The sequence below is a fragment of the Azolla caroliniana genome, unplaced genomic scaffold (assembly GCF_043228905.1).
Source record: "Azolla caroliniana isolate FFs.n. ecotype wild unplaced genomic scaffold, voAzoCaro1.0.p SCAF_146, whole genome shotgun sequence".
NCBI lineage: Eukaryota > Viridiplantae > Streptophyta > Polypodiopsida > Salviniales > Salviniaceae > Azolla > Azolla caroliniana.
In genome coordinates, this window is record NW_028230581.1 from 1 (window position 1) to 66,275 (window position 66,275).

The following is a 66,275-nucleotide window of genomic DNA, read 5'->3' on the forward strand; positions in this document are numbered from 1 at the left end:
ATTGTGGTTATCATAACTACTCTTTGCGCATTTTTGTTTGGGAGAACACGTTGTTACATTCGCACATGGGTTGGCAATATTGGCATTGTCATTTTTACCATGTAGTAAGTATAATTTAAAAGGTAGTTCTAATGCATGTTGTCATGTTGTTATCTTTTGGTGCATTCTTTTGCCAAGTTCGATGAGCGAGACATTAATAATCTCTCTTTCAATGCACGATGCCAATTTTCTCTTAAATTGCTTCAAGTAGGGTCTAACTTGCCTTGGAGGAGGAGAACACCTACCAACATTCATGAACATATGTATATATGCATGCCATATCAAGTTGTGTTAAAAGGTTTAATTGACAAGTTACCATGCATGGTGTGAACAATTGAAGTTTCAAGATTTCGTGATATATAATATGTTGAATAAATAAAAAAGACATAACACGTTTCCTATTAATATGTTCAATAAAGTAAAAAACATGTAACAAACATTTGACACTCATAACAATGTCATCTTAAATTAAACACAATTATAGAAGATTATTACAATCCAACATGAAATGTATGCATTGATTCGATGGTTGCGCGAAACATATAACTATACCAAGTATTCTTATTGTTGGTAAACTTGGTATGATGTTCTCATGTCTATACATCCATGTAGACACTCTACATATAATATATACTTACCCAAACTCATTACTATGTATGTTCCCATTGCGTTGCCATACTCTATCTAATCTTTTTGTATTCTTTTCAGTTTGCATCTTAGGATGACAATAGCAACGTGTCTGTCTTACCCCTCCGTTCATGACCTAATAATATCCATTTATTATCGTGTTGTGATGATTTTGTATTCATGACATTACCAAAACTCTTTCAAAAGATTCAAGGTCCTCTCATTTTTTATATCTTCTCTATAATTTCTTTCCTCACTTCCCAATCTACAATCTCGCAACAAAGAAACACATCAAGAGCTACTTATATCATTCCACACACCATGTGAAATGTTTTCGCTTTGGTCCCATAGCCCTGGGACAAAAAAACCCAAAGGACCCCAACTTTGTAACAAAGAAAAGCCCTCGAATTTCTAAAAACTATTACCAAGATACCCCGAAGTAACGTGAATGATATTTTATGTAATTAACTTCGTGTTTTAAAAAAAGTGGGTAATGAGTTTATCAACACCGTCGTGTCTTTGTTCATACATCAAGCAATGGTTCAAAAAGAGAAAGCTCGATGGTCTTCGTACACACTTTTATAAGCAATGAATGGCTAATGGATTTATCAGAAACTCCATAGTTGCTCAAGATAGTCGTGTCAACCATTTGGATGTTGTGAGGTTGTTGGTTAGTCAAGCACATTAATGTGACATGTGGTTTCGTATATGAAAGATACGACGCAACAAAAAACATGTGAAAAAGCAAGGATTGGATAGAACCCACGAGTTTGGGTTCACAACGTGTCCTACACTTTAAAGATACATCATCAGAGAAGCTCCTTATGAGGAAATATAAAGAGGCAAATGATGACAAAAGACGATATATATTGGACGTGTGTGTGTGGGTGGCTAGAAATGGGAAAGAGACATTGGTGGTGAAGGGTAGATGTTGAGGGGTATTTGGGTAATTTGAGGAAACCAGAAAAAAAAACCAAAAATACGATAAGTAAAAACAATATACGAAGGTTTTATGGGGAGGGGAATATTTGGGTAAATCGAGGAGACTAACAAATAACCAAAATATGGTGAATAAAAACAAATTGTTATGAACTCATCCATGTAATGAGTCATGTTATATCTATCTCAATCTTAAGCTTTAGTTAACAATACTTCATGATGTAAATAGTATGCATGCATCCCTCATCTGGTGGGTCATAAACTCATGTATCTGAATAATTTGGCATTATATATATATCTGACGAGCATAGCCTATGAGCTCTATCTAGAGATTATATTGATATGTGATTAGTGATCTGGATTAATATGTAATCACTCTTTGAGCTTGCTTAATAGTCTATTCTATAACACGTTATCAACACGATTAGCCTCTACCATAGCAATTAACTATTCTCTTATACAAATCTACCTTATTGCTACCATTAGCATGGCTTCTCAGGCTCTACAAATAGAGAAATGCTTATTCCCGTCACTTGCGTTCGATGGGTCCAATTATATGACTTGGATGGTTCATATAGAAGGCCATCTCACGACGAAATATCTCCTTTATACGATAAGTGATAATTTTAATGATGGTGAGAACTCAAATGCTAGGAAGAAGGGAGCGGAAGCATTCATCTTCATCATTCATCACCTTGATGTAAGCCTTCAGAAATAATATTTCTCCATCAAGAATCCATCAACTCTCTGGAAGCAACTCAAAGCCTGCGTTGATCATCAACGAATTGTTCTTGTTGAGATATCAAGCTCAACTAGATTTAATACTCCACTCCCATGTTCATTTAATATAGGACTTACAGTACCGTTGTACCTATATTCTACTCACACATGTGCACCTTTGCATATGAGATGTATATATACCTCATTGTGGTATTTTTGTATTTGATGACGCTTTTTAATATACACTCTGGTTAATCATCCCCTATTTATATTATTGTTCATAAGTGTATCTTCCTCTCTCTCTTCCTCTCACACACATATCACATAACCTTCCGCTACTTAACTTAATCACATAATTAGGTACTAATTAACCATTGCTTAAGTACCTAATTATTAACACAAGATTTCAAGACAATTGTTGAATATAAATCCTCACTATTTGGTATCGTTTTAAAACTTAAATTTTGTGCTCATGATAACCTTGTTAAAGAGGCGAATCTAATCAATAAAACGTTAAGTGCTTTTCATCCCTCAAATTTTAATCTTTCCGAACAATATCATAATCGTGATTTTAAAACCTATGTTGAACTTTTATTTGCACTTCTTGTCGCTGAGCAACATGACCAAGTTCTCCTCGAGAATGACAATCTTCATCCAGTTAGCCAACTTGCGGCTCCTCTACAATTCAAGGATTTGACGCATGTCGAGAGTAATTATTCTAGACGACAACATTATTATTAACACCCATATAACAGAGTCGAGGAAGAGGACGAAGAAATCAACAAAGGAATCAATATCCTACAAGTAATCAAGTCAAGCCAATGCACCATCAATCACAGTCAAGTCAAGATAAGCCTTCATCGAATTCATGTCTTCGATGTGGTTTACGAGGGCATTGTGCAAATACTTGCTCAACTTCTAAGTTTCATGTTGATCTTTACTAGAAGTATGGCAAGAAAGGTCAAGATAGGAAACCAGAGGCTAATATGGTAGCAAAAACATCAATGATCTCACCATAAAATTCCAATAATGGAATATAATTTTATGGATCAACCTTTGGAATTCGGGCCCGAAGCTAACATGACTGAAACCCATATGATTGATTTACATACAAGCCATTTTCTTTGTCTTATTGATTGTGCCTCAACACACACTATTCTATGTCATAAAGAATTCTTTCATCATATTAAAGATCAAGCCCCTTTCGACATCAAGACTATAGTTGGTTCTTGTAATGGACAAGGAAGAGGCCTCACCACTATCCAACTTCCAAGTGGCACTTTCTTGGAAATACATGATGCTATCTATGTGCCTACCTCGCTAAGAAATCTTCTTGCATTTGCAGATGTGCGATGCAATGGATACCACCTCATGACATGGGAGTCAAAGATGCTTCATTGTGTTTTTCTCACGTCACACTTCTTTCTACTCGCAACATGGTGTTGCCTTGACTCCTCACCCTTATCATCAAGTTGTGTGCTCAATTCCTAGATTTTCCAATTAAGTCGATTAAGATGAACAATGTTGTCGAGTTTACGTCAACAACATTTATTCTCTATTGTGAATCTATCGTAATTGTGCGGCCGATTCTTCTCAAATCAAATTTGCCTAGTTCAACATGGGGACATGTAGTACTTCATGCAATGCACCTTATCCGATTACGGCTGTCATTATATCATGTTTACTCTTCCCATCAACTCATGACAACAACTTTCATGAACGAATCAAATCCTCAAACTATTCAAGAAGCAAAAACATCTCCGTTTTGGGATAAGTGGAAAGAAGCTATTCAAGTTGAGCTAAATAGTCATCTCAAACGAGGAGTTTTTGGTAAAATTCAAGAGACGCATATTGGCCATACACATGTTGGCTATCGTTGGGTTTTTATGCGGAAGCATAATGATAAAGGAGAAGTTATTCTTTATAAGGCAAGGTTTGTTGCTCAAGGTTTCATGCAACGACTAGGTATTAATTATACTGATACATATTCTCTGATTATGGATGCAACGAGTTTTCGTTGGTTGATTCATTTTACTGGTCAACGAAGTCTTCATATGCGTCTCATGGATGTGGTTATTGCTTATCTTTATGGTGATTTGGATAAAGATATATACACAAAGATACCTGAAGAGCTTTGCAACTCTATGCAACTTGGAAAATTTCGCAATCCATTGATCAAGTTATGTAAGTCGCTTTATGGACTTAAACAAGCCGGTCGTATGTGGTATCAACATCTTTCTCAATATCTTCTTTCTCATGGATTTAAGAATGATGATATTTTTCCTTGCATATTTATCAAGCATCATCTCAAAGAATTGGTCATCATCGCTATTTATGTTGATGATCTCAATATTATTGGAACATCCAATGCTATTGAAGATGTCGTTGCTATGCTTAGCCACCAATTTGAAATGAAAGACCTCGGTTTAACTACATTCGGCTTGGGTCTTTAGATTGAGCACCAATCTAATGGAATTCTTCTTCATCAGAGCTCTTATATCAATAAAATATTAAAACGGTTTTCTATGGATCAAGCTCATTCTATTAGAACTCCTATGGTAATACGCTCTCTGGATCCTTCTCGTGACCTATTTTGGCCAAGATCTTCTAACGAGTCAACATTGGGACCACAATATCGTTACATGGCTATTGTTGGTGCACTTATGTACTTGGCTAATTGTACGCGTCCGAACATTTCGTCCACTGTCAATTTGCTGGTTTGGTATAATCACGATCCTATCAGGCAACACTAGACTGGAATTAAGCAGATTTTCTGATATTTACGAGGCACTGAAGATATGGGTCTTTTCTTTACCAACAGTTCTATGCATGGTCAATTGACCGGTTACTATGCCGTTGGGTTCTCATATGACCCTCATGTTGGCAGATCACAAACAGGTTATGTTTTTCTTGTTGGTGGCACAACGATCTCATGGCGATCGACAAAGCAAATATTAGCTGCAACATCTTCAAATCATGCTGAGATATTGTCATTACATAAAGCAAGTTGAGAATGCCTATGGTTACAACACTTAATCGGGATAATTATGCCAACAGTTATCTATGAAGATAATTGTGCTTGCATTAATCAGTTCAAGAAGGGCTTCATTAAAGGCGATCGAATCAAACATATTTCTCCCAAGTTTTCCTTTACTCGTGAGCTCAATGATAATTATATCAATATTCAACCTATTACATCAAGCGAGAACTTGGTGGATATTTTTACCAAAAGTTTACCTCCATCAAAACATTGGCTGGACATTCCTTCTCTTGGACTTAGAAGATTATTAGAGTTGATGAGCTAAAACAATGATGATGAGATGAGGGGGAGTGTTATGAACTCATCCATGTAATGAGTCATGTTATACCTATCTCAGTCTTAAGCTTTAGTTAACAAGACTTCATGATGTAAATAGTATGCATGCATCCCATCATCTGGTGGGTCATAAACTCATGTATTTGAATAATTTGGCATTATATATATATCTGATGAGCATAGCCTATGAGCTCTATCTAGAGATTATATTGATATGTGATTAGTGATCTGGATTAATATTTAATCGCTCTTTGAGCTTGCTTAATAGTCTATTCTATAACACGTTATCAACACGATTAGCCTCTACCATAGCAATTAATTATTCTCTTATACAAATCTACCTTATTGCTACCATTAGCATGGCTTCTCAAGCTCTACAAATAGAGAAATGCTTATTCCCGCCACTTGAGTTCGATGGGTTCAATTATATGACTTGGATGGTTCATATTGAAGGCCATCTCACGACGAAAGATCTCCTTCATACGATAAGTGATAAATTTAATGATGGTGAGAACTCAAATGTTAGGAAGAAGGGAGCGGAAGCATTCATCTTCATCCTTCATCACCGTGATGTAAGCCTTCTAAATTAATATTTCTCCATCAAGAATCCATCAACTCTCTGGAAGCAACTCAAAGCCCGCTTTGATCATCAACGAATTGGGAAACCGGCAAATAACCAAAAATACGAAAAGCAAAAAAAAAAAAACTTATGGTTTTTGGGGGGAGGGGTATTTGGGTAAAATAACAAAAAAAATACCGTAAGCAAAGAAATAAAAATAAAAAGATGAAGGTTGTCTGGGAGGGGTATTTGGGGTAATTTTGGGAAACCAGAGAGAGAAGGTAGAGGAGAAAATATGTATGTATTTGAAGGTTTTCATGTGAAGGTTCCATCGGTTATTTGCGAGGCATGGCTCGCTCAGCCCCTTTCGCCTCTGTCCTCCTCAGAAGAGTCTAGAGAAGAGTCTAGAGAAGAGAAGAGAAGGACTCTGCGGTGCACAGGAAACAAACCGCTTGCATGATGGACAGTAGAGATCCCTCGGGACGACGCCCTAGCAGGCGAATTTCGATTCAATCTGCGAAAGACCTCGTCGGCGCTGCCTATGAAGCTGTCGCAAAAATAGCAGAACCCAAGTAAGAAATACAAAATAGCGACCAAAGAATATATGTTTTTGTTTTTCCTTTTGTTTCGTTTGAATCAAATATCTTTGTATTTTTCCTTCTTTCCCATTTTCCTTTTCCAAAATTTTGGCTTCACCTGTCAAAAAATTGACCTAAAAACTCATTCTTATTATCAAATTTATCTCTGTAAAATTTTCATTCTTGCTGCCAAATTTATCTTGGTCAAAAAACTCATTTTCATTACGAAAATTATTTTTGTCAATTCCATTCTCAGTGTTTAAATTTCAGTGTCTAGTTCAATTTTCATCCTCATAATCAAAACTATCATTGACAAATTTCGTTATAAATTTTTTTTCATTGTCAGCACCAAAATTCTTATCGTCAAACTTCACTGTGAACTTCCATTATAAAATTTCATGTCAAGATGAAGATTATGATGGTTCCATTGAAGAATTATTTCAACATTTAAGTTATTGTTTCAAAGTGGGTTATGCATAGTACCATCGGTACTTTCACAGTCAGTTTTTCGCGTATGATAATTCATGGTAGTTTAAACCCCTGAAGAATTATTTCAACATTTGAGGGATTATCTCAAAGTGTGTTATGCATACTGCATAGCAATGCATACATTGGCCTGACTCTAGGATCCTAGCTATAAAACATTCATTCTCATTGTCAAATTTCAAGTTAAGATGAAGATTGTGAGTACTCAAGTCAGATTAACCCCCTGAAGTGTTTTCTATCATTGAGGTGTTATGTCAAGTAAGGTTATGCATACCATATTATGGTCCTATATTTGGATTCTAGGTATGAATTATTGATGTTAAATTAAACCACTGGAAAAATTATTTGAACAATTGTGGTATTATATCAACATGGGTTATGTATAGCATTGCATACATTCACCATAGTCTTAATTCTAGCTATAAAACATTCATGTTAGATTAAAACCAGAAAATTTATTTCAAAATTGAGCCTGTATATTCTTTCAATGGGTATCGTGTGTATATTACCGTGGGCATGGATTCTACCTATAAAACATTCCTGTTAAATTAACCCATCCATATAATGGTGTCAACAATGCGGTATTATTTCAATCTCAATTATGTACATATTTTCCATACACTTGGATTCTAGTTATATGCATTAATTTCAACATTTGTGGTATCTTGTTGTGGGCCGCAACTCTGATACTAATATTCCAATGGTTGCTTAGTTATTTGACTTGATGATGTTTGCTGTGATTCATAAATATAGTACCCAACAATGTATTCTCTCATGCTTGTATAGGAGAGAAATTGACCCTGAAGAGGAGCCCGATTTTGCTGAAAGAAATCCTCTTTGGGAAGATGATTTGCCACCCATCCGCCCTCATGACGAAAATTTTCTGGGAGCATTGGCTTTGGAAGAAGATACTATTAAAAAGCAAATTCCGACCGTTGTACCTACATCAAATTATCACCCCAAACCTCTCTCAGTTCCACACAGAAGATGGAAAATAGCTTATGCAGCAGTTAAAAAGAATTTAGTAAGTCACAAATTGTTTAGTAGTTGGGATTCGTTGATTATAAGCAATGCTTTCAGTCTTGTTCTTGAATAGTGCACCTGTAGATTTTCTTATGAGTGCAAGTTTAAATCATGGTTTGTATGCAAGAGATCAGCACAGTTTTGTCTTTTTTAAAGCTTATCACTTGAATCTCATTGTGGAATTTATTTTTAAAAGTAGTCGATGTGTAGAATTATCTTACCTAGTGTGTATATGCAGGCCTTACTGAATCAATCTCTACGAAGCTCTGTTGGCACTGGTGCTGAAGTACATGGGCGTTCTTTTGGGCGATGGGACAAATATAACGCAAATCGAATTTTCCTTTTTCAGTTACTTTATAATATGTATCCTTGGGCTCATTTATTTTATTTTGTTGAGATTTTTAAACAAATTTGAACCACCAGATAAGATATACACTGGAATTATAAATCTTATTTACTAATGAATTGCTCAGTAAAGGTGACCCTTGACAATGCATCAGGACAACTGAATATATCATTTTCGTGTTAATCAATCTACATGTAGTGATAGTTATTCTAAAGGCTTCAAAAAGAGGAGTTCTGAGAGATTCACAGATAACTATGAAACAATTGAACAATGTCGATATTGTTCTTACCGTAATTTTCAGGTATTTTCATCTTGAATGGAATCGGTTAGAGAATGTTGTTGATTTCAGAAAAATATTTCAGGTGCACTCTGTTTGTTGTGGATGCATAGTAAATAATAAGATAAGAAAAATCACTAATGAGAAAGAAAATGCTATATTACTTTTCGTGTGGACTAGGGGGATCCAAATAGATCTGCACATACGGATGTGCACTTTTTAGTAAGAAAAGTAGAATTTTAATACTGTAGGGAATAGGTGTGGGTTTGTGAGAAGATATTGTGAATAAGTGCATCCTTATTGTAGATTCGGAAAATAGTGCTACAAGACAATCAAGGGATACACAAATGGGCTCCCGACCAGGACATAACAAAGGGGTTACAATAGATTGGGCAATAGCAATTTGTCGTGCACGTAGTAGGCGCTGGCCCCATGGATGACGACCTCAGCACCCTTGTCATCGACATATAAAGGCCATTATCTCCTGCCATCGCAAGTGCTTCCCTCACTTCGGAGACCTCTCCATTCTGGATCGACCTATGCTAGAGATCTTTCGAAGACAAAAGTTACAATATATCTAAGTTGAGAATCTCACATGTGCCGAAAATCAGATTCTGTCGTCTCTTTTTATCTTATTTACTTTTATATTTACTGAGTAATATTTATTTTGATTTTGATTTGTTGTTCTCAAAGACGAGACAACACTTAAGATGTAATCTCTTGTTTGGTCTTATAGGCGAATTTAGCCTCTTAAAAGATGTTAATATATCTTTCTTCTTTCTTTCTTTGAATACCAATTAGAGATAGAGATTGTTGGGTTTTGGGTTGAATCTCTCAAGCAAAGGTCTATTATGCCATAGAAATCTAGAGTCTGATGACAAGGGTGGTGATGTCATGGTCCATGAGGCCCAGTCCTAGGTGCATGGCAAATTGTTATTGCCCGATCTATTGTAAGCCCTATGATAGGGAAGCTGTTATAGGGATAACCTTATGGATGAATTCTATAGTTTATTTTACTGGATTAACCAGTTATCCGAGGAGCTGGGGTAAATCCAAAAGGACCTTTGACACATGGGAACACATGGTGGTCTGGGAGCCTTAGATGATGAGCTATATAAAGGGGATTAACTACCCCCTCCATTATAGCATGTTGAGATGCTGTCAAGACTCTAATATGTAAACGGTGAGGCTAAGCTCTCTCTGTCGAATTTGTTATTCAACAACCAAGGTATAACATAAGGTAGTATTCACACTTGATTACATTGTTTACTTTTAGAAGGTAAAATGCTCCTATACTTACATTTCTTGACCCCTCCAGACCTTTCGAGGTTGAAACCAATACTAGTGATAATGTAATTGGCGCCATTCTTTACCAAGTCAGTTTTAACCCATATCTTTGAGTGTAGAGAACTTGATTCCACTCAATGTTGGTATTCAGGTCAAGGAAAATAGCTTTTTCAGTCATTCATACACTTAAACTTGGAGACATTATTTGTATGGAAACCGTTTGTCATCACAATAAACCACCAATCTTTAAAATACTTTGTGATCAACATGATCTTGTTGGTCCTAAAGGTTGATGGGCAAATCTCATCCGAGACTTACTTTTCCATTCACTATTGCAAAGGTTTAATGAACTCAATTGTTGAAGCTCTTAGTCATATTCATGAGGTTAACATGCTTAACTTCACTAAATTAAAATCTGATCTTTTTGATCAACTTCAAGGAAAATGCCTTCATGATATTTTCTTTAAAAGATATTGGATGAGAGCTGAATCTGGTAAAGATGCCATAAATAGGATTTTTTTTTTCCAGTGTCATGTTACAACCAAATTTGGGCACCTTGGAATACAATGAACACGCATAATCTCTACAAATGTTTACATCATAATGTGCGAAATTATGTAATCAAATGTTTGGAATGTCAAGTGAATTAGGTTGGGCAGCAAATACTATCGGTCTTCTGCACCCCTAAATATTCCTAATAATAAATGGGGAAGTATATCTATATATTTCATTATTAGCTTCCCTCAAGCACAAAGAGGTCATGGCACAATATGCATTGCTATCGATCAGCTAGTAAAATTAGCCAGGTTTATACCAACTAAAAGCACATGAACAACTCATGAATTGGCTTACTAATTTGTTGATGAATTAATTTGGTTTTATGGGTTACCGATGGATGTAGTTAGTGATAGAAATTCTATGTTTACTAGCGAATTTTGGACTCAAGTCTTTACTAGTGATTTTCTTAACCCTAACAGAAAAGTCTTCTTGCATGTACCCTCTTAATTCTAAACCCTTACCTAGGAGTAAGTGTTCTAAATTAGCCCCACTCTATTGTAGGCTTTCCATACTCATAAAACGTAAAAAGTATTGGTTCATCTACCTATTGTCTTGATCTTGTTCATCCAATTTTCCATGTTGGTTGCCTCAGAGAATTTGTCAGTTCTGATGACAACATAGTAACCATAAAAGATCTGCTAACTCATGAGAATTTATCTTCTAAACACCATTTTCTAGAAAAAAAATGCTCAATGCCTTTTGTGAGCAAGAGAACAAATTAAAGAAAAAACTAGAAATAATAAAATACACAGTACGGGGATGTCAGCTTATGCACTGAAGAGAAAGTTACATTAATCAACTAAAGATCATCAACTAAACACAATGGGCCAATGGGGTTTTATATACAAGTTCTCAAGGGATTGCCACATTAAATGTGGTTGGTGGGATCTACTCATAGATATGCACGCGAGTATGATTCTGTCATAAGAATATTTGGTATTCTTTGACAACTAGAAATCACAATCTAGTTCTTCATGTAACTAGATAGTTCACATGGATTACAAGAAATTGTGCTCACGCACTTTTTCACACATTGTGCTTTTCTTCATAAGCACATGTTCACACGAGTTGAGCTTGATTCTCAACAGTAGACAACACTAAGAATACACCTTGATAAATCCTTTTGAAGATATTGATCGAACATTTCATTTCACGAACTGAGATGCACAGTTGGGCAGATTCACACCTCATCACATCAACTGGAGATAGAGATAGGTAGGTATAGAGGTATTACCTTTGGACAAAAAGATATGTCAAATATGCCAAATAGAGCAAGAGTCTGAGACGTGCCACGTAGTCTGTAGCACAGACTATGACATCAAGGATGCTTCATTACCTTGTTGTGGAGGGATTTGGACCATTTTTCTGGGTCATTGCTCAAACGTTGATTAGTGATTCTAACCCTAGGTTAACACAGAGATATCATGTTGAGAATCAAGCTTAACTCGTGTGAACATGTGCTTATGAAGAAAGCACAATGTGTGAAAAAGTGCATGAGCACACTTTATTGTAATCCGTGTGAACTATCTAGTTACACGAAGAATTAGATTGTGATATCTAGTTAGTTGTTAAGTGTAAATGCGGTCAAAGAATATTAGATATTCTTATGATAGAATTGTACTTGAGTGGATATCATTGAGTAGATTCCACTAACCACATTTAATGTGGCAGTCCCTTGAGGACTTGTATATAAAATCCCTTTCGCCCATTGTGTGGTTAAGGTATGGAACTGTCATGATTTTTTACAAATTTGTATTGTTTTGGGATCTATCATGTAATTGGAAATTGGTCTCTTAATAGATGTCATTGTAAAGACATCTTTGTTACCTAGAATTTTCTGTTTTTATAAAGGTAACTTCATCTTTATACATATTGAATTCTATCAATTATCTTTCTCCTTCTAATTTTAGAATGTGGCTGGTTTCTTCTGTTCTGGATTATGGATATGCCATTATATAACTATTTATTTTTCATTATATATCATGTTTTTCTTTTGCTTTTGGCAGCATAGAGTGTGGGCTTCGGATTGCTTGCTTGGGTCTATACAAAGGGCCCAAAGCATTCTTACGGAATTCATTCAATAAAATCGATTTTTTGTCTGTTATTGATTCTTGGTAACAACCATACTTGGTGGTATATTTGCTTGATTTAAGTAAACTCACAATCTTCTAACTACTTGATGCACCATTTTTTAGGGCCCATATTATTTCAATGTCTTATTTCAATGAAAGCAATTCATTTCGATTCTTAACATTACGTATGTTTCGAGCTTTATTGACATTACGTGATATCGACTTCTTTACCCAAGTGTTAGTGAGTATTTTTTATTTACCTTTGGTTAAGATGAAAAATTATTTTCTTTTCAGAGTTGGGTATACTTGTGCAATACTTTGGATGTGATTACCAATCAAGTATGGAAGATTCAAATGTTTAAAGAAGAGATAATGAAGTTTTTTAGTTTATGTCCAGCCCATCATATATTGATGTTCACAAATGATTTAATCTACTAAATTTTTCTCCCAAGCTCCAGCATGCTATCTGCTGCCAGGATTTTTGTTCCGTATTTCAAAAACATTTACAGGAGTTAGTGATTTAAATTTATGTAAAGCTTGAAATTATTCACCACCATAAAATCATTATGCTTTTTGTCTTCATGATCTAACTCACCAACTAGCAAATAATCTATTCTCTGCTGCCTATTAGCCACTTTCCTGAAGAAGAATATTAACATCAAAGCCAAAACTTGCAAGAGAAAAGAAAAGAGTTCAAAATTCAATAACTGCTTAAGATCTTTCTAGTGGGAAACACTGATATCATGGATGCACATATCTGGTCGGAACAAGAACATAATATTTCCTTGTCCCATGCAAAGTGACGTGAAAATGTTGTCATGAGGTGCATTTTGTACCTCTCAAGTATTCATTGTTGGTGCTATGTCGTTTAGCAGAAGCCAGAGAATGTCCAAGAAGAATTTATCTTGTCACCTCTACTGCATCTACTGAGCAGGGAGCTCAATATGCGTTTCTTTTCTCATTTTGGTGGCTAAATACATGTCATAAGCCCTTTATTTCCTGGATTAGTTTTTGCAAATAGGAGGTTTCATAATACCAGCTGGTTTGGAGAAACTTCTCAACCCTTTCAAATGCATCAAATTTTCCTCACTGAACTGTCATACATAAAATGTGGATCCCTTAAGAATACACATTTTATAGTACAAGGGGAAGGAGATTGGTCTACACCTGAATATCACATCTCCATATTGTAGGTTCATCCAGCCCTGCAATCTCCCTGTCCTGATGCCATTCATATGTATTCCCTGGACGATATTGCGTGTGGGCACTAATAGGACTTCGACTTTGTGTTTTAATACTTGTTGATGTTCTTTCTTTTTATAGGCTTTGATGTTCTTAATCAGATCTCTTAAATTACCGTCATATTTTAGGCTATTTTTGAAGCCATTCATAGGAGCATGGAGCCATTGGAGGATGTGTTGCTGCTTTCAGTTGTACTACTTTTCTTTTACGGACTTGTAGGGCTCCAGTTCTTTGGTTCTGATCTTGCATACAGGTAGAATTTTCTGTAAAATTATATAAAGTTATGTACAGTACTCGTGTTAAAATCTACATGCGTTAAACCAGAGAGATGAATTTTTGTTTCATGTTTAGAGTTGAAATAACAGTAGAAATGGTTTTATCGACTTGATACTTGTAAGCATCATTTTAGATGCTGTATTATCATAGATATTGAAACATAGGATCTGTATAAATAGTTTCCCACCTTTCTAGTGCTATGTTGGATCTGAAGCATACTTGATTGTAAGAAAACACATGTGAAGAAATAGGATTGTAAATCATCACCACATTAGACAGTGCTTGACGTAATAGGGTTGTATTGAAGCTAGGTGCAAGAAACTACATATTGATATAAGAACAATAGTAGACTGGGTTCATATCATATGATATACGTTGGTATTTATATTTAATTCTAACATTTGGTGCAATTTTTAGTCATTTTCTTTTGGTTCTCCATTATAAGGGAATTCAAAAGTTTCACATAAAAATAAGGTTATTGGACAATAGGATTTATTAAACTTGTTCCTGGGAAAAAAAATTCTATTTCTTTTCTGTAGGTGTCTAAGGAAAAGTGATTTACAAAAGTCCTATCCTGTTACGTATTGTTCACACTTCAGTGATAGAGGATTTAGATGCCCTAGCAATCAAGTTTGCAAGGTATGGATCTGTTTTGCATGTAAAGTTATGTGGTATAATGTTTTTTTAATGTGGCGTAATCTTTGTAATTGGGAATTCAGAGGGATTGGATAAATGTGTCAATGATGTAAAGTTCTAATGATTAGTGATAAATGGATACATGTAATGGGATATTTTCAGTTTGAACAAGGTTTTCTTGCTATATGGCCCACTCAACCTTACTGCTAGGCACATACAACACGGGTCTCTAGTTTGGCCCACACTGTCATTATACAGTTTAGTTGTATAATCTCACCAAATTGGTAGCCTAGCATGCAAGGAGTCCGATAAGCAAACACAGCTAGCTTCCTAATTGCACAGCTGCATTATCTGATGGAATACATCACCTAATGGTCGGATCAACTATTGGTTGGCAAAGGATGTCCTTTATGAAGAGGTGTTCAGGAACAGACACTAGAGGAATCTGGATGTATTAATATGTAATGTTGGCAACCTGTCATAGGATTGGGAGCTGGTGGATGGACATCTTCATTCAATGCTATCATTTTCCTTTTCATAGGATCATCGATATACTAGCTAGAAATGTTTATTTTTTGGTAAAACCAAACTTTCAATATGAGAAAGGAAATTAAAGTTGGTCTGAATGACAAAAGCTTACATGAATTCAGTACATATCCTGTACCTAGCTTTATGCCTAGGACGGTTAGCAATATTGCTCATATACCATATTTTCTTAATATATCCGGATGATCATATAGGCTGTTATGGTATTACAAATGGCTGTTCTATTTCAAAACTTACTTTTAAAAAAAATCTCAACATTTAAGTTTCAGTTTGATTATAGATGGTGGAAATTATAATTCAACATTGAACTAAACTTCAATTTTTGGTGCATGTGAAGAAAGGTGCAAACCCTGCTTATGGAGCTCTGGCTTTTGACATATTTCCTTTATCATTTCTCACACTATTTCAGGTATCTGAGGAAATTTGTATGTGTATTCTGCTGTTCTAAATGGCCTTAAAATTGAAACTATCTTTATTGTCTCAGGGCTAGGGAGAAGTTGTGTTATTGATCAATTTATAAAAGTAGCTGTCTCCTTTACAATGTTAAATAATATCCAGTCAATTTATGTTTTGACACGGAGAATCTATATGGCTGGATGGCTGGCTTGGGCTGGATGGTGTCTCCATTACCCTGTGAAAATTAATCTCTGTCAGGTATGGTTGCTGGAACATATCCAGTATTGGAGTCACAAAGGGCAGGGTAAGGCATATGCTAATTGGCCCTTATTAAGTTATTGTATTCAAGGTGAACTTCTTTGATAGGTCTCAGTCCAAATTGTATTGAAGTAGTGCTAAAATCCCTCGGGAGAGTCTGATATACACACAGTATTCTCTACATTTAGAGAATAGGTATCCCAGGACCTGCTATACACACAGTATCCTCTGCATTGAGAGAATTGGTAGCCCAGGACTTGCAAACTGAATACCTCTATCCAGTCATCTCACAAGATAATCAGAGATGTCATCCCCATAGAGTCCAAAGAATGTCGGATGGAGCATGCATTCCTGACTTACTTCAATAAGTCAGATTTTATCCCTGCTCAATTCCTACTCTGCCAACTATTTTCTGACAAAGTGTGATGATCCGCTTCTGGAGTTCCCGACGAACTCCCCAATCCTATAATCTACTAATCAATTCTTTTATCATGAACTGTGTCAAAAACCTTGCACAGAACAACAGTAAATATGTCTTGTTATGGGCTCTACCCTCCTCATTGATAGCTCTTAATGCAAATATATGATCCAAAGTAGAGAATCTTCTGAATCATGCCTATCCATCGGCTTGATGACTCCCATGCTATGGCCATCTGCTTAAGTCATGCTCATGTATGGATGCATACGACTTGGTCAATGTGTGACCAATCATGATAGTGGCACATTCAACAGAAGTTACTTTATATTGGGAAAGAGCATGCTGTTGTGCACATAGGCCATGCCATCTGGACCGTAGCTCTGTCACCCTTATTTTCGACAAGTGAAGGCACCACTCTAAGTGATTGCTTTGGAGAACTGTCCATCTTGGATTGCCCATGTTGGAGATATTTCAAAGGCAGAAGTTCACGTAAGTCACAAGTTGGGACTTTACTGTCTTATCTAATGGGAATATCTGGTATTTTAGGCAGTTTTGCTACTTTACCTATGTTTATTTTGGTTTATTGTTCTCCAAGATGAGACAACGTTTTCAGATGTAATCTGGTGTTGAGTCTCGTAGGTCATTTTGGCCTCTTAAAAGACATTATATATTTTTCTTTCTTTTCTTCCAATATTTTGTCTAAATTTCAAAATTACAACTCTATTTCTTCTGCTACAACTTAAAAAGAAGAAGAGGTTTGATTTGAATGCTGATTTTTATAGGTTAGAGCTATTGTACACTCCTTAAATGATTACAATGTTAATGGAGACACCATGATATCTATGTATCTATTAAGTAACAGATTTGCACTTAGATAATAATGTGTATTGTTTTAAATGATAAATTTGATAAAACTGTTTTAAATCACCACAGGTTGTTTCCCTTGAAAGTTGGAGCTTTGTAATGTACGTGATGGGCGATGTTGAATTTCCCGTCTCTGGTGATTATAGACACATCATTTTTTGAAAGAAATGTTTGCAGGGTGTAATATTTTCTGGAAATTAATAAAGTTTTTGGCAGTGTGTAATATTTTCTGGAAATTAATAGAAATTTTGGTTGCATATGCCTTCAATAATAACAACTTATGTTTTTACTCACTGAAGAAAGACCTCCGCTGTTTTGCCATCCTTGTTTGTGTCTGCATGTATCCTTGACCTAGTATACAAGTCTAGGCCTAGCATGATAAGAAGTATATATGAATGGCCATCAAAGCTGGGGGCTTCCTGCACTGAGGTTGTTTACATGGATTGCTCATGCTGTCTGTAGAGGCTTTGTAGGTGAGATAGGGAGAGCTTATGGTCACCATCAGCAGACCACCTTCCTCTAAAGCTAGTTTCTTTAAATGCTGTTGCGGGAAATACGCTTGTACATGTGCTACTCAAGTGGGATCACCGGGAACCTGAATCAGGGAAGATGGGTAGATGAAGAGTTTCAAGAAAATAATGGTTGTAACTTAGCTCAATTTGGCGAATAATGTGTGTCTAAACTACTTATAGATTATAATATTAAAGTGGTTATATTTTCCCACATTACAATAAGCTTGGAGAAAGAAAGAAAGAAATATTAACGTCTTTTAAGAGGCCAAAATGGCCTATAAGACCAAACAAGAGATTGCAGCTTAATTGTTGTCTCGTCTTTGAGAACAACAAATCAAAATAAGATAAGTATTACTCAGTAATAAGATAAAAACAGATGAGGGAATCTGATTTTTGACACATGTGAGATTATAGTATTAAAGTGGTTATATTTTCCCACATTACAATAAGCTTGGAGAAAGAAAGATATATTAACGTCTTTTAAGAGGCCAAAATGGCCTATAAGACCAAATAAGAGATTGCATCTTGTACACATGTATTTCTGCAATGAAACGTCCATAGGAGCAGAAATGCAATTTCATTGTACTGGAATTTGTTTCTGATGCTTCAGATGCAGAGTTTTGGGACAGCAGTTTTATTGAGCAGATCCATATCTATAATATAATAATTTGCTGCATTGAGAGGTTGAGATATATAACTAATGCCTTGCGGTTAAGTTAAGGTGTATTGGGTCAATTCATAGTGGGTAGGCCTTACACTTTGCTGGTAGAGGGGTTTATGATGTGCTGAATCACATAAGCAGATAATTTTGGAAATTTCACTTCTCATCTTTTTGTACTAAGATTGTGCACATCTTAAAAAAGACTACCAATCTTGCATTTGAACTTATATACAAGACCATTTACCACCCATTTGAGAAAAGTCATTTGTCCTCATCAAAACAATGGAAGGTGCTTTTGAAAATAAAGATTTGCAGTCCCTTCTTTTTTGCAGTTGCATACTTCATCACATTGGTTGTTATTGTATCGTACTTGCTTGTCAACATAGTTGTTGCTGCAGTTAGTGGAGTATTTCTTCGCGTTCGGCATGAACATCAGGTCAAATTTTGTGAAATATTTGAACTATTAAGTAAATTTATAGCAAGATGATAGCTACCAGTCTTTCCAGAGGGAACTTTAATGGTTAGTTATATAAAGATGTATGCCTGCATTTTCTAACATCAAGAACCAAAAAACCTAATATTGTAGGCTTTATTGAAGAAAAGTCGAAGTGAAAAGAAGTTTAACTTCTATAATGCTACGGTGATGGCAAGCATTCTTAAGGATGTGATACTAGAAGACAAAACCAAGATGTCATGCATTGAGATATTCCAAATGAAGTCTGAAAAAGTGAAAGCCCAGTTAAACAAAGCAATGTGCAAGACAAGTGTATCGATGAAAAGGTTAATGTCGAAAGGCAGACCATCAGCTTTCAGTAACAGCATGCGTGTAGATTCATTGGGAGACTTCGATGATATTGATTGGGATCCAGAGGGGCGTACAATGCTTTCTAGGTATGTGGTTTTATACATTATGAGATTAAACATGAGTATGAATGTCCTTACCGAATGTCCTTATATTCTTAGAAGTAAAACCATGTCCAATTTTCAGCTTCTGTGTATTTATAATATAAATAACTGAATATCCAGGAAGTTTTCACGCTCATTTTCACGAAGTATGTCACGTGGAGTATCTATGGGAGCCAGATCTGCACGAAAGAGTATTTCTGGGAGGTGCCGTGCCATTGTTAAAAGCAAAATTTTCAGATATTCAGAACTCTTTGCAGTCACTGCCAATCTTCTTGTTCTGTGCCTTCGTCATGAGGGAATTGCTAAACAGTTTCTTTATTCACTTTGTATCCTTTTTTGCGTTGAATTTATTTTAGAAAGAAAGAAAGAAAGAGATATTAACGTCTTTTAAGAGGCCAAAATGGCCTATAAGACCAAACAAGAGATTACATCTTAAGTGTTGTCTCATCTTTGAGAACAACAAATCAAAAAAGTTCATGAAGTGCTATTATGGTTAATCTGTCAAGTGCTAGGACAATATATGCTTTAAATGATCAAAACAAACCTATGACCATTGCAACAGCTTTCTTTTATATGTCATCTTTAACAGAATTACAGATGCAATGGAGGCACTATTTATCATTGCTTTTACTGTGGAAATGGTTCTGAGATTTCTTGCGGTGGGATTAACGGATTTCTTAGACGACCGTAAGAAATTGAATCATCCTCCTGTTTGTTTAATGCACACTCAATTTCACTGGACATATTTTCTCAGAAAAGTTGTCCTATCTTCACAACATTGACATTAATATATCTAGAAAGAAAAGAAATGAATGAAGAAAAGAAAAATTACATTTCTCAGTGGGCCAAAATGGCCCATTAGAAAGAAATAGAGATTATATCTGAAAATCTCGTTTATCTTGGACAAGAAAAAATCAATATAAATATAACTAAACACAGGTTACCAAAGAATCTAGATATCTAAGAAATTAAGATTTTGAATTTAGATAAACTGAAACTTTTGTCAGCAAAAAATCTCCAACATGGGCGGCCCCAAGATGGAGAGGGATAAGAGAGAAGCACCTTAGGCATTGGATGATACTCTCCTTTATTTTTCAGTGATGAGGATGACAAGGTCGTGAACCGGATGGTTGTAGTCTAAGAGCACGGCACATTGCTGTTGCCTGATCTTTTTTAACCCTTTTTGAGTGTCTTGGTCGAGAACCCACTTGTGTAATCTTCATGAACTTAGAATGAGGAGAGATGGAGTTAATGAAAGTCACTTTTCTTCTTCTATTGATGAGCTGTTGTGGTTTTATTGTTATTCTTCAACAACTTCTCTCTACATCTCTTGAAATCTAGCAAGAAGGGTCTCAAGAAACATTTGTCTTCATATTTCATGACCTTGCATGGCAGGCCAAAAGCTTGTTTGAAGAGCCTGTGGTATCTCCCTGGTGTTCCTCTGTTTCCACTCCCTAATGGCACAGTTTATATAAGGCCTGATAATTTTGTGTCTAAGAATTCTATTCCTGGTTATATTGTCATGCATTAATGGTGTTAAACACCGTCAATTTAGATTATTAAGGTTGACGGACAAAAATGTAACAAAATAACTTTAAAGCATTTAGATATATTTGTAGTTTCGTGGAGAGGCAGAGGGTAACACAATGTCATTGGCATTGGTGTGGCTACCCCTACTAAAGCATGCTCTTGAACCACCCAATCTCTCTTTGTATCTAGATGTCTCATCCATAGCTGTGGAATACTTAGCATACAGTACATATGCTACTACCTTTTCTTAAATACTTACAATACTTATTCTACAGATAAAATATGTAGAATACGTTAAATACTTCTTGTGTTCGTATTTCATCTAACAATTGTTTTTGGCCAAATTTTGTTACTTTTTTCAATTTTTGAAAACTTGTTTCTCTAAAAATACTTTTTAAACTTTTGTAAACGTAAAATACTTGTTAAATACATAGAATACTTCAAATATGCTAAATATACGAAACATTTTGAAATGACAGTTCTAAAATGTTGAATATGTGTTAAATACTTCATATTATAAATACATGTTTTTTTAACAATTATGATTTGAGGAAGAAAGGGGTTGATCTCATCAACATATGTTGGGATGGATCAATTCTTAGGTTCTCATTGAATCTTGTCTCGGATGCCTTTTGTATACCCACAAAATAGCATCTTCATCTCTCACTAATATAGTCCTAGAGATCTGTCTATTCTCATGAGTAAGCCCTCTAGGGGGAAGGTTTGCAACCTAATGTTGATGCTCTGTTGCAGAAATGAATATGTTTGACACATTTGTGATTGCGATGTCTGCGGGTGCTGTTATGACACGTGCATATCCAAATATTTCTGGAGCAAGGATAATGCGTTGGTTTTACATTAACAAGAAAGAGACAAAAAAGCACACTTCTGTTGTTGTAAGTGGTTTTATATATTAAGACGTTCGTATCACATACATCTGTGTTTTCTATATATTACTATGCTTGTCTACTCCTATTCATATTATTGGAATACAATATTTCATCTCTTATCTCTGCTTGCTATGAACATTCAAATGTTGTAGTTTATGAAAGTAAGGGAATGTTTCTACTGTATGTGAAGAATGTTTCCAACATTTAAATATATCAATCACCGATAGTATACATTTTTATGATGTTTCTCAAGGATGTGATCCCAGATGTTTGTAAAATATCATGACAGTTCCATACCTTAACCATACAATGAACCAAGGGGGTTTTATATACAAGTTCTCAAGGGACTGCCACATTAAATGTGGTTGATGGAATCTACTCATAGATATCCACTCGAGTATGATTCTGTCATAAGAATATCTAATATTCTTTGGCCACATTTACACTTGACAACTAACTAGACATCACAATCTAGTTAACTAGATAGTTCACATGGATTACAATAAAGTGTGTGCACACACTTTTTCGCACATTGTGCTTTTCTCCATAAGCACATGTTCACACAAGTTGAGCTTGATTCTCAACATGCCCCCTCATGGTTGGTTATGTGTCCACTTAAGCTTGGTTTTCTTGGTGTAGTTGAAGACTCAGTCGCAGTTGCTCGAACTGCTGGACTGTGGTTTTCACATTGCTCCCATGTACTTGATCTTGATCTGGCAAGGTTGATCTTGCTGATCCAAAATTTCGGGCTTGTCAAGGGTACTGATTCACGGTCGGATTTATCTCTAACTTCAAAATTCAGGGCTTTGAAAAGTTTTCCTCCAACTTGCCGGTTGAAGTCAGATTAGATGTGCCGGGCTTACTTTGTCAATGCCGGTCTCATTCTTCCTCTTTTGTCATGCTGATTCTCCTTGTGCTCCTTCGTCTCAATCTCATTTTTCGTTTTTGTACTTGTACTTCCCCCCAAGCTCAGCATATTTTGTGGTCTTAAGGCCTAATCCAGTCAGATATGGAAATTATCATGTTTATGCACAAGCACAAAATATTGTTTGCATAATGATTGCATACCTTTAGGAAATAACATGAATCATATATTCTACCTATTTCTGTTACCTGCATTTGGTCAGTGGACATTGTACTGCATGGAAATTCCAATGCCAAATGAGAATGTCATTTCTTTGTGCAGGCTGATTGCATTGCAGGATTGGGTTCTATGTCAGCGGTTTCATTCTTCTATGTTTTCATTATTTTTGTGTTTTCTGTGATTGGCATGGAGCTGTATTCAGGGAGATATTATGATTTCCCAGATGAGTACCCCAGAGATAATTTTGATAGCATATTTAGTGCAATGTTTCTATGGTTTACCTGCACAACAGCAGACATGTGGGTAAACCAGATGTGGAATGCGATGCGAACAAACGGTGTAAATAAGTAAGTATACCTAATATCTTAGAAATTATTTGACACAGAAAGCATGAATTTATCTATATGAAACTATCTGTCCTAGCATGCCTTTCTCCATACAACTGACAATGCACCCGTGTGTATCACTTGTTCCTAGAAAGTAAAAGAGCATTGAAAATGTTTAGTTAGAGGAAACCTACCACATAACTGACTTTATCTTAGGTGTGGCATGAATCTGCAAAGATACTATATGATATCCTTGGGAAGCTCCCCACTTTTTTTACACCACAATTACAATTTGGGATTGGTAGGTGAGCACTATATCCATGCCTGTGACACCTTGTTCCCATTTCTAGCACACATGTTTAATAAAGCTATGTGTGAAGGTTTCACTACAAGCTGGACAGAACTAACTTCTGGTTATTTAATACACTCGTCACACAAACTGTTCTCTATGGAGTAAAAACCTGGGGGCCGAGTCTTAACAAGGATAATAATTGGAAGGATTTTGATTGTCAAATTAGATAAGGGAAGAAAATGCATCAACATCTCTTGGTGGATTTATCATCAGGAACTCTTATATGGACATACATCTATTCCGCTGCTCAGTGTGACAGGGCAATTGTGAACTTCTTCACGTTGGTTCATTGTTGTTGAATACTTAGCATACAATACGTGTAGAATACGTATGCTAAATATTCTACAAGTCATTGACTTCTAAAGTCCGTTATCTCCCACCATTGCAGGTGTTTCCTCACTTCATAAATCTCTCCATTTTGGATCAGCCTATGCTAGAGAACTTCCTAAGACAAAAATTTTAAGCGATCTGACTTGATAATGTTACATGTAGCTATAACGAGATTCTCAAGTCATGTTTTATTTTTATTTACTTTTTTTACATATATTTTTTCTTTGATCTCAAAGACGAGACAACATTTTGAGATGTAATCTCTTGTTTGGTCCCATAGACCATTTTGGCCTCTTAAAAACATGTTAATGTATCATTCATTCTTTCTTTCTTTCTTTCTAGGAAGCATGTGCCTCACTTTCTTGTATCGATGTTTGAATAATTTTCATTTAGGGTTTCATTTTTATATGTTTTGTTTCATTGAGGAGTTAACATAAACAGTTGTAACCTTTGGTAGGTCTTCACAAGACATTTTGGCCATTTAGTTACAGTAATATATCATTCTTCTTTCCTTCTGGAGGGTAGTCTCTTCTCAAAAGTTTTAGTGCACGGAGTTTTCATGGTGACAATTCAAGGCTTCCACTCACCAGCTACCAATCGTTTTTCTTACAAATTGACAAAAGTTTGTCTAGGCTCTTTCTTGATTGTTTTTACAGTTTTATATAGGATTTCAGATGAACCCTGATCTTTTACAAAAAACGGAACCCTCTCCATCCCAAATTCCATTTTCTCCATAAAAAAAATCAAAGATGAGTTCGTAGAAAAATTGCAGAGTTTTGTTAATTCTAATCTCGATTTTGTCTTTGTGATTGACAGATGGTTTGCACCCTTCTTGTTTGTAATATATTTCATCATCACTGTGTTTCTGGTTCTTAACCTTGTTATCGCAGTTATTTTGGAGAAATCTGAGCTCTCTGATGCTCAAAAGAAGAAGATTCAGAAGGTAATCATGTGACTATATTACATGCATGGTGTATTTAATCTTACAATGTGTTGGATCATTTATACATCTGGTGGCCTTGCAGGCAGAATATCTTAAGCACCTTAAATCACGGCAAAATCGTCTTCTATCATCTAAGGGGAGTGGAACATGGTTAGTAGGTGCAGTGGAAGGTGCAACTGCAAGGGTTAAGAGCATATCAGATAGGCTATACACCAAGAAAGTCAAAGCCATCTCCATCCCTATTTCCAAGACAGAGGCAGGATCAAAATATACGAATAAGTCAGGCCAGCATTCTGCAATAAACAAAACATCACCTGCAATAGTTCCTGGGCAGGCAAACACAGAACATTCAAATATATCTTTCCCCCCTGATTCTATAGGATCTTCTTCAACGAGCACTTCTTATGCAGGGCAAGATACACCATCTACCAGCAGTGCTGTTCCCCAAAACCTCACGCGAAGGTCTTCTCAAATGCTTCAGAGTATTGGTTTTTCTTTTGGTTCATCTACCCCAGAAGCACCAGGTACAGCACTTCGCAAGTCTGTCTTAGCATTGGTAAATGATGGATCATCCGATGGTCCTACAGAAGGTCTTGGTGAAGATCAAGAGTTATCTGTGTTGAAACAGCAGCAATCCAAAAAAGTAGTTACAAGATCAGAATCACGAGCATCTTTCCAGTTAGAAGAATTTGAAGAGCTAGGCAGAAGCTTCAGCCTGAGAGAAAAAACACCATGGTACTTATCAGATACTTCATTATTCTTGTTCTCGCCAGAGAACTCTATAAGAGTCATATGCCAGAAAATTGTAGAATCAAGGCTGTTCACTCTCTTTATCACATGCTCAATTATAATTAGCGTGGTAGTCGTCATTACCATGTCACAGACTGCTCCCCTTGCTCCTCTCTTCGCTCATCTAAATCAATTTGTCTTTGCGGTAAGAAGTCTTACTCATTAACTTATGTTTGATATATAAAAGATTGGTATATTTAAATCCAAGATTTTGACTTTGAAATTTGAAGCTTTCCAATGTGAAATTTATTCCATCTATGCATGAAATGTCATCTATTAATCTATCGTCTTGTTGCATCTAGATGTCCAAATGTGCCATGATGTGATCTTTCATCTTAACGTTGGTAAATTGGTCCTGATCATCCTTACTATGATTAGGTAATATCCTACCTCATAGCCTACATATTTGTCCTCATAGCTCAAAGAATTCCCTGATCTGTGAGCCAAGTTTGTCTTGAGGCAATCTGCATTTTTTTATTAAAGGCCATCAATGTCGAATGTTTCTCCTGACATGTGCCAACAAAACATGTCTACAAGGAATAAAGGAATGAATCACAATAGTCAAGTTTCTTGAGGCAATATTTACAACCTCCCTATATTTAGTACTTGCTAAGATATTGCAGATGATGTCAAAAAAGGAACATACTATAGTTTTGTCTGCTGTAAAAGATAATTATATTATGTCCAAATAGGATCATATGGAGTAAGTAAAACAAAATATTAGACTTGCACTCATAGCTCCAGAATTTGTGGCAAACCATTAGTTATTCCAAATCCAGGTGCACTTCCTAAGGCTAGAAAGTGTTTGGCATATTCTGTAACTTCACTCATATCTTTGAGCTTGTCTTTTAGACCAGCTTCTTCTTCCCTACTTCTTCAGATACAGTCTCACTTGTGTCAAACACAGTTGTTTGATCATCCTTAGCTCGTGTATTGAAGTCTCCTAATAGTACTATATCCCCCATACTAGAAAATCTTTTGATATCATCATATAATGGTAGAGTTGTTGATTCTCCAAGGGGTTGAAACCTCGAGTAGGCAGGTGGAAAGTAGAAAATCACAATATATAGCTCTCTATGATCCCCTCTTTTGATTGTTATCCAAATATAATGCACATCTACATCCTTATGCACAAGATGGACTCAAAATACTGGCTCTCTTCTTTGTTATAATGACCTTACCATCTCTATATAGAGCCCATCTTCCTTCATTTCTTGTGTCAATCACTCTTGGGATGTTTTCTTTGTGATGTGCTACTTGAGTTGGAGTGAGGTCATATTGTCACCCTTTAGTATGCTTCTCTTGTCTGAGATGCTGAGCAGGGTTGCTAATTCATCATCTAACACAAATGTAATTGATCTTTGTGAATTTTTTGAACAGTGAGTGTGTGGTTACGCTTCAGATGTTTGCTATGCCCATATTGAATCCCAATTTCCCCTATCCCTTTTGCAGTCGCTTTGGATGGCAACAATGGATCAAGTCACATGGCATAAGTGTAAATGCACTACCCCCATTCCAAAGTGAAACAGAATAGAGTGATCCCAACTAATACTCTTAACTTGGAAAACATGGATCAGCCCCAGAAAATCACTTAGTAGAAATATGTCCCACTATAAGACACACTTTTTACACACATCGGAGGATGGGTGCGCAATGTGATAGGGCAGCTTAAAACTTCATCACATAGGTTAAACATTGAGGTAGGGAGATATGCAGAAATACCTCTAGGGTGGAATCTGAAGAACACTATACATTTTCCTCTTTAAGCAAGGCTTAGGCCCACTATGCAAGTTAATGGAAAATGAGGACCAACGGTGCTTGGGTCTTTTCTTGCTAGAACTCAAGATACACAGGGAGTCAAGCTCATCAACAAAGAGCAATCACAACTTTCTTTAGCCCCATCAGTACAAAGGGCTACACAAATGGAATCCTGACCAGGACATAGCAAAGGGGTTACAATAGATAAGGCAATAGCAATTTTTTGTGCATGCAGGCCTTGGCCTCATGGACGATGATCTCACCACCCTTGTCATTAAGAGATAAAGGCTATTATCTCCCTCCATCTAGGTGCTTCCCTCGCTTCAGAGACCTCTCTATCTGGATCGACCTATGCCAGAGATATTTTAAAGACAGCAGTTACAATATATCTGCCTTGAGAATCTTACACTTACCAATAACAAGATTCTGTCGTCACTTTTTTACTTTTTTTTCTTGCTTAGCAACATTTATTTTGGTTTGTTGTTCTCCAAACAAGAGAACACTAAAGATACAATCTCTTGCTTGGTCTTATATGCCATTTCAGCCTCTTATAAGATATCAATATATATTTCTTTCTTACTTGAATAGGAAGCTTTTATTTTTTTCCATGTCCGTGAAACAGATGATCAAGTCTTTAGCCTAGAAATCATCTCTTCCGTTTTTCCTCTCTTAATAAGAATCATGGTTGCTACTGGGTGGTATTTTACATGCCATTTTTTCCTCTAATATTAAGAATTGTGGTTCTGAATGAGTAATAATGGGAATTCTTGTTTTAATCTTATCATGTTAATGAAGATCTCTGTAAAGCACTGCATTTATTATAGTGCATACATTCTAAAGAGAAATACGTAGAGTGTTATATTTTGTTCTGCTATAGTACCTTTGGGGTAAAAAGGTTGAAGTATTCATCATGCAGATTGTTTATTTAAACCAGTATTTTGCATCCATACATGCAACACACATTAACAAAAATAGATTGAATAATTTTTATGGTAAATACTATATATATATATATATATAGATAGATAGATAGATATATCAGATATTTTTTTCGCAATTTTACGTCAAGATCGATGATACAAAACTTGGAATCTTTTACAGGTTTTCACATTGGAATTGTTTATGAAAGTTATTGCGTTTGGTTTTCTCTTTACCCCAGATCCTTATCTTGGGGACTTATACAATTTTCTAGACCTTTTTCTACTCCTTTTGGATGCACTGTTTTTGGTACCAAGTTGGAACCCTATGCAGCTCACGGTTGTTCGTATTCTTAGTTCACTCAGACCATTACGTTTATTATGTCGTATACAAGGGATGAAAGTATTGACAACAAATTTGCTGCGCACTTTACCTGCAGTGACGTCAGTGTTGGCATTTACATTAGCAGTTTTCTCAGTTTTTGCTGCTATTGGCATTGAGATTTTTCATGGACGTTTCTCATCATGCAGTTCAGATGTTGATCATAAAGCTTATTGTGTTGGACCAGGCATGAACAATGGTCTAATATTAACTCCACGTGTTTGGGATAATCTCCCTTTTCATTTTGACAACTTCCCTCATGCTCTTTTATCTCTTTTCGTCGTATCAACATTTGACAATATACAAGTATGTGTTTGTTGTAATAATAATTCAAATGTATTAAGTAACTGGCATAGCTATAAAAGATCATAGATTAGGTAAATATAATAAGACCACTAATTGAATCATGTACCTAATGGTGATTACAAAAGAGTGTTTACATCCCTTTACGTCATAAGGCTCTGTAGGAGATTTCATTCTTTCTATTGTCTTCATTTATTTTGTGAAAACTGGACTATGTTAAACCTAAACCCATTTTCCATGTTATGGCTGTACAATTGAAGTGTTATTCTAGTCCTAAGATTATATTCGTAGATGACACAGGGTTTTTAGTGGATATCCAACATTCCATCAATGACCAATGATGTAAGTAATTTATAGAGCTGAATAGATAATTTAAAATTAAAGTAAAATATTTTCTTGGAAAATATTTTTGACCAGTATCATTTCAGCTTACAGTACTTAATGAGATATTTTTAGAAGATGAAGAGGAAAACATTCCCGATTTTCCAAATTACAACAGAAACCTCATGTCTCATGCAATGTATCTCTCAAGTCCAGCCATCGTGGTTGGTGATCAATAACATTTTGTAATCATTGAGAGTAATGCAAGAGAATAGTTAAATGTGAAATCAAAACTTGGAGGATATACAACTTGAAAACATGGACAAGATTCAAAATAAAAAAACAAAGCCTTCGAATTCGTATAGAAAAAATGTGGAGGGTACTACCTATTCAAATTCATATCAAGAAAGAGAAAAGAATGTTTTGTGAATCATGGAAACGATTTCATCTCACATGTCCTCATGAGAGTCCTTTGTTTCACTGCCTCCCTGTCCATACATAGGAGAAATTAGGTAAGGAGAGGTATTAATGTTTTGAAAGAAAAAGAAAAGAATGTGTTGTGAACCATGGAAAAGATTTCATCGCACATGTCCTCATGAGAGTCCTTTGTTTCGCTGCCTCCCTGTCCATACATAGGAGAAATAAGGAAATGAGATGTATTAATGTTTAGAGAAGACTAAAATGTCCTACAATACCCGTTAGGTATTACAAGTAAAAATATTATTCCTTATATGGTTATAAAAACGACAAAGAAGACATTAAATAATATGATGTGTTTATTTGATTATATGGCTGATATAGCTCACTATACAAGCTCAAAATTGATCTTATGTGTGTAGCTTGGCTTCATTTATCCAGCCATGGATATCCGAGGATCCAAAGGAACTCAACCTGCCAGGGACAGCAGTCCCTTGCACAGTTTCTACTTCATTGCTTTTGTATGTGTTGGTGGTTTCTTCATCCTCCGCATGTTTGTAGGTGTCTTCATTGACCAGTTTGGATTGATATCAGGCTCAAAACTTCTTACTGAGAGGCAAAAGCTTCTGAGAGATACAAACAGGATTATTCAGAGCATGAAACCTCTTCACAAACTGAAAGATCCACCATCAAGAGTTCAGAAATTTTGCTTCAGGATTGTTACAAGTCCGATGTATGGTCCAGTAATAAGAGGGGTTGTGCTTGTCAACTATACATGGCTTTCTTCACATTTCGCAGGACAACCTCCAGTACTAACTGCCCATCGCAATCGTATTGAAGCCAGCTTCGCAACATTCTATGTTATAGATGTTCTTGTGAAGATAATCGGTCTTGATGTGAGTCTCTTTAGTGCCCTACGTTCAATCATATTTATTTTGGTTTGGGACATAATAACTGTTGTTTAATACACTTGTGACAATGATTCTTATGTATAGAGTAGAAATTTGTGAACCAAGACATAGAGCACACAACTTGAACTATATCATGGGAGTAAAGCATCAGTTTCCCACGATATAGTTCAGGCAGAGATGGAAGCAGCCCCATATTGACTGAGGCATTATTCTGATGACCATGATTTGGGAGCTTTGAAACAAAGGCCCTGAAAACTGGTACTTATATTATCAAAATAACCCACGGACCATGTAGATAAGTCATTGGTGGTCTGCTGAAATGCAACAGTGGTTCCAATCAGATGGCATAAATATAAATGCAGTACCCATTTTCCAATATATCATGGATTGTCCACTTTTAGACATGGACAAAGTGGAGAAGAATACAATGATCCAAGCTGATATCATTACATTGGATCATGAAAGAACATGGATCAACACGTTTCCATCATCCTTGTCACTAATAGATAGATGCCATTGCCACCTGGCACCAAAGGTGCTACCCTCACTTCCAAGACCTCTTCAACTTGGGTGGGCCAATGTTAGAGATCTTTAGAAGACAGAAGTTTTGGCATATCTAAGTTCGGCAAGGTTGTTAGGTACATTAGGTACGGTACGGATACCAAACGTATATAACGTATTAATACGCGTATAGTACCTCCAATTTTAAAAATACGTTAAATATGTTTTCTTAATATGTTAAATACTTATAAAATACGTAAAATACGTATTTTACGTATAGTACGTTAAATACTTCTAGAATTTGAAAATTATTTACCTTTCTAAAAAATATCTATAATATTGTAAAAAACATCTATGTTTACACAATTTTGTGATGTACAATATAGTTCTACATCCTAAAATGCATATAAGACATTTGAACATTTCACATCCTAAAATACTTGTAGTAATATGGATGTCGACATTCCCTTATTCTATAAATCAGTGTGAGTGTGTATCACGATGTTCTACTTCAAATTGTAATTATTTACAATTATGGCTTCATAGATTGAGGAATCGTCTACGATTATCACACTCATGGTAGGTTTCTCTTTTCTTCGTTTTCTTCTTCTTCTTCTTCTATCTACTACAATTATCACACTCAGAGTCAGGACAGGTTCATGTCTGCTTTTCTCTCTTCATCTTCTTCATCTTCTTCATCTTCTTCATCTTCTTCATTTTCGTCTCTTCTATTCTTCTTTCTTCCTTCCTTTGGCTTCTTTGTCACTAAAATCTTTTTTTTCTTTTGCTTTTTGTTGGGGTTTTACTTACATTTTCTTTATAAATACGTATTATACTTGTTTTTTTATAAATACGTTAAATACCGTATTGGACAAATGTACATGATATTTGACTGAACAACATTGAGATATAGTATGTACTAGGTACGTAAACAACCATGAAGTTCAAAATCTTAAGCGCTTAGATAACTAGATTCTTTACTACCTTTATGTCTAGTTATATTTATTTTTGTTTCTTGTTCTAAAAAGCTAGACAACATTTCAAGTGTGATTTTTTGTTCAATCTTATAGGCCATTTGGCATTCAAACAAGGCTTTGTCCCACTATGCAAGGTAATGGAATGCAAATACCAATGATACTCGGAACTGTTCATGCTAGAATTCAAGAAACAAAGAAAGACTTTGTTGCAAGACAACAATATAACCACACCAACTCATTAACAGAGAACAATCACAACTTTCTTTAGGTCCATCTCATGCTACAAGTCCATCAACGGCTATAGAAGTAAGGTCTCAACAAAGACACCCAAAAAGAGTTATAATAGTTCAAGCAATAGCAATGTGTCATGCACGTAGACTGCCACTATGTCAAACATGACCTTGTCACCCTTCTCATCAACAAATGAAGTGCTTCCCTCTAGACGTCTATCCATATTCAGGCAGCCCATTTTGGATATTTTTCAAAGCAGAAGTTCTAGTTAATCTAAGAATCATAAGTGGTCATATCACTGGATTCTTTAGTACCCTATGTTTGGTTATTTTATTTTGATTTGTTCTAAAAGTTGAAATAGGGTTTTGGCCTGATATAAGATGTTAAGATGGCTTCATTGTGTCCTTTCTTTTGAGAATCTAAAACTGTTTTATTAATTAATTTATATTTATATTTATTATGGTTTTTCATTTTCCAAGATAAGACAACATTTTCAGATGTAATATCTGCCATCTTTGCCTCTAGTCACTATCACCAAACTCTATATAGATCGTGTATTACATTACATAGAGAGATTTGGTGGTTTGCAGCATGCCTAACATGTATATTCATACAAATATTACTATATGCTGATGACATTTTACTTTTCTCCGACTCTTGGGAGGGATGACAATCGCATTGCCTTAAACTCATTTTGTTGTGAAAATGTTTGTCGGTAAACATAGATAAAACTAAAGTGATGGTGTTTAACATCTCTGGAGACATGTTAGATATAATCAATGATCAGCCCCAAGTTGTAAATCTATCCCCATATGTGCTCTTAGAGTGCACATTTTGTGATAGCGCCCCAAATGAGGAGCGGCTAGTGTGCAACTCGACCATATGGGTCGATAAGGTGTTAATCTAGGAAACCGTAGATGCATAGGACACAGTGGATTTAGGAAAGAGCGAAATAGGTAATAGGATTGGCTAGTCAAGTCAACTAGAATATTTTGTGGGTAAGTTACGATGTACTTAGTCTTGAAGTATGTGCCATTGAAGACACAGTAACAAGATCAGAACCAGAATTCTTATTGGGAGAGGAAAAGGTGGCACATACACAATCCTACACGTACTTAGGACTAAACATTCATAGGGGTTTGATTCTACTTACAGGAAACTGCTTGTGCTTGAATTTCTCAGGGATATGTATCCCTTGGTAAACTTCAGAGACAATGTTCGCCTATACAGCTCCAAGAGCCACCAACTGAATGGGGGCTATTTGATACAATAGTAACACCGACTCTTCTCTATGGAATAGAAACTTGGGGACCGAGTCTCAACGAGGCAAATAACTAGAAATATTTGGTGAGAGCTTTAGTCTCAATGATTGCCCACATGATAAGGAGCAAAGCATGGATGCCTATGATATAATTGGGGCTGAGATGGGAGCAGCCCCAATAATCACTGAGGCATTATTCCAATCAGAGACCAGTATCCAAGAGCTCATCAACTGAAAGATAACATACAACTACTCAAGCTCATCAACAAAAAACGATCACAACTGTCTTTAGCCCCATCCTATTCATGCTGCAAATCAATGAAGGGTTATACAGTGCGCTTCCAACCAAGACACTGCAAAGGGATAACAATGGAATGGGCAATAGCAATTTTTCATGCGTGGACCACAATCTCACCACCCTTGTCATTGGAAATAAAGGCCATTATCTACTGCCATCACAGTTGCGTCCTTGCTTTGGAGATCTTTCTATTTTGGTTCAACCTATGCCAGAGACCTTTTGAAGAAAAAAATGAATCTATCCTACTTTAGAATCTTACATGTATCAATAAACTATTATTTAGTCATGTTTTATTTTGTTTACTTTATTTTATTTAGTTACATTTATTTTGGTTTGTTTTCATAGACGAGAAAATTTTAAGATGTAATCTCTGGTTTGGTCTTATAGGCCAATTTGGCCTCTTAAAAAGACGTTAATAAATATGTAAGTTACCTGTGTGTGCTGAAAACGTTTTAAAAAAACATTATTGAAATATTTCCGGTGCAGGTGCGTGATTTTATATCAGACCCTTGGAATATATTTGAGTTATGCAATGCAATCGTTAGTGAAACAATGATAATGCCTGAGACACTATCTTTAAGGAAAACTGTAGGTAGAGTCCCAATGGGAGCAAGAATATTTCGTGTGATTCGTTACACTCCTAGGTTGAATAATCTCCTAAAGATAGTGATTGTGAGTATGATGCATATGGTCGACATTATATGGTTATTAGGAATCTTGCTGGTTTCGTTTGCTATCATTGGTGTCCAGATGTTTGCAAAACTTAGAGATGGCATCTGCATTGGAAATGAAATGAACTTTTCTTCCTTCACAAATGCCTTTATTACGCTTTTTCAGGTGCTCCTCTCTCCTTCTTTTATGTTTCATAATATTTGCTCTGCTATACTATGTAAAATGCAAAGATTAAGGTGTAAAGCACCAGATCTCATGTGTTACCAAATAGCACAACCAAATCATGAGGAATTGATCTTGATGATCATCGAAAATTCATGTTGATTACATAGGTTGTGTACAGAATACTTGTGATTAAAATTCTTTATGAAATACTGTTTATTTACATTGCTGTCCATATGCTAATTATTCACGTTACTATTATTAAAGCAAAATTAGCATTGCTTTTATGTAACTGTGTTGTTTTCCTTTTATTGCTTCGTTGATTTCTTGTGAATATTGTTGTGCAGATTATGACAGGAGACAATTGGTCTTGCCTTTTGATTGATACCATGCAACAATTTCCTTTTTGTACCAAAGATGACCCCATACATGGATCTGAATGTGGAAATAATGCATTTGCACTTTTTTACTTCATTCTTTTTATCACACTGGCCACCCATATATTCATGAATATGTTTGTGGCAAGCATTATAGATACAATTACCTTTGGGCTGCTGAAGGAGAAAACCATAATAACACCAGCAAATCTCACAGAATATCAAGAATTATGGAGTGATAGTGAATTTGATCCATTGAGTAAAGGTTTTATAGGATTCCATAAGCTACGTTCCTTCGTTAATCGGCTTGGCATCCCATTGGGTCGTCGTCACAATGCTCCAAGCGAATGGTCTCTTTCTATCTATCTCTCTAATTTATTTATTTAGTTATATTATTCTTTTAAGTTTAGAGGTTTTATTACTCTAAAATAGATACAGGAACAATAGGACGCACATTATGTGTCTGTATCTTTATTTTTTCATTTACTTATTTTCCATGAAAAAGGTGATATTTAAATAAAAATTATATAATAAACTGTATGGTGCATGTACAAAAAGCTGTAAGTGGTCACAAAATCTTTATACGAGAGAGAGAGAGAGAGAGAGATTAACGTCTTTTAAGAGGCCAAAATGGCCTATAAGACCAAACAAGAGATTACATCTGAAGTGTTGTCTTGTCTTTGAGAACAACAAATCAAAATAAAATAAATATTACTCCGTAAATATAAAAGTAAATAAGATAAAAAGAGATGAGGGAAGAGAGAGAGAGAGAGAAAGATATATTAACGGCTTTGAAGAGGCCAAAATGGCCTATAAGACCAAATAAGAGATTACATCTTAAGTGTTGTCTCGTCTTTGAGAACAAATCAAAATAAAATAAATATTACACAGTAAATATAAAAGTAAATAACATGAAGAGAGAGAGAGAGAATTTAGAATTAGAATTAGAATTCTTATCGTCCATAGAGAGGGAGAGAGAGAGAGAGAGAGTGTGTGTGTGTGTGTGTGTGTGTGGCAAGGCTTGGCTTGGTAACTATCAAAGCTGTTATTTTAGAGTTACATAGGCAAATGATGGCCTTTTGGAAAATGTGAAGTAGGTTTCATATACCACATGGATATGGTTATAGTTGGCAATCAATATTGGTGTTACCTATCCCAGATTCCCCAATTGCAGAGTTGGTCGTTGAGGAATCATGGAAAGATTGGTCGTTTGCTACTGAAAAATCATTGATACTTTTCGTGCACAGTAATAATGTATACCATAAATTGGTTGAAGATAGAACTTGGTTACTGAAGACTGTTTTAGATACATGACAAATTACCCAATGTTTAAAATGGGTGTGAGTTTTAGATGCAGGATAGCAGTCTCATCTTCCATTTTGTGCAAATGTGTTTCTTTGGCATGTAATGGTGGGTGGGTTGCCTTTGGCCATGACTTTAAAACGAAGACAGATACGCGTTTTTTCTGTACAGTGATTGAGGAAGATCCCAGACACAGGTTCATTATATGCCCAGTTTCTAAAACCATTTGGGTTGTTATATCACAACTTTGGGCATCATTAACTAGCAGTGTTTTGTCACATTTTCAATGGATTTTCATCAAGGCTGTTAGAGCTCTACCCACCCCACCATATAAGGTTGTATTTTTCTATCTTAGGTATTGGGGGATGTGGTATAATTGGAGCCTGAGAAATGGGTTCTTGTTTGATGAACTTCATGGGGAACCACAACAAATACATAGGCTGAAAGGAGAGTTGATTTCCACATCGGCATATTGGATTTCTCTCACCAAAGAAAGGCATAGTTTTTCTTTGTCTCAATATTGAGATAATACTCACAAGTTGCCTCCCCATTTCACTTTACCCATAAAAGTGTTTTCTTAAAGCCTAGTTTGCATTGCATTCTGCAGTTCAAAGGAAGTAAGAACATAGGGTGAATTGTGCATGGAGCTTTTTGGGCCAGTGAAGAATTGATAATCTCACTCTATAGTTTCTAGCAAAACTTCTGTTAATGTATGTCTGCTATAACTGTAAATCCATAAGCACTATATCTTGCCTGGACAATTTTGGATTTTTGTAGATACTGTAGTTTTGTAATTTCTGAAATTGTATACTTTGTTAAACTATAGAAAGAACTCCTTTTTTAAAAGTGTTCAAAGGAAAATGATTGTCCATGGTTGGGATTCTACAAATTCAAATGCTTTTGTCATTTCTTTATTTTTTTTAACTTAGAACTTTTAATGCATGTAATTTTTCAACAAAAACATTATAAGGAATATAAATGTCATAGTGAAGGATTCACATATATAAAATATACAGATGTTAAAGAATTTATTCAAGTTTTCAAGTGCCATGGTAGTTGTATTTGTTCATCTTACAGGTCTAAATCTGAGACACTAATTAAAGCTATTTGAATGTCGTAGGTATGCACGAATAGAATGGGAAGTGCTTTCTTTTCATGTACGAGGCAAAGGAGTGGGATTTAGAGAGCTTCTTGAGACATTGGCATTATATAAGATTGGTTCTAAGGTAAACTTTACCATGTTCACCCAGTGAGCAAACGTTGAGATCTTTTTTTTACTAATTTTTGGGTTTCCTTAGAAATTGAATCGACTGATATAATAAATTTGCGAAGCGTTTGCCTGAATTTCACACACATAATATTCAGTAGAACATGCATTGAATGCTTATGTTATTCCCACATTTGAAATACTGCAAACCTCATCAATTGCAAACCCTTATTATTGACTGTCTCTCTTTTTTCAACTAACTTTTGCATTAGGGATTGGAGTTAGCTATTCGGATCGAAAGAGAGAAACAAGTGCAAAAGATTTATAGGTATGGTGCCATGGTTAAGATTCAATCAGTTGTGCGAGGCTTTCTCGTCAGGAGAAAATGCAAAACATCAAGAGAGCATGACCAAAAGCCAAAGGGGGACATCAAAGTACAATCGATGCTTCTGGAATAAATTTTACTACCAAAACATTACAGAAAAAGTCAATTTTGTAGAGAGAGCATCCTATCTCATCATTTTATGAGGTGAATCATTGTATTCATATCATCTAGTAAAGTGTCAATGCATGTGTCCATGCATGGTGTAGAGTATGAGTGTAGAATTGTATATGAAGCATAAGTTGCAACTCTTGCTTATGACATCTTGATCAACCACCAAAGACTGCTTTTTGTCGTTTCTCTTCGTATCAAGTGATTAGTATCGATGGAGGAGCATCCTTGCAACAATATTTTTGTTTAACGAGAAAAAAAAACCTCAAGTATTTAATGAGCCGTGATTTTAATATTTCTTGTATGATCATTTTCTTATGGGTTGTATTATAATTTTTATTCAATGAATTTATGATTTGTACCAAGGTCGTCATGCATTGATGCAATGGCAACCATTGGATGGTGGATTGAGTTTCTTCTGTCTTTAAGCAAATTTTGTGGCATTAGGTGTGGGGTCCCTGTTCTGTCCCAATTGTTACATAGACACCCCCATGAAATAGGGGCGTAACTTTGCAGTTATTATTAAAAGATTTGTATTGTTACAATCAATTGCCATAAGAAATTGGTTCCATTGTGTGGAAAATGAACCAACATGAGAAGTACTTGTCTTTGTTCCTAACATCGGGGAACTCATGGAAGGAGTAGGACTAGTTAGAGGCCTTACTCGGTTGTTTTTCCCGGGAAGGTCTCTCATCTAACTGATCTTCATGTTCCTGAAGGGTGTCTGTGAGCTCTTTGGGGAGTTGACTGAAGGCGGTATAGAAAGCGTGACCAATGAAGCTGACGAGTGAACAAGATGTAAAGATAGCGACCGAAGTTGCAATTTCCATTGCTTTATAACCTAAGAAATATTAATTCCCATGAGATATAATAGTAAATTTCAATTGATTGAATATGATCTATGGCTACCAATTTGGTTGAGGATACTCCCAAGGGTGTCATAGTAAATAACTTTTGTCACAATAATTGGTATTTAAATATAAAGTTAAAAATTTGTTGTTTTCTTACTATCCTTCAGCATTCCCTCCATTTAATTTATATTTATTGTTCTTACATTTTGCCATTCTCTAATTTTTGTTTTGTTTGCGTTTTCTAGCATGAAATAGTGCTCTTTCTTTCAAAATGTTGTTTGAAGTATGGGAAAACATGTATTTGAAATATTGAGTTTTCCTTTTTCTGGTAATGTTTCATTGCAATGTGAACCTCATCTATCACAAACTAGCATTTGAATTTGTTGTACTACTTTTAAGTTCATTGTGAAGTCATTTGACAATCAAACAAGATTCATTTTGACTCCCTTGGGTAGCCAGTTGTAGTCAATATTGCTATGCTGCAACAAATTTTCTTTCATAAGCCTTACCAGGAAATACTAGTAGTGTATCTTCGACACTTGGTTGCTTGACGAACCCTCATCGTGCCATTCTCTTCGCTTGTCAAAGTGGCTACACACTCTCTTAATTGCGGCCCAATCCAAGATGCCTCTCATAAGCATTTTGGCTTTATAAGCCTCCAAGTAGCACGAGACATCTTTCCTGTTGAAACGCCTTGATGCACCGATGATGGTCTTTATGGCCAATCGTGCTTTCTCGTGCATGCATCAACCCGTTCATGGTTGTTGCCATCATCTCGGCAAGATCTCCTCCTTTCTTCTTGAATCCTCCCTTGTAGCTCTTTCACGTTGCGTTCACCAAATTATGTTGTGATAACATGTGTGTGTGTGCTACTCGAACAGGATCACGAGGGTCTTGGACTAGGGAGGTCACAAGGGTTGAGAAGGCGTGGAGGATAGGCCTTGAACTCAAAGGCTCCTCAGACTCGTAGGGAGCGCATAGTCAAACAGAGCTTAAACTCAGGGAGAGAACTATCATGAACTTTACTCCCTCTCTCTCCCTTGCGTAAACCACGATTAGTACGTGAGGTTAGAGTAATAATGAGCGATTAGGAAAGAGGAGCCTATTCCTAGATCAGGAGCATTCAATTAAAGAAACCAAGAATTAAACCAAGAATTGACAAGAGATTTTACAAAATGAGGAGCTTGAATTATAGGTTAAATCATTCAATTAAACAAGGAAACCCCTTTACACCTTAGAGTGAATAGCGGTATAGGCAAGTTGTTACAACGGTGGTGGAAATGCCAACCACTCTTCAAGCAGCTTAGAAGGAAGGGTGGAGAGGAGAAGAGAGATTAAGTAACAATAGGCAATAGTTCGGTTCGGTTTGAGTATCAAAATCGAACCGGTTTGAAACCAAATCGTTAAAAAAATTTGAAACTTGACCTAAACGAATTGAGCCACAAAACTATTCAAACCGAACCATTAAAAAAAATCCAAACCATTAAACCGTTAAAACCGTGGTTCAGTTTCAGTTTTCAACTTAGATCAAAATTCAAAATTTAAATTTTTTTCATTATTTTAAATTTTAAGTTTTCAAAAATTTAAAGGTTTTCCTAAAATGTGAGATTAGGCTTAAATTTTTAATTTTCTTTTTAAAAATTAAAAATTAAAACTATTAAACCATTTAAACTGCACTTTCTAACCGTTTAAACCGTTATGTCTAGGTTTGGTTTGGTTCAAACCGAACCGTTATCGACTATTAAGATTATTTGGCGTGCTATTACAACGATGGTGGAAAGGCCAACCACTAATCAAGCAACATGGAAAGAAGGAAAGCGAGGAGTGGGATTAAGCTTCTGGTGAATACGAGATGAGTGGGTTGTTGAGACCATTGCTACCATTGATGGCTTCGATGCTATGAGTTGAGGTAGTGTTCTTAGGCCACTCCGTTCACTCTTTGTGTGACTACAAGCTCGATGATCCACTTCCTTTTATAGGAAGAATGTCCCTAGAGGGTGCTCCTTTGCATTCAATGCTTCCTTAAACATGTCCTTTATTCCCTTCAATTCCTTTTCATAGACCGTTGCCCCCTTTTCTTTACATTTTTCTTTTCCCCTTTTCACATCTCTCTTCTTTTTCCCATGCGCTTCCACCCTTTGTTTTCTCACTTTTTACCTTTGGCCACACAACATCACTTCAACTTGTGCCTCCTTCTTACCCAAAGCTATGATCCATGTCAATACACGATGGTATAAGTAACAATCGGCAACAGTTCGGTTTGAACCGAACTAAACCGCGAAACCGCGGTTTAACGATTAAAATGGTTTGGTTCGGTTTCAAAAGTTAGAACCTGCGGTTTAAACGGTTTAACGGTTTTTATTTTTTATTTTTTTAAATTTAAAAAAATATTTAAAAAATTTGTTTTTAAATCATCTTTTCATTTTCATGCCTTATTCTCACATTTTAGGAAAATCTTTAAATTTTTGAAATTTTAAATAATGAAATATTTTAAAATTTAAAATTTTAATTTTAAATAATGCTTTCATGATTGATAGAAGGCATGAGGGTGAAGACAATATGTGAAGGAAGAAGTTGACGAGCATTCTTATGTGGAATTTCTAGATGTTAAGAGCATGTAGGGATATTGGCTTCAAGTGCATATTAGCAATGGGCCTGGTTCGGTTTCGGTGCCTTGAAACCAAACCAAACCAAACCCTTTATATAAAACAAAAACCAAACCAAACCGTTTATGAACATTTGAACATTTAAACCAAACCATTTAAAAAAAAGGTAAACTAAACCATTTAAACCAAAACCGTTTAGGGAAAAGTTAAAACCAAACTGAACCATTTAATAAATTTTTTTAACCTAACCACATTTAAGCCAAGCTAATTAAAAAATTAATTAAATAAAAATACACAAAAATTAATAAGTATTTATGTTAAAATAAATAAATAAGATTAATTGAGCCATTAGATTAAATCAACAATTAAGTCAAGTGAATTAAACCAATGAAAAACATTAATTAAACCATTAAATTACATAAACATTTAATGGATAAAAAAAGATAGCCCAAAAACCTATAAACGTATAAAACCCTAGTTTCAAAACCGAACCGAACCGAAACCGAATCGTTTATTATTAATTAAAAACCAAACCAAACCATTTAATTATTTTGGAACTTATAAACCTTTAAACCACGGTTTAACGGTTCGGTTCGGTTTTTATATTAGCATGTCCCTCTCCGTAACATATAGGCTAGATAGATAGAGGAGACTAAGTAAGAAGGGTTTTTTAACAAGTGGGCTTTCCGTACAATTAATATAATTGTGTGCCTTTAGCGAGAGAGAGAGAGAGAGAGCCCAAATGGATGTAGCTCAGTTGGTAAGGTTGCCCAATGGAGACCAAGTGGTCATGGGTTCAACCCCTACATTCCACAGTGGCATCTAGTGAATTAAGAGATATATATATGCAGTATATAATAGAGAGAAGTGAGAAAATTGGGTTTCTAACCCAAGACATAGTGCTTGTAGTGTTAACAATTTACCACTAAGGTAAACTAATTACATAAAAATAAGAGAGAGAGAGAGAAGTGAGAAAATTGGGTTTCTAACCCAAGACATAGTGCTTGTAGTGTTAACAATTTACCACTAAGGTAAACTAATTACATAAAAATAAGAGAGAGAGAGAGAGAATATCTGCTTGTAGTGTTAACAATTTACCACTAAGGTAAACTAATTACATAAAAATAAGAGAGAGAGAGAAAATTGGGTTTCTAACCCAAGACATAGTGCTTGTAGTGTTAACAATTTACCACTAAGGTAAACTAATTACATAAAAATAAGAGAGAGAGAGAGAGAATATCTTTAGAGTTCGAGTTCTTAAAGATCGAATTTTGTTTTTTGAGGAAGACAAAAAGGATTTGATTTTTTGTGGAATTATGGGAGGTTTTTATGAAGGGAGAAAGCAAAAGCAAGAAAAGCAAAAGGCAAAAGGTAAAAAGCAGAAAAGCAAAAAAAAGCAAGAGGCAAAGAGTAAAAGGAATGAAATGCTTTTTTGCTTTCGTTTTTGAAGGTTGTGGGCGATGGAAGAAAACGAAGAAGAAGAAGAAGAAGAAGAAGAAGCAGAAGGAGAAGGAGAAGGAGAAGCAGGGGAGGGATCGAGGGCTGAGGTGAAGTGGAAGTCTGAGAGGAAGAGGAGCCCGATGAGATCTGGCGATGGCGATGGCGACTTAACAGAAGAAAAAGAAGAAGATAGAACCCTAGAATTCGACATTAACAGAACTACATCATCAACAACAAATACGACGAGTGTTAGCTTCTCATCAGGAAACCCTCGCGTCGAAACAACGCGTGGGGTTATTCAACTATTCAGAAACATCTCTTCTTCCTCTTCGGTGCTTGATGAAGCTCTCCCGGTTAGTGATTGATTCCGACTGCTGCTTCCCCTCTTCATGTAAATTTTCCATTTTTCTGCTCTTGTTTTCCCTTCTATTCTCTACGAAGATTTTTTCTATTTTTTTCCTCGTTTTTTATTTCCCCATTCTTGTTCTGCTATTAAGTTTTTTCTTTTTCCTTTTAATTTTGTCACTGTAAAGAATTATTTAATCGATTTGATTTCGTTTTTCATTGTCCGTATTAGTTGAAGTCAATGACTATATTTTGTAGAACCCATGCTATAATTTTTAGATCTTCTTGATTGTGCGAGTGTTGATGGAAAAAACAATCTACACTGACAGCACGGTAGTTTTTGTACCTACCTTGGCTTGTATGGACGTTGATGTATGAATTTTTACCTACTCTTAAAAACTGATTTATGTTTTTCAATCTTCTTGATTCTGTTACTGTTCAACAAATCCACTGCAATTTCAGGTCAAATCAAGGCAAAATTAAAAAACCAGGCCTCTATTTTGCATCCTTATAAAGGAAGTGCCATTTTTCCAATGAAGTATAACCTAAACTCTGGAGAAATATTTCACATGATCAAAATCATGAATCGATACCATGAGAATTTACAAAGTACGAGATATATGAAAATATTGATCAATGACAAACATGACCCTGTATTGAAAGGTCATATGTAAGATCAGCCACGTGAGAGAGCTGACATATACAGTATTATTATCTACATATGTGGAATCTTTTTCCTTATAATTATGCATTTGTGCCGTGCTTGTTTATTTAATAGAAACAGTCAGCCTTATCCATTTTGTTGTGTGTGCTTTACCTTCTTCTTCCTCTATTTGGAAAATATAGCACCATAAATTCAAGTTTCCACTTTACTTGTGTTGTAGTTGTTTCCAACACTCAGTTTAACCTGACCTCTGCAAGCTTACAACATGCAACTTTTCATGTTTCTCAGGTCAATCGCAGCGCGCATGTATGTGTACTTGCAATTCCAAACCATATGACAGGTGCTGAATTTTGCCAGTTTACTGGGGCCTTTCTCCAAGATGTAAAAGAAATGCGGTTTGTGAGGTGACCATTTGATAATTCTGTTGTGTTACAAACTCACAGTAAATGTGACATTTAAAATGCAGATGTAGGGTTTTCTTCCATTATTCTAATTCCCACCTTACTAGTGCATTGTGTATCTTATTTTACAGAAATGATGGATCGAGTGACAGATATAGTGCTCTAATAAAGTTTGACAGTCAGAAATCCGCCGATGATTTTTTTAAGCACTATAATGGGAAGCTTTTCTCATCATTTGAGGTTTGACTAATTTTTAAAATGTCTTCTCTTGCTTGGAGAGAACAGGTCTTATAATAGATTGTTGTATTATTTAATTATAGGAAGAAGTCTGCCATGTGCTATTCACTGCAGATGTGGAGTATACTAATTCAATTGAAGAAGCTTCTAGTCCGCCGATTGGTTCGACTGAGCTTCCTACATGTCCATTTTGTTTGGGTAAGAACAATGTGATCATGAAATTGTTATATAAGTATATGTGTGTATAAGTCAATAACATGCATCACCTAGAAAAATATTCAGTAGCATATCAAAGATATGTTAAAATTAGTAGAAAAGTATTCCTGGCAGCCACTTGCAGATGTACTCTAGCCTATGGAAAACAATGTTGAACTGCAAAAGTTAGTCTTCATGCATCTGATATGAACTTAGAGGGGGAAGGTGAATTGTGATGTTATTACCTACAGCTGTCCAAATAACTCACAAAGTTAAATGCTGCATTTCACGTTTTAATGCAAGATTTCATATCTAGCTATCTCGTCCATATACCAAAGATAATAAAAAAAATTCCTCCCAAAAATATAAATAACCCTGTATATCAAGATATTTGCAAGAATTCTTTGGTAATTCTACAATGATATTGAAGGTACCACATGGATTAAACATGTTAACCACATCTAAGATGGCGATTATTGGGAATAAGCTATCTTGCTACTGTGTAATAAATGGGAGACAAGGAGAACCACAAGAATGAATCATGATCAAAGTAGTTGTGGTTTGAGAGGTAATTTTTCTTCCGGAACATGGAGCCTCTTTTGCTACCATTTCAACATTGTGTCCTTTACCCCAAAGCTTTTAATTGATCTTTATATTGAAGATTGGCACACATTTAGATAGTTGTAGCCTAGCATGAGTGTGGTCTGGATCTTGCCAAGCTGCATCCTTACATGTGTGGATATACGATTATTAATATTATGCCTTTGATTAGCGGTTAAAAGAAAACCACACTTCTTGAAGTTGATTAATAGTCCAATAGTTGTCCTACAAAATCCTCTAGAGCACTTGGATTGCTTTGGTTGTCTCTAGTATTTGTGATGACAATGAGTGTTTTTTTATCAAGCAGAGAGTTCAGAAAATTGGATGTCTGCTATGCAATCAGAATATGATGCTATTTTGAAAAATGCTACTTGGTCATTTGCTTTGAAGCAAACAGCCCATTTGCATTAAATGGGTCATAAATAGATGTCATTTCCCAACTTCAGTGGTGGAAAGGCCATTTGCACTAGATGCTTGTTGCCTAAGCTTGATAAAAATATTGATGGACATAAGGCTATGCTCAAAAGAAGGGCATTTTTTTATGAGACCTTTCCCCCCATCTGACAACCATTCGTAGCATTTGTGCACTTGCTGCAGCTCTTCATAGTCGAAATGTAGATCAGTTGGACATTAAAACTGCATTTCTACGTAATGATCTATATGAAGGAGTGTATGTATCTCAACCCTTTGGATTTGTGCAGGAAAGGCCTGAAAACAAAGTATGATGCTTGCGTAAGGGATTGTATGGATTGAAGCAAGCACAACATGCTTGTTATGAAAAGCAACATGCCTACTTACTAGAACATGGATTTGAGAACAGTCCAACTGAGAGAAATTCATATGTCAAGTGTGCAGATGGGTACTTCTGATCATGGTTGTATATCTTGATCACATGCTACTCATTGTTCCTAATGAGAAGCATATTGCTAATTTGCATGTGTGAGAAAAGCTGTTACTAGCAACAGCCGAACAGTTGGAAGAAAAAATAGACACAGCCAAGCTGTGAGAAGGCTGTTAGACAGCAGTGGTAAAATAGTTGCAAAGAGTAGAGACACAGCAAAGAGCAGAGCCTGTTAGTAATTTCATCAAAATTGAAGTTCTTACAAAAGAGTCTGGTATAGCCTATTTATACAAAATTGGAAAACGTAGGTCAAATGGTTGTTTGGTAGTCAAGTGACTCTTGAACTACCAAACAGGTACAATAAATGAGGAATAAGAGAGAATAATCTTGGAAAAGTGGAAGAGAGAGAAGGCATTTAAAGAGTTGCAGATTTAGAGAGAGAAGAATCTAGTAAGAGAGACAATTTAGAGGAGAGATAATAAAGAGAAAGAGAGTGCAGGTCTAGAGCTGCCATCCTCCAACATGCCCCTTTTGAGAAGCTAGATTTGGGTCATTTGAATCATTATTCGGGTGTTCAGTTTAACAAGCTGATAGAAGAGTAGCATTGTATCAAACAAACATTGATATATTATTATGATGTTTGGATCTTGCTATTTGAAAGGTACTCATCATCTTCCTTTATTCCAAGGGGGAACTTAATCACCAGGGTTACATGCTTTCTCTAACGCAGATTAAGCTGGTTGTTATGAGACTCATGTGTCCATTGGTGTTTTTTGTTTCATGATTGGCAGCCCATGCATATCCTGGTTGAGCAAGCAGACTACTATGGTCACTTCTAGGGCTTCTAGTTACTTTTGAGGTTACTAACTTGTGGATTGATTGTATTCCACATAGCTTGCATTGCCTATAATGAGTGTGAGTTCTGTGCTCATCACATCACCAGTGGGAGGGATTTGTTGATATATTGTGATAGTGATGGGTGAACACAGTTATGAAATGTAGGGATTTTTAGCCTCTTTAGAACTTTTTTACCCTAGCCCAAAAGTATAACCCTTACCATCACGGCACTCAGGTGTGCTGCATTCTTTAAATATACTGTCCTATTTTCTGTTGTGTGTTTCTCTAGCAACAGAATCGAACGAATGCCCCAATCATTGTTTCAAGGTTCTTGACATCTTCTTGTGGGCTTACCTTTTCAGCCCAGCCAACAACTTGTACATATAATGCACAAGGTTTCCTTTTGGTTTCTGCTTCTTATGTGGTGTTCATCACTTCCTTCTTATATATTGGTGCTCCTTTTTGCTTTGTTACTGACCCTAACCAAGGAGCATTTTCTTTAATTTCTTTTAAGTATGCCCAAGTGTACAATTGTTGAGATGCATTTTTCATCCACCTCATATCCTTCTTATAATTGATTTTAATAGCTAGTAGTTTGACCTTACTTGAGGAGATACCATCCTTTAGGTACTTAGCCATGTCATTGTTGAGTTCTAAAATTGATTTCTTTATGAAACTTGCGATATCAATTTGTATAGCTTCTAATAATTCTATCTTTAGAAGGGATGCAACTCTCCTTTCTGCTTCTCGATCTCCTTCTGCATTCCTTTTTCAAGGTTCTTTTTTTTATGGTTAATCTCTTGAGTTATCAAATGGTGTAAGAGATTGTCTTTTCCTTCTTTGACATTCATTGGGACATGCATTTAGGGTGCCATCCAGCACCACCTAGGGTTCCCCCAATCCCGTCCTTTTCTTTTACAGTATTTTCTTAGCGTCCTTTATTAAGCTGACCCATCTTGATGGGTGTTGAGAGTCATGTCTTCATTCGCTAACTATTTGGAGTCCAAGGTCTTCCATAGGTAGGACAATGGGTACAAGGATGAGGTTTGAGATTGGGTTAAGCAAACATGGAGTGAACTGAGACAGAAAGAAAGATATATTAACATCTTTTAAGACACCAATATGGCCTATAGAACCAAACAAGAGATTATCTCTTAAAATGTTATCCCGTCTTTGAGAAATAAATGTAACTAAATAAAAATAAATGTGACTGAAGAATTCTGTTATCTGTACATGTATGACTCTGAAGTCAGATAGATTGTGATTTTTGTCCTCGAAAGATCTAGCTGACTTGAGAGGAAGAGGTAAAGTTATGGGTCACATGAAGGATAGGATTGAAAGGCTAAAGGTAGCCTGCCACTCTTTGGGTTTGGAGGCTTGAGGGAGGTTAAAAAATGAACACTTTTCTAACAGCAGCTTGAAATAGAACGATGCTTAGTATCACAAGGTGAGAACAAAGATAAAATTTAATGCTAGCATGGTATCCTCTTAGGGAAAAAATAAAGATCCCTTTGCTCTGTAAGTAACTAATAAGTCTTTGGTGAAAAATTATAAAAATTAAGGTTCTTGAGTCTGAAGTAATTCCAACTAATGCCAAAGTAATGTCTAGCCCCTTATTCTATCTGAACATCTCTAAAGCACACTTACCAAATATGCATGGTTTGGATAGTGTCTGAGTATATTGCTGCCCACAATTCAGCAGCTGCTTTATCTCTGTAAAGCTCTTACATACAGCAGTACATTGCCTAGCGATGATGTTGGCGAGATCTTGAATATGCGAGGCTTTCCACGATCATTTTAATCCAATAAAATGAGCTTGAAACAAGCTGGATAATGCAGATTAGATCTTGATAGTATTATGGATTTTTTTGTTTATTGTACTTGTATTTATTTTAAAGAGTTTGTCTTGCATGTATCTGAAATCCTGCGTCAGACCCTAATTTATATTTTGTAACGTGTATGCACGCTAATGATCTGCACTTCTACACATAAACCAATATCTATTATGTATGTATGGTCATGATATTTGAACTTAGTTATTCATCTTGTCCTCACCTGCAGAAAGACTGGATCAGCATATAAGTGGAATCTTGACAACGGTATGTAATCATACATTTCATTGTTCCTGTATTTCCAAGTGGACAGACTCGACATGCCCTGTAAGATCCCACACCTGAACTCTTTTAGTTTTTCCAGTGCTCTGAAGGTAATATTTTCACTGACCTGCTTTTCTGTTTTTTTGCAGGTCTGTAGGTATTGCCAAGAAGAGCCAGGGAAGTCCACGTGTACAATTTGTTCCACATCTGAGAATTTATGGATCTGTGTAATCTGTGGGTTTGTAGGATGTGGAAGGTAAGTCAGCGCCATTTTTAGGGGACAATTGAATCTGTTTCTTACTGTGTTTATGAATAGCATATGGTTTCTTTCAGATATCAGCAAGGACATGCAATCATGCATTGGAAAGAGAGTCAGCATTGCTACTCTCTTGAAGTTGAAACACAACGTGTATGGGATTATGTGGGTGATGGATATGTTCATCGTTTGATTCAGTCGAAAACAGATGGGAAGCTTGTAGAACTAAATGCACCCTGCAGAGGAAGTGGGGAATGTGGTGGTTGTGATTGCAGCCATGAATCGGAAATGGCCGAAGCATTAATGAATAGCAAAATAGATGGAGTGAGTGTTCTGATACATGCAAAATTTGTCAATGATGTCTTTATCCAAAAAACAAAGGTTCACTGTCTGACAGAACTTCTAATTCCAACCTTGGTTTTGTCAATCTTTGACATAGATAGCTGCCCAATATAACCAACTTCTCACTAATCAGCTGGAGAGTCAAAGACAGGTTGTTTGTGTAAACCTTGTATGACTTATCATGTATGTTACTGTTAACCTTTCTTTGTTTACACAAGCTGATAGTGATTAATTTCTAGTACTATGAAGGTCTTCTTGCAAAGACAAAGGAAGAAATAGATTTGGCTGTTTCTCAAGCTGTGGAAAAAGCTGCGAGTCTGAAGTCACAAAAACTGCAGGCAAAGCTAGAGGAAGTTGAGCGAGAGACACAATTTCTTTTAGAAGTTAGTATCTATTTTTGTATTCAAACCAAAAAGGGAAGTGGATATCAATTGAGTGCAATTAACATAATAGCTGCCCATATTGCTGTAACTCTGAAGAGGTAGTTGCTAGTGCTTTCGTTTATAGTTTGTCTCAAAACAGGTCAATGCATCCATGAAGGCAAACCAAGATTCTTGGAGGGCAGCAATCAAGGAAGCTGAAATAAGGTAGGTCGGCTCACAAGAGCTTTATAGTCTAAAACCCACTCAAAGCACATTGTCTTAATGTCATAACTTTTTCGCAGAGAAAAATCAGCTACTAAGGAGCGCGATGATAAAATTGCAGAGTTAGAGGAGCAGGTTTAGAAGAACTTACTTTAATTTAATATCGTCTTCATATGGCTGCTCATCTTTTCTTACTTGGAACTTACTTTCTCTAATCATGTTCTTTCTCGTTTGCCATTTTATCAATTTCTGCATAATGAAAGCGCATTAACATTTGTACTTCTGATCTGTCTCATATGCCGATTTGGGCCTCCAGTAGATGTTTGTCTCTACCTGTTTTTTCATATGGAGCAAATAGTAGTAATAGACTTGGGTTCAAATCCTGCCATTTACTACATTGTGTGGGATGCAGGGGTTGAACACATAACCTATTTACTCTTCTTCATTTAATCTCATACTGAAATACTCCATTGTAGTAACCATTATAAATGACCCACGTTTACTGGTTGCTAGGTAAGGGATTTCATGGTTTTCATTGAAGCTCAGAAGACATTGGAAGCAGCTAGCTCTTCCGATATACGCGATGGGACTATTTTAACATTGTCTGGTGCTGTACCTACTTCAAAACAATATCTGAAAACTGCTGGTAGAAAAAGAAGATAATTTTAATTATGTATTGACTTACAGAGCAGATCATTAACACTCAAATAGATTAACAACTATGTTAAGTGTATATTCCCATAACCAACTTCAAAATGCCTTTACAACCCTTAATAAATCTGAACATCTTCGATTCTTAGTTCTGATGTGAGTCTTCGTTATATATCAATTTTGGACTAGCATGGTTTGCACGTGTGTTATATTTTTTTATTGTTTTGTGGAAGATGCAATATATAAAGAAGATTTGAGCATTTTACAGGATGCAATGTTTAACTTGTGGTTGCGATTGGATACCCTACAATGACTCATCAATATTGGAATGGAGTGAAAGTGAGCTTCGTAAATATAATTAAAGTTGTTTTGACCAAAGATCCTAGTATGTATGCATGCTCAGTTATATCTTGAATTCAAATGTGTTATGATGATGTCAAAACAAAAAACTGCTATTTAAAGAAAGAATGCCACTTTTATCATTTAGCTTTCATCTCATCTTTTATATTCTATGTTGGGATTCTCTAACATGACCAAGCTTCAGCACCTTTGTTCTGTCTTCGAAGTTTGCAAATGGACTGTCGAATACATGTGTATAATGGACGTATTCACACTATCCCGTTTTGGCCATTTATGTAATTAGCATAAAGGGTAGTTGCCCTAAGTCGGTCACTATATATAGTGACCTTGTAACCTTCTTGTAAGGTTGGGTGTTGTATTATTGCTTTGTGGAATAAAGAGTCTTTTGTGTCTCTCTCTCTCTCTCTCTCTGTGCAACGACCTAAAAACTGTCATACGCAGGTACTCAACAGCAATCGAATGCTTCTTGATCTTCCGCATAGACGACCTTGTTCCCAACATCTGGTATCAGAGCCTGCACAGTATTCGGTCCTTCAATCCGCTGTCGGACGTCGTCTCAGCCTGCACAACATTCGGTTTCTTGCGTCATTCGAAGAAGAGAGAAGAAGAAGAAAAACGAGGCTCGCATCTCATCGCGTTAGATCATCTTCGCTTGGAGTAAGCCAACAGGTTGTACTCTGTTCCTTGTGATCGTAACCGCTCGAGGTGAAATCCCCCTGTGCAACATTGACACGATCGTGCTCCACTCGGTTAAACGGCATCCGAAGAGGTCATCAAACGCTGCTCGCCGCTCATTGTAACCACTCGGTGCAGATCGGTCTCAAGACAACAACCCCAATTCGTGCTTCATCCGGCTGATCGACATTCGAGAGGATCAGTTGGATCTGTCTCTCTCGTCGCTGCAGCCACCCGAAGCAGAATCGGTCCAGACAATCGGTTTCAATAATCGGTATTCGGCATATATATCCGAAGCGAACCGGGCTCACTCCGACTCGGCAACATTCGGGAAGACCAGTCGGTTCTGTCCCTCAAGTTACCGGAGTCAATTCGAGCAAGTTCAACAATACATATATCCGAAACCGAACCGACTCGGGTTCAAATCCGACTAGAACGATATCGGGTGAGCCAACCGGCTGCACTCCAACAAGGTTCGTAGTCAACTCCGAACCGAGCTCCGTCAACCGAAACCAAATTTGATGGCATCAACATCCGGCTCGTCAGAAATGAGTCTACGCAAGTTCGATGGATCGAACTTCAACTTCTGGAAGGAACAAATGCAGGACTATCTCATAGTCAAGGGGCAAATCGATCCCATCGAAAATGAAGAACCTCCAGAAGGATACAAACCAATTGAGTGGCAGAAGCTGGACAGAATCGTCCGCGCCACGATTCGGATGCACCTATCGGAATCGGTATACTTTACGGTGCAATCGTGTACGACAGCATTCGAACTGTGGAAAACACTGTCGGACACTTACGAAAAGAAGGTCGCCGCAACGAAGATGTTTCTGATCCGGCGCCTCTACAACTTGCGGATGAAAGAATCCGATTCGGTTCAAGCACATCTCAATGAGTACGAAAGCATAAGCTCCCAAATCTCGTCACAGGGGACGGCAATCGAGGATGAACTCAGAGCAATGATACTCATGAGCAGCCTTCCCTCATCATGGGAAACTTTCGTCACAACCGTGTGCAACGCGTCAACCACGGCTGTTAAATACTCCGAAGTCACGAGCGCAATCCTGACCGAAGCAGCTCGGAGAAAGTCTTTCGCCAAAGACTCAACAGACGACGCTTACGTAGTACAAGGTTCGACAGACCGATCGAACATACGAGGAAGAGATTCCTCACGGCCGCCGAACAATCAGCGAAGACGGAGCCAGTCACGGGATAACCGAATCTGCAACTATTGCAAGAAACCCGGACACATCAAAGCCGACTGCCGCGCACTCAAGAACAAGAACAACAAGAAGAGTGGCCGGCATGAGGAGATCAATTACGTCAGCTTCTCAGCTGATGTGCTACCAAACGACCCGAATATACTATCAATCGAAAATCCAGTCGGCTCAGAAGTTCTGCTCACGACTGAAGAATCGAGCACATGGCTCTTGGATTCGGGTGCGTCATTTCACGTGACTCCTCATAGATCCCAATTTCGGCAATATACGATCCGTCACTCCGACTCAGTTCGAGTCGGCAACTCACAACACTGTGACATCATCGGAATCGGCACAGTAGAGCTCAACCTTGCAGGTGGCTCTACACTTGTACTTCACAATGTCCGACATGTACCCGAGCTCTCAAGGCCATTGATCTCAGTCGGACAACTAGATGAAGACGGCATTCGTGCCGGTTTTTCTTCGGGAGGGTGGACACTCCACAGGGGGAACCTCCTGCTTGCTAGAGGACCCAAGATACACTCCCTGTATCCGTTACATGTTACGCTCAGAGAGGGTAACCTGTTTTTGGTGGATATTCCTGTGTCATCACTATGGCACCGAAGATTAGGACACCTCAGCAAGGCCGGCATTACGCATCTATCTAGAGCCGGATACATCCCCAAACTCTCCTTCTCGGACCATCAATTCTGCGAGCATTGCCAGTATGGCAAACAAGCAGCCGCATCACACCCGACATCAGCACCAAGAGAAACGAGACCTCTCGATTTGGTCCACTCGGACGTCTGTGGCCCGATGCCGCATCAGTCTCTTGGTGGTGCCTCTTACTTCGTCAGTTTTATTGACGATTCGACTCGAAAGGTGTGGGCTTATCCAATTCGCACCAAAGATCGTGTCTTCTCGATCTTCTCCGATTGGCTCGCTATGGTAGAAAATCAAACCGACCGAAAGCTGAAATGCTTTCGGACAGACAATGGGGGAGAGTTCAAATCGGAAGAATTCGCCAAATTCTGCCGACAACGCGGCATCCGACGTGAATTTACGGCACCACACAGTCCGGAGCAAAACGGGATTGCCGAACGCATGAATCGGACAATCCAAGAACGGATAGTTTCCATGCTCCAACACTCCGGACTGTCGGATGGCTTCTGGGCAGAGGCTCTACTCACGGCAGCACACATAATCAATATGTCGCCAAGTAGACCTCTAGGACTTCAAATTCCTCAGGAACTATGGATCGGCAGTAAGCCGAAATACGACAAGCTGAGGATCTTCGGATGCGAGGCGTACGCCCTTATTCCGAAACATGATCGCCGAAAACTTGCACCTCGGTCCAGGAAATGCATTTTTCTTGGATATGGATCAGACGGCGAAATGGGATACCGACTCTGGGACCCCGAACGCAGACAAATCGTTCGAAGTTCGGACGTTGTGTTCAACGAGTCGGCTATGAATCCATCAGTCGAAAAACCGATCGAAGTCCGAAGGGTAACATTTTCCGATGTGCCGACCCTCCAAGAAGGCCCCGCTCTTAACACACGGTCAACTTCACGGGTAGCTGAACCTTACACTACCGAATCGGACAACTCCGACTCGGCACCGCAGAACAATCCGCTTTCGGACCATCCGACCTTGATACCCGATGCGACCAGTCCAATCATACCTCGACGATCCGAGAGACTGTCGCAACCTCCGGAGAGGTATTCTCCTGGAATTTTCTTCACCGACGCCGGCGAACCGACGTCTTACGAAGAAGCATCGACATCTGTCGATTCAGCCACTTGGCATCTGGCGATGGAGTCGGAAATGCACTCCATTCGGGCAAACAAGACTTGGGATCTGGTCGAATTACCTAGGAACCGACGTGCTCTTCCTTGCAAGTGGGTTTATCGACTAAAAGAGACGTCTGATTCGACCACCCCAAAGTACAAGGCCAGATTAGTTGCGAAGGGCTTCCGACAAGAATATGGCGTCGACTTCGACGAGATTTTTTCACCAGTGGTGAAAATGACAACCCTTCGTTTTCTACTCGGCGTAGTGGCAGCCGACAACCTGGAGCTGATTCAGCTAGATGTCAAAACAGCATTCCTCCATGGTGATCTTGAAGAGGAAATTTATATGGAGCAGCCAAAAGGCTTCGTCGCTACTGGCCAAGAACATCTAGTCTGCCGACTCAGGAAGAGTCTATACGGCCTCAAACAGGCACCGCGACAATGGTACAAGAAGTTCGACGACTTCATCCAATCGATCGGCTTCTCAAAAAGCGATGAGGACCATTGTCTTTTCACCAACACAGCTCAAGATGGATCACCCATCTTCCTCATCATTTACGTGGACGACATGCTAATTTCTGGACGCCACGCGGGCGAACTTGCCGATCTCATTCGGCAACTGCGGTTGAAGTTTGCCATGAAGGACCTCGGTCCGGCACGACACATACTCGGCATGAAGATTAGTCGGCATCGCGATAAACGACATCTTTTTCTGTCTCAGACCGACTATATCCGACGTGTCTTAGAACGCTTCAACATGCAATCAGCCAAATCTGCTTCAACCCCGCTCCCTATGAATCTTCGGCTCTCTCAGCGAGACTGCCCGACATCCGGTCCGGAGGGGGAAGATATGAAGTCGGTACCGTATGCACCGGCAGTCGGCTCCCTTATGTACCTGATGGTCGCGACACGGCCTAATATTTCTCACGCCGTAGGAGTCGTTAGCAGATTTATGCACAATCCCGGCCGATCGCATTGGAACGCAGTCAAGCATGTGTTCAGATATCTGGCTGGCACAAAAGACCACGGCATTCTTTTCGGTCCGAACCGAACCTCAGGCGTAGTCGGTTACACCGACTCGGACTTCGCCGGCTGTATAGACAGTCGGAAATCAACAACCGGATACTGCTTCAAATTCGGCAATGGAGCAATCTCGTGGAAGTCGAAACTTCAGGAGTGCACAGCGACCTCAACGACCGAAGCAGAATATGTAGCTGCGTCCGACGCAGCAAAAGAAGCTCTGTGGCTCGGCCGGCTGGCGCACACGTTTCGGCAAGTCGACCACGACTCGACTCCAGTTGTCTATAGCGACAGTCAAGGTGTTGTTGCCTTGTCGAGAAATCCGGTTCATCACAACGCCTCCAAACATATCGACGTTCGATATCACTTCGTTCGGGACTGCGTCATTTCAGGGAAAATCAGTCTAGAGAAAATATCCACAACCGACAATGTCGCAGATGGAATGACCAAGTGTCTTTCGGCAGACCGCTTTCGGTCTCTTCGGCATCAGATGGGCGTAACGACAAACCAGTCCGGTTAGAGCCGGACACAGAGCAGGATGGTTCCCGACAACCGACATCAGTTCCTTAATGATCGGCTTCAACTGTTCCGACCCGACCAGTTCGGTCTTCTGCCTTCGGACCCTGCCGACTCGAACAAAGCTGATATGTCCGAGAACCTAAGTCTATACCTGTAATCTTAGATAACCCATGTATACGCCCATTACGGGGGAGTGTCGAATACATGTGTATAATGGACGTATTCACACTATCCCGTTTTGGCCATTTATGTAATTAGCATAAAGGGTAGTTGCCCTAAGTCGGTCACTATATATAGTGACCTTGTAACCTTCTTGTAAGGTTGGGTGTTGTATTATTGCTTTGTGGAATAAAGAGTCTTTTGTGTCTCTCTCTCTCTCTCTCTCTCTGTGCAACGACCTAAAAACTGTCATACGCAGGTACTCAACAGCAATCGAATGCTTCTTGATCTTCCGCATAGACGACCTTGTTCCCAACATGGACAACTTTCCTTTGTTCTCATAAAGAGTGGGTTTTAATGTTTTAATTGTCTTTCAAAAGATTGAATTTTCTGAAAACTATAGAAGTTTTACTAGTCTTTGTAGTTTTTTGTTTTTTATTCACTTTAGAATCTGGTCTTTAATAGCCTTTCAGCAATATTAATTTGGAATCCACCACTTACTGAATCAAACTAACAAAAACTTTCCAGCAATACTAATTTGGAATTCACAACTTACTGATTCAAACTAACAAAGGTGGAGAATCAGCGCTCTGTTCCCTTTTTTTCACCTTTACTTTTCTTTGTAAGGATATTTAGTCTTTAATCAATTTTCTTAATGATAATATGGTTTAATGAGAATCAATACTAAAGCATTGGTTATTGGTTTGCCTAGTTTAATAAAGCAAAACTTGTATATACATTTATGCCTTGGAAGTTGGAATAAAGAAAGCAGCAGAATGCATATGCATATACGTATATGTCTTGGAGTCAAGAAGCGTTGTGGTGTGAAACAACCATATTATAAACCGTTTTTATATGATTCAATTATTGTTGAAACTAAAATTATGCTTTGATGTATTTAGATGGGTCACATAGACATGTGTTGAAGTGCACACTATATTTATGAGGTATAAGTTATCATGCTGTTTATAGAAGGATTAGTTTTTAAATCACTACAGGTAGTACCAATAGGATGTGCTACATAATTATGCCAGCAAATCCGTCATCCAAGAGGAAGAGACAAACTGGGTGCGGATTTGGAAGGGATAAAGTATTTGGAAAAACTCTTTTTGCTTTTTCATGCATAGTTTTACTGTCAATGTACAAACAGTTTGTGATACATTACATATATACTTTGTTTATATATGTAATGTATTAGTTGATACATTTCAAGAATCATAAAGTATGTACGCATATATGCCTTTTTCAAATTTTCCTATATAGGCTAGGAGAAATTTGAGCTACTAATCACATAAGATTAAGCTCGTAACTTCCTAGAAGCAAATGAGTGAATTAAGATTCCATAAGGACATGGCCACTCTTTAATTAAAAGCGAATTAAGATTATTCTAAGTCAGACAAATTATCATGACCATCCTCATTTCTAAATAGAAATATTAGAGTGCATGTGATTAGCATTGTACATTCCCTAACAATTGTAAAAAAACGTATTCTTGTTACTTAAGTCTCACATTCTTTACTTTCAAGGTAAAATGCTGCGCCCTTGATCTAGAGTTTTATCCATTTGAATATAAGAACTTTTCGCAGAACTCCTTTATTTTTTGTTGTCTTCTGTCTAATGTATGTCACAACCCCAAAGGTGCAACAAGAAACTCATAAAAACAGAAGGCAAAAAGGAAAAGAGAGTATGTTAGCCATAACTCATTTTCAAGTCTCGAATAATGACCTTAGAATTTATTATGTCTGTATATATGTACACATTGTATGTGATGGTGGATAGCAGAGTAATCGAATGAAAGAATAAGAAAAGGAATGGGTGTGAGATTTAAAAGCCTATAATGCTTATATTTATATATACTTATATAAACTTTAAAGTATGTCAGTACCAATCATTTAACTGTATCTATCATATGATGCAATGGATTTTTACTCCCCTTTTTTTTTAATGCATATTCTGGATAGGCTTGCCATATGGCAGCTAAGAAGACAGCAACTATGGCCACTAAAAGACAGCAAAATCTATGTAATGCTTGAGGACAAAGATGACAGCAGTGAAAATGCTGAAAATAAAATCTTAATAATCACAAGTTGTCTCATTTCAAGATAACAAGCAAACAAGACATGAATGATCCTCTTCCCTACATTTAGAAAAGGCTACCACAGTGCCATAAAACATACAGTGAAACTCATAGAAAACAAGAACATGTAAATAAGACAATGTCGAAAGAGTCAAGACATGACCCAACCGGAAGAAGATAGAGAAGCCCACAAATTATGAGAAAGAGCATATCCCAAGAAATTATGTATACATTCATTCATTCTTGTGCAGTTTCCTGACACATTCACCAGGACAAAATTTCACATCCACAGTAAGCAAAATAAACCTGTTCTCAATATCATATCATAGATATTCATCTCTATGATTTGTCTCAAGGAACTCACTAAATTCAGTAGTACATTCATATCATAATGAGGCTAAACTCTTGAGTCTCTAACTCAACACATAACATTAATCTGTGGAACATCTCTTGAGTCTCTAACTCAACACATAACATTAATCTGTGGAGCATAAGGACTTCATCATAATGGTGTATGTGTTAATCCTTCTTACAGTTCTTTACACCATCAATTCAGAATACAAGAACAAGATCATAAAAATAAAACTCAATCAGAAAAATAAAACCATATCCCTTCAATCTAGTCTTACAACAGCGGTCCATTATTAATTAAAAAAGACATCACAATTAGAAGAAAGTAAGCTAGAGATTTACTTGAAGCAGAAGCAGAAGTTCATTATCACAAAAGACAATCAGAATGAATGCAACTCAGGACTTTATTTTAAACAGAAAATACAACAGAATACAATCAGCCAAACCCAAAAAGAAAAAAATATATATAAAAATCTGAGAGGGGGGATAATAATCAAGTCTGAAGAGACCATGGGTCAGAACATACAGGTCTTCAATCAATGGCTCCATGGATATCCATGTGTATAGATCAAATCGAATAGATCAACAACTCCATAAAAAGAGTAGTTTGTTTTTTCAGTGCTGCAACAAGTTCATCATATCAAAAGAATTGAAGTTAAAAATGATGGAACCTATAAGAGGCCATCGATAATAGTAGTAGAAAACAGTATGATAGTAATAAATAGTCTTTTTTGTTTTTTTTGTCTCTCTATGCAGAGAGTGGAGCATTTTTCAGTATAGGAAGGCACCCAAGGCAAGCAAAAAGAGGCTTAGTAGAGGCAAGCCAAATTTAGCAGATGATGTCGCATCAGAAACAGGGGCAGGAGCAGGGGAGACAGCCTGTGCCATAGCTGTCACCATGGACAGCAACAGCACTAGGGCTGAGGCTACTACAAGAAGAGTCACCATCTTCTGTCCACTGGCCATTTCTTCTTTCTTTGCCCTCACAAAAATTGTCTGTCAGAGGAAAAAAAACACCCACGAGAGAGAAGAATGAGATCCTGCAGATAGTACAAATATACATGTATAGACATTTGTGTACAATACATATATACATACATATGCAAATGGGTTGTACCTATGCAGGTATGTATAGGTATGTGCATATGTACATACCTGATTGAATGTATGTATGATACATATCTTACATTCAAGTACATACATAATGAAACAAACAAAGATGAGAGGGTCTTCATTTTCATCTACTGTCCATCTTTCAAACATGTCTTTTTTTTCTGATTGATGAAGCATCTGCCTACCATATTAATGCATGAAGAAGCACAGTGAGACTGTTCTTTTTCTCTCTAATTTAGGGTAACAGACAATGTGTAATTTCCATAGATGGCAATTTATTGAGAAGTAAAGCTCCTATATGTTAAGCAAAAACACGTTACAAGAAAAGCACATCGTACTTACGAAGAGATGGAACAAAAACCCTAACTGATTATGAAAGAAAGGCTTTAATTCCTTCGGATTGACACGTGAAACACCCAAGCTAAATAGCAAACAAAGGCTTCTACTTACTTACATAAAGCTGTTCAAACCGTAATTAGTTACAGAAGATATTGAACCTTCTTAACGAGCAGAATGCATGGTTTAAAGGTTTCTAAGCCTTAATAGGACATAACTTTTTCTTTTTCTTTTAAAGACCCACATCACACACCAAGGCCTCTCAGGAACGGAACACGAAAAGCTTGTGGAACTGAGAACTAAAGGGAGATTGTGTGTGTGTGTGTGTGTGTGTGTGTGTGTGTGTGTGTGAGTGTGAAACAGGGGAGACAAAAACAAAGAGACGTGAAGATAACAGAACAAAACAGAGAGATGAAGAAGAACAGAGCAGAAAATGAAGGTTTTAATGCACAAACATAAAGAAAAGAGAGAAAATCATCTAACTAAGCTACACTTACATGCATGCAAAACAGAGAGATGAAGAAGAACAGAGCAGAAAATGAAGGTTTTAATGCACAAACATAAAGAAAAGAGAGAAAATCATCTAACTAAGCTACACTTACATGCATGCATACATATACAAACAACAGAGAGATGAAGAAACAGAGCAAAAACAGGGAGAAATGGAAGGTTTTTACTGCACACACATAAAGAAAAGAGAGCAAACCATCTAACTAGCATACACTTACATGCATACATACATACAAACAAAAAACAGAGAGACGAAGAAACAGAGCAAAAACAGGGAGAAATGGAAGGTTTTAATTTTAATGCACACACAAAAAGAAGAGAGAGCAAATCATCTAACTAAGCTAAACATACATACATACATACATACATACATACATACATACATACATACCTGAGAGAGAGAGAGAGAGAGGTTGGGGGGGCAGGGTCTGCAGAGCAGAGGAAGCAGAAGCTCCAAGTTGAGAGAAGAAGAAGAAGAAGGGAGGTGAGTGAGGTGAAGTGCTTAACAGTGAAGAGCAGTGAAAGGAGGGAGGTTTGTGTTATAAGAATGGGGAAGAGCAGAGAGAAAGAGAGGGGGGGAGAAGCCAGGCTGGCAAGCATTTGATTGAGCTTTCACACTCTATGTACATTACAGCTTTTGTGTGTGTGTGTGTGTGTGTGTGTGTGTGTGTGAGAGAGAGAGAGAGAGAGAGAGGGGTGTGTGAGTTTGTGTGTGAAAGATAGAGAGAGAAAGAGAGAGGTGTGAGTGTGTTGTGTGTGTGTGTGTGTGTGTGTGAGAGAGAGAGAGAGAGAGGTGTGACAGAGGGGTGTGTATGAATGAGTGAGAGAGAAAGAGATGTATGTGTGTGTGTGTGACAGATAGATGTGTGTTTCTGTGTGTGTGTTTGTGTGTGACAGATAGAGGGGGGTGTGGGTGTGTGTGTGTGTGTGTGTTTGTGTTTGTGATAGAGAGAGAGGGGTGTGTGTGTGTGTGATAGAGGTAGAGGTGTGTGTGTGTGTGTGATAGAGAGAGAGGGGTATGTGTATGTGTGTGATAGAGAAAGAGGGGTATATGTGAGAGGGGTGTGTGTGTGTGTGATAGAGAGAGAGAGGGGTATACGTGTGTGTGTGTGTGTGTGTGTGTGTGTGTGTGATAGAGAGAGATTTTACTGTCTTCTAAGACCAAAATTGGCCCATGAGACAAATGATAAGAGGGAGAAGGGTGTGTGTGTGTGTGTGTGTAGAGAGCGAAAGAGAGAGAGAGAGTGAGTGAGTGAGGACAAAACTGTCTCTTCTCATATGTACATATATATATATGTATATATATATCTTCATATTATTGGTGGTGGTAATAGGTATGTGTATGTAGTAAGTTAAGTATACATATGTATATACAAGTGTGATAATGTAATGTTGTAGTACAGTGTGTTTACCTTGGTTTGATATGTTGTATGTAATCTTGTTGGTGTTTGATGATTATGATGATGATGAATGATGAATGATGAAGTGATTTATGTATGGCCCATGGGGGTCTATCTATCTATACACACACCATGTCATGGCATGCATTGCATGCATGCATGTACTGTCTCATGAGACCATCATGACCTCTCTGTTGTTTGTGAAGAGTTTCTCTCTTTATCATCACACATACATATATCATCTTATGACATGCCGCCCCCCCCCAAGAGTTAACCATAATGCTTCTGTCATCCCCGCATTTGTGGCTTCAGATGCACCCATCATTTTGTTTAGAGTCTCTGCATTCATGCTCATTCAGGAAGCTATTCAGAGCATTATGTAACTTTACATGTGGAGTTTTTTGTCGCAGCCTCGCCTTTTATATGATTAGATTGTGAACCTATCGCCCTTCATGGCACTATATGGTGCCTTGGTTGACTATTGTGTGAGGTTGGTCGACTTATGCAAAATATGTATATGGATATTGTTAGTAGGAACAAGCATAGTATATTGTTCAATCATTAACAAGTTACACAGAGAATGAGAGTGAAAGATTGTTCCATTGTTTAACAAGAGAAAGACTGTATTATTCAAATCCCACCGAACCGTCTTTTACAGAGAGGAGTTCATCTTATTGATACATTGGGTAACTAAGCCCTAACTATCAAAGGATGTTCACACTAATGACAAATGGGTAGAGTAGGACTTTTAGTCCAACAACTAATGTCACTTGTAGAAACTCGTATATTTTTAACAATGCAATGCACCTTTCTCGCTCCACATTTACAAAAGACTTGGCCTTACAACTACATCGCATGCCTTCCTTCGCTGATAGAAGCTCCTTCATAAAACCTTGTGATCTTATCCCCTCACTATCTCACACAGAGAAGCCCGTATGTACCTTACCCCCATACCACATTCCACATGCATAAGCTCCTAATCTCATTGCATACATGTGTGTTGAATTTTCTCATAACGTTGCACATATTAGCACACTGCCCCCCACATACAGAAGCTCGCAACATTGAACACCGTAGCCCCTTGCCCCTCACCTTTCGTGATTCCTTGCATAATGTTGCCTCATTGTTATGCATAGTGTGGCTCAAAAACAACTTCTAACATTGAACATTGATTGAAAACACAAGGCTCTTCCCTCATGAAAGAAATGACTAAACTCTTTCATCCTTGGTATTGGAGGATGCATGTCTAAGGCATATATTCACTTACAATGTCACACTCTCGTATGGTATGTGAGTTTGTTTCATAATCTTTCATTTGAGTCCAAAGTGTTATTTGTTATTGTTATGTGTCATTGGCTTCATATTTCGTCCACCCTTATCCTCACACACCTAGAACAAAAAAGTCTCACTCTTATTATAACCAACAAAGTTTTGGCCTCTTTCACCAACTCTCAGTGGGTTATGCATTGTTGAATCGGATCAATTGATTGACAAGATAGTACTACTAGATGACATTGAAAAGGTTACTAATGTGAATGAAAGCATATTGTTTTGTTACGCATAGGTATTTGACGCTTTTAGCAAATATTTTATAAGGTGCACAAAAGCTTATGAGTATCTCATAAAGCTTTAGTATGTATGGAGTAAGTTGAATTTCGATAGGTCCAAACATAAAGGTTAAGCTTGTGATGACTCTCTATCAAGATAAACCATGGATGGTGTACAATAATGGGCACTTGAATGGTGAAAACATCAAACACCTTAGTCTTGAGGTTCCCCTCGTACATGGAATAATCCCTTATCTCTCTTGTTCTTCATAAAACTAATACGCACACACACATGCGTATATATATATATATATAACAACATGACAATGCAAAAAAAATCTTGATGGTCCTACTGCCACAGTGAGGATCTTTATTCCATGCAAAGGTGTTGTTAGATTAGCTAACATAAAGCTAGCCCTTATGGGGACAAGATGCTAGCGAAGCTTAGTTGTGTGGACTACCATATCAATCGTCCTTTTAAACTATGTGCTTGTTGTGGTACTCCATGCATCGCATAAAAACAATAACCCATATCTCATACTCCAGTTTGTCAATCTAAACATTGCCACATAAAATGCAGGAGGTACAAAAAGGGTGACAAGAATATATTGGTTAACAAGCCCAATGTTGCAACATAGCTCTCCAAGTGATGTTAGTAATGGTGCAAGCAAGGAATTTGTGTGTAGGATCATCCTTGATCACTATATAAGAAACATGTATTGTCTTCTTCGCCATCATAGGTGTTACGGGCATGACCATATAATATCCCTGTGGTTTGAATTTACCATAGTATTTTATACACGTGGATAAGTGTGAGGGTTAAACAAGATTGTAAAGAAGGGGAGGATTACTTTTAATCCTCGGGATTGAGACAACCCATTAGGCCAAGTGTGAACATGGTTGGGGGCCTTGGGTATCGCTATAAATAAGAGGCCTAGCTACCCTCATTTGATCACCTGGTTTATTACGTTGAGACTCTGTCTTGTGGTGGGTCAACTCTTGTAGCGAGCGTGCCAACACCAGGTACAACTCGACGCCATGGCGGTGGTATGGGATGCCGATCGAGGCTCGAGTCCGTCTTGATCCCTTTGCTCGGGGGTGGTCGGGTGGATCAACACCCTTCTTTCTCTCTCTCCTTTTTATCTATCTATCTATATTCTATCCTTATCTAATGCTTACATTAGTTCATGTCTCTAACAATAGGCAAAATGCAGCCCATGCTCATCAAGGAAATACTTGTGTGCACAATAAAATATGGGATTGGCATTCTACACCCACCACTTGACACCAACATCATACAAAGGGGTAACGTGTTGCGTGAACAATGCACATGTTGCTAATGAAGCACTATCTATGATAGAAATTATTGATGTGCATTGCAAGAAATATGATGTTTTGTTGGTAAATAAGTTATCTCTTTATAACAATGTTGCCACAATGTTTAGAATAAAGGGCAACACAACAAGCAAAGTGGTTGGTTTTGAATGCCACGATATGCCAACATGGTGATACTAACATTTTGCCCAATTACCAAGCCAAGCTCTAGTAGGTGATTGAATTTAGACTCTAGACTTTCTCTTTCCATCCCCATGCAAGAGCCATGAAGATGTGAGGACCTCAAATTCGTAGAGAAATACTATGACACTTAATGGTTGCTAATTGACCAATCTCAAATTGTGTACACAAAATCTTAATATAATTGTAGATTATAACCATTGAATAAATGGTCAAACATTATGGACAACACACGTCTCTCTCTCTCATATAAAAGTACGCACTTATGCATAAAGTTTCTTCAAATCAAGCCACATACGCCATACATGCTTCTACTTATTGAGACTTTATCACTTCCCATTGAGGTTAAAAACATGCCCTCACACAAAAGATACACAAAATCAAGATTTCGAGTTTTGAATGAATGGAAGATATGAAGAAACGAGTGGGAAAATGGGACACATCACGTGTGCTTCATGATGCTTGATAGATTCCTT

The 66,275-nt window shown here is 37.2% G+C and overlaps 2 protein-coding genes across 5 annotated transcripts; both read left to right on the top strand.

The window, feature by feature from the left end:
* The first annotated feature begins 6,605 nt into the window (after nucleotides 1-6,605).
* LOC147849027 (uncharacterized) lies at nucleotides 6,606-38,508 on the top strand. Its single transcript, XM_087337866.1, has 24 exons — nucleotides 6,606-6,772; nucleotides 8,051-8,288; nucleotides 8,526-8,650; nucleotides 8,788-8,934; nucleotides 12,762-12,869; nucleotides 12,951-13,068; nucleotides 14,198-14,322; nucleotides 14,885-14,984; nucleotides 15,865-15,936; nucleotides 17,533-17,599; nucleotides 18,969-19,072; nucleotides 19,223-19,527; nucleotides 19,663-19,868; nucleotides 20,140-20,229; nucleotides 21,826-21,968; nucleotides 23,149-23,393; nucleotides 24,871-24,997; nucleotides 25,080-25,931; nucleotides 28,646-29,149; nucleotides 30,307-30,780; nucleotides 34,550-34,900; nucleotides 35,245-35,624; nucleotides 37,697-37,802; nucleotides 38,056-38,508. Exons 1-24 carry the CDS (start codon nucleotides 6,657-6,659, stop codon nucleotides 38,239-38,241), a joined length of 5,289 nt encoding a protein of 1,762 aa, XP_087193992.1. The 5' UTR covers nucleotides 6,606-6,656; the 3' UTR covers nucleotides 38,242-38,508.
* A 4,685-nt stretch (nucleotides 38,509-43,193) lies between these two features.
* Nucleotides 43,194-51,257, top strand: LOC147849028 (BRAP2 RING ZnF UBP domain-containing protein 2-like). Of its 4 annotated transcripts, XM_087337867.1 has the most exons (12): nucleotides 43,195-43,526; nucleotides 44,471-44,586; nucleotides 44,715-44,823; nucleotides 44,904-45,018; nucleotides 49,355-49,452; nucleotides 49,539-49,645; nucleotides 49,723-49,969; nucleotides 50,085-50,138; nucleotides 50,227-50,370; nucleotides 50,510-50,574; nucleotides 50,652-50,706; nucleotides 51,085-51,257. In XM_087337867.1, the coding sequence occupies exons 1-12, from the start codon at nucleotides 43,314-43,316 to the stop codon at nucleotides 51,232-51,234; spliced, it is 1,473 nt and encodes a 490-aa protein (XP_087193993.1). In that variant the 5' UTR covers nucleotides 43,195-43,313; the 3' UTR covers nucleotides 51,235-51,257. The 4 variants fall into 4 exon arrangements, 2 of the variants coding, with proteins under 2 accessions (XP_087193995.1, XP_087193993.1); XR_015531854.1 differs by lacking the exons at nucleotides 50,652-50,706; nucleotides 51,085-51,257 and having other exon boundaries at nucleotides 43,194-43,526; nucleotides 50,237-50,370; XR_015531853.1 differs by lacking the exons at nucleotides 50,652-50,706; nucleotides 51,085-51,257 and having other exon boundaries at nucleotides 43,194-43,526; nucleotides 50,089-50,138.
* Nucleotides 51,258-66,275: the final 15,018 nt, after the last annotated feature.

What these genes read in the sequence shown, in the direction of transcription:
- LOC147849027 (XM_087337866.1), top strand. Translation starts at nt 6,657, where the DNA reads ATGATGGACAGTAGAGATCCCTCGGGACGACGCCCTAGCAGGCGAATT. An exon ending in ACAGTTTCTTTATTCACTTT is followed by an intron (nt 19,869 to 20,139) that starts GTATCCTTTTTT and finishes ACAGAATTACAG; the next exon opens with ATGCAATGGAGGCACTATTT. An exon ending in TGAAGATAATCGGTCTTGAT is followed by an intron (nt 30,781 to 34,549) that starts GTGAGTCTCTTT and finishes TTTCCGGTGCAG; the next exon opens with GTGCGTGATTTTATATCAGA.
- LOC147849028 (XM_087337867.1), top strand. Translation starts at nt 43,314, where the DNA reads ATGAGATCTGGCGATGGCGATGGCGACTTAACAGAAGAAAAAGAAGAA. An exon ending in TGCTTGATGAAGCTCTCCCG is followed by an intron (nt 43,527 to 44,470) that starts GTTAGTGATTGA and finishes CATGTTTCTCAG; the next exon opens with GTCAATCGCAGCGCGCATGT. An exon ending in AAAGAAATGCGGTTTGTGAG is followed by an intron (nt 44,587 to 44,714) that starts GTGACCATTTGA and finishes CTTATTTTACAG; the next exon opens with AAATGATGGATCGAGTGACA.